The sequence below is a fragment of the Erpetoichthys calabaricus genome, chromosome 14 (genome assembly GCF_900747795.2).
Source record: "Erpetoichthys calabaricus chromosome 14, fErpCal1.3, whole genome shotgun sequence".
NCBI classification, from domain to species: domain Eukaryota; kingdom Metazoa; phylum Chordata; class Cladistia; order Polypteriformes; family Polypteridae; genus Erpetoichthys; species Erpetoichthys calabaricus.
In genome coordinates this window covers 65,539,018-65,611,106 of record NC_041407.2, presented here as the reverse complement: position 1 = coordinate 65,611,106, position 72,089 = coordinate 65,539,018, and the positions used below count along the sequence as shown (strand labels likewise).

General features: G+C 39.7%; 3 protein-coding genes across 3 annotated transcripts in view; 1 reads left to right on the top strand and 2 right to left on the bottom strand.

The window, feature by feature from the left end:
- The window catches only part of rragca (Ras-related GTP binding Ca), a 25,019-nt gene extending 11,969 nt beyond the window's left edge, over positions 1 to 13,050 (bottom strand). Inside the window, exons 1-4 of the mRNA XM_028818864.2 lie at positions 12,649 to 13,050; positions 10,737 to 10,940; positions 9,705 to 9,904; positions 6,765 to 6,879 (exon numbers count right to left, since the gene is read on the bottom strand). Coding sequence (XP_028674697.1) covers positions 6,765 to 6,879; positions 9,705 to 9,904; positions 10,737 to 10,940; positions 12,649 to 12,828 — 699 coding nt within the window. The 5' untranslated portion in view covers positions 12,829 to 13,050. The remainder of the gene's footprint in view (positions 1 to 6,764; positions 6,880 to 9,704; positions 9,905 to 10,736; positions 10,941 to 12,648) is intronic.
- Positions 13,051 to 38,166: 25,116 nt separating this feature from the next.
- On the top strand, positions 38,167 to 47,233 carry mycbp (MYC binding protein). Its single transcript, XM_028819169.2, has 5 exons — positions 38,167 to 38,276; positions 38,733 to 38,805; positions 38,950 to 38,998; positions 46,348 to 46,477; positions 46,607 to 47,233. Exons 1-5 carry the CDS (start codon positions 38,262 to 38,264, stop codon positions 46,649 to 46,651), a joined length of 312 nt encoding a protein of 103 aa, XP_028675002.1. The 5' UTR covers positions 38,167 to 38,261; the 3' UTR covers positions 46,652 to 47,233.
- Positions 47,234 to 47,920: 687 nt separating this feature from the next.
- On the bottom strand, positions 47,921 to 65,384 carry gja9a (gap junction protein alpha 9a). The gene is made up of 2 exons (XM_028819167.2): positions 64,514 to 65,384; positions 47,921 to 49,815 (listed from the first exon to the last, which is right to left on the bottom strand). The coding sequence occupies exons 1-2, from the start codon at positions 64,561 to 64,563 to the stop codon at positions 48,279 to 48,281; spliced, it is 1,587 nt and encodes a 528-aa protein (XP_028675000.2). The 5' UTR covers positions 64,564 to 65,384; the 3' UTR covers positions 47,921 to 48,278.
- Positions 65,385 to 72,089: the final 6,705 nt, after the last annotated feature.

Below are 72,089 nucleotides of genomic sequence, written 5' to 3'. Positions count from 1 at the left end.
CTATGTCTGTTAACATAAGATGGGAACTTATCTCAGCCAACTCCTCTCACACAAGGAGTCCCCCAAGGGTCAATTCTGGCTCCCCTTCTATTTTCCCCTTTATCTGCTCCGCTTGAGGGCCATCTTTCACAAACATAATTTCACGCATCATTGTTATGCTGATGAAATGCAGCTATACCTCAAAGTTAGTCCTGACATCACTTCCGTCCATCCATCCATTATCCAACCCGCTATATCCTAACTACAGGGTCACGGGGGTCTGCTGGAGCCAATCCCAGTCAACACAGGGTACAAGGCAGGAAACAAACCCCGGGCAGGGCACCAGCCCACCACAGGGCGCACACACACACACCCACACACCAAGCACACACTAGGGACAATTTAGAATCACCAATGCACCTAACCCAGACATGGGGAGAACATGCAAACTCCATGCAGGAAGGACCCGGGAAACGAACCCGGGTCTCAAAACTGCGAGGCAGCAGCGCTACCCACTGCGCCATCCTGATATCACTTCATCTGTAAAAAAAAAAAAAAAAAAGCTGTTGACATGCTTTGAAGATATTAAATATTGGATGAGACAAAATTTCTTACAATTAAATGAAAATAAAAGAGAGGTCATTATTTCTGGTCCTAACACAGGTCTGCAGTTGAAATCGGCACTCAGTTAGGCTCCTTGGCAGGAATGATTCATAATGATGTCAGAAACCTAGGTATCATCTTCAAGTTGTCACTGAATTTTGAAAAACAAATCTCCATGGTAGTAAAGGCCAACTTTTACCAACTGATGCAAATTTCTAAACTAAAATCCTCTCTTTCACAGAAGGATTTGGAAACAATCATTCATGCCTTTATTACATCTCGGCTAGATTATTGTGGGATATATTGTGGGGTATATGTGGGACTATCCAAATCTGCTGTCGCGCCTTCAGCTAGTTCAAAATGCCGCAGCTAGATTTTTAATTGGGTCTAGAAAAAAGGATCATATCTCCTCCCCATTTTAGCCTCTCTCCACTGAATACCGGTGAGGTGTCACATTGATTTTAAAATCTTGTTTGTTTTTAAAGCCTTACATGGTCTCACTCCAAAATACATCTATGACCTCCTTCACTCCTACTCAGCACCAAGAGGACGGAGATCATCTGGACAACTACAAGTACTCCTTGTAGTTGCAAGATCTCGGCTGAAGTCCAGGGGAGAGGGAGCTTTCTCCGTTATTGCTCCTAAGTTTTGGGATGATCTGCCTTTCCACATCAGGTCTTCATCCTTGATCGAGGTTTTTAAAAGTCGGTTTAAGACCTACTCTTTCTTCCACCTTTCACTGTGTATGATGGGCTTGTGGAGGATGTTATGATTGGTTGTTTTATGAATCTGCTTCTGTATGATGGTTTGCATTACGTTTATTTTAATGCTTCTTTGAAAAGCACTTTGGCACAACCTTTAATAAATAAATAATCTAATCTAATATAGCATAAATTGTCATTCTTGTATAAGACAGCACATTATGATTTGAGATGAAAAGATAACCATGACCAAAAGTACAAAATATTACCTGCAAATATCCCATCACTGAAATTAAGGTGAACTAAAGTAGTAGGACAAAATTATATTCTGTTAAATTATGCTAGTATAAAATATATTCTGTGGTTGTAAATAATTTCCAAAAAAAAAATACTGTGAGCAAAAGCTTTGGATTAATGCATGATAAGGTGGCTAACAAGGGGTTTTAAATATACAGATAAAAGCTTTCAGCAATCCTCAAGTATTTAAGCAATTACTAGGACTAATTACTTCATTCAAGAATATACACACTTCAAAGCTATGTTAACACCACCCTGTTACACATATAAACTGGTATGTTTTGGATAGTTTGCAATTTATCACCAGATATTCATCTTACCATCTGGTTAGGAGAGGTTTGCTTTTGTCTCATCTGTATACAAGTGGCTCAGGAATTCTCCAGGTTATTCTGTGTACTTTAAATATACATTTCTATAGCAGTATACTACTTGATAATTCTTTAGTGAATAGGTAAGAAAATACAACTAAATCTTTCTACTTCATATTGTGTTTGTTTTTTGAAATTTTCCTCACAAATATTTTTGTATCAAACTTCAACGGTTTCTTTTTGGCACCCATCATGGATGCTGTCAACTGCAAATTATATCGGCAGTTTATTTCTTTTACAACATATAACAAATTATTAATTTTGTGCAGCCTAGTCAACATGCTACAATTTTAAATGCATGCATCTTTTTTTGTCCCATCACCAAATTATTTGCTTTCCTTTTACAGGTAGTTCTCGAACCTTCATAATGGTTTAAACAAATCAACTGAAAGGCACACATGAAACCAAACAGTAATGGCTAACTGAAAATTAAACATTCAGAACTTTTATATGTGCACAATTAATGCAATAAGAAAAAGCCCAGCAGCAAATGGCCTTAATAACTAAGGAGAGAGAGAAAATAAATCATGTTGGATTCTTATAAAAATACTGAAAAATAAAAGCAAGCAATCTCTATTTACATCATATTCCTTAACCACCACAAGTACGCATTTGTTTTTGTGTACACCAAAAATTGCAATATTAACTTTACTGTCGCATAAGTTACATAACGCATAGTACAGAGTTTACTTTCTAGACTATGCAAAGTAACATATCAAATAATTTCTGGATCTGGGGCCTCCTGTATACAACTTGCTTACGCTCGGGAACATGCATAAGCTATTCCTTATGCAAAAGTTGGGATTTATAAAACCCAAACTTGGTGTGGCAATTGGCTTAAATTTACCGAAAGTTTAAAACCTTTCCTAAGTCCTACACAGACCTTTTATGGTGATGAAAATCTCGTTTCACTGTGCTCTTCAATGACATATCAGTCATATTCTGATGTCCATCCATTCATGCATTTTTTAAACCCAGTTGTTCTAAACCTGTAGCCGAGCAAGGAGGGTGTTATATCTGTGCAATGGTCTCTGTAATGCAGACTCCAATTCAACACGCAACTCCAAGAGGATGGCTCTAGGACTTCTAAATGGGCTTTTAAGCCTGTCATCATCACAAAAGGACACAAATACCATTAACAATGTTTAAGTGACAGAAAAAGTATTTTTAAGATCATCTGCGTATTTTGATTAGGCAAAATAAGCAATTTCTTATTTTAAGTATCTGAAAAAAAATGTATGCATAGTGTAAGATTCTGGTACGACTTAGTTAACAGATTTGAAAGTTCTCTTATTAAATTTATTTGCTTCATAAGAAAGAGATGAAATTTTTTTTTTTTTTTAATATTTTGTCAATTTGGTAAGTGTGACGTGAAATAGAGGTTTGCTCAGACTGCTACACTGCTTTTTGTACAGGCAGACATAAGCAACAGCCATGCATACTACCATCTTAAAATTGCTCATACTCATTACCAAGGAATTCTTTGCCAACAAAAGTGTCTATCGGGTGAGTAAAAGACAAAAACTGTATACAAAATATTTAAGTTAAAATGACAAACTAAAACAGTGAGTTAACCTACAGTATAATTAAAATTGAGCAGAGTATTTTTCTGTCTGTTTTAAACATCGGCGATGTGCAAATGAGAACTGCTTTGGGCAAGATGTATTATAGCATCAATTGATCCACCCATCTCCTAAATCTGCTTATCCATGACTGGACCCATCCCAATGTGAACACACACACGCACACACACAGGCCAGTTTGGCATCAATTGAACTAACCTGCATTTCTTTCGATTGTAGGGTACTCAATGCATACTCCATGAAGGGAGAAACCAGAGCACAACCCTCAGACTACTATGAGACAGAAGCACTAGTGCTACGTCACCATGCACCTAATTAGTTGATGAATATACTGTATGCACATTAACTGTGGCCTTAAAAAGTTGAGAATAAAACATACTATTTATTTGAGACTTATCTTAGTAATAAGGTATTACTAAATGTTTATTGGGAGCAGGCCCGCCTGACCACCCCTTGAACCAAATTTGAGTAATACCTCAAGTTAAAATTCACTGAGGTTTTTTTCTGTGTTCTCTCAGTTTGAAAGTTCAAACAGCACTTAGGAACATGGCCAAATTTATATGGCAAGTCAGTCATGAATATAAAAAAAACAAAACATCCTCTTTCTCTGTACATTTAGCATTCATTTGCTCAGAGGTTGATACACTTGCTGCTTCCTGATCAGCTCTTCTTTTCTCCACCCTAGTGGCCCGCTTCTTCTCTTCTTTCATCGGCATCTTTTCGCGTTAAAACTGATTAAGTCAGTGTTTGTGTTGCAATTACTTTTTACGTTTTCTTTACATTTTTACTTAAGCTGGCACTTAAATCTTCAATCTTCCTCAAGAATGATTTAAGATATGAAGAGGCAGGAGAAGTGACGGCGAAGGTGGGAGGGAATGAGAATGGTGCCCGTACGCATGTGCCACATAGCCGCCCTGCTGGATGAGTCTACAATAAAATAAAATAAAAATAAAAAGAGGAATAACCTTGGAGGTCAATCGTCACCCCAAAAGCTGATAGTAGACATCACATAGTATATGTGTACCAAATTTCAGGACAATAGTTCAAACAGTTTGCGAGCTACAGGGGATTTAAAATCCTGGGTAGACAAACGAACACCCACGGTAGCGTATTACATATAAAGAAGATTCATGGTTCCTGCCGAGGTGACAAGGAGTAGCTAAAAGCACATCCAAACAAACATAGTTCTAAGTTGATTTATAAAAGTACTTGGTGGGGCATGTGGAATATGTATGGTTTAATAAATCTGATTTTTGTGTGTACACGGTGTTTACCTTTCTACTATAATCAAAAATCTAGCATTGGGCATGAGGCAGAAACAATCCCTAGACAGGGCATCTGCTCATCATAAGATGAATACAAGCACACACACTAGCGTAATTTTAGCATCATCATATCCCCAAACCTGCATATCTTTGGAAGGAAACTGGAGCACACTGTGGAAACCACCAGGAAAACATGTAAATGTGACTCCCTGCAAGGCAGCAGCGCTACTGCTCTGCCACCATGCCACACCCACATGTGTAATTATTAACATTACTTATTATTTAAATTAAGTTAACGACTTATCTGTAAAATGCAATGTACATAGTTTAATGCATTTGATCATGAAAGTGATATAAAAGTATAAATCTAAGAATTCTAAATGTGCAGAGGAAGCCCCAATGCAGGAGGAAGCCCCAAAAGTTTGTAGCGATTAACAACTGGGTCGGTTTTAAGACAACGTTTACGACACTCTACTTCAATGATAAAATAAATTATGGTAATAAAATGGATATTTCGAGATTTAAGCTGAAATTTCCAATTTAATCATAAAATACACCTTTTCACTGTGTCCCTAACTTTTTCACTCCCCCCAAACCCCTTGGTGGCTCAAATATGCCGCCACACATTCTGATGCTGTTGTGAAGGTGCAAAAAAAGACGGCACAGAAGATGGTATGCGAGACTTTTAACATGTATCACATCATTAACATGTGGAATATGCAACTCTTGAATGTAAAAGTACCAATAACTCATTTTTACGTCACCATTTTGCTTTACCACATTGAACCATTCAAACATCAAAGTACCCACATCGATCCTATGGGATCTGAAAAGCGAGTTTTTGTCACATGTAAATAGTAAACAGAGACTGATGCCACATTCCAACTTTATCACATTGTGCCCCACGAGTGTTTGCTGATGCTGCAACTCGAGTATGCGTCATGTTAATTTCTGAAGACGTGCTCAGAGGACGCATCAAATGAACGCTGGGAACGTGCGACAGCCATGATGCGTGCACATACGTGTTATGAGCGTGAAGTGTAAACCGGCCCATAGTCTCATTCTTTCAGTCACTACCTAGCTCACGGCCATAAAGTAAGATAAGGATATAGAATGACATGGACATCATAAGCTTTATGCTTACTACCATAGCTTCTGAGTTACTACCGCCATCCAGTATAATGTTAGGAAAACTGCTGCTGTGCTGACAATTGGTCATAATTCCAATCACTTCTTTCTCCACCCATGTATTTAGGAGTTCCTCAAGGTGCTCCTACCACCTCTCAGTAATATCCTCAACTGAGGTCAATGCCCTACCCTTGCTGTGAATAGCTTACACTTACCAATTCTTTTTTTTTTTTTGCAGGACAATTAAAGCACTTCAAAAGTAATTTTTCATAGCCTTACCAAACTCCACCCACTGTCAAGCATTTGATGCTGCCAGTCACATAGCACCTGCCTTTTTGGCCTGCTGGTACCTTCAGTTGCATTTTAGAGACACTCCTGATTAACACTGCCAGGATCACCTCTTTCCTCACCTTGACAGCTTTCATGACTGCTACTGTCCAAGAGTGTGTACATGCGAGTTCAACTATATCTAGCTGGTACTTTTCAACATTCTACACAAACTCCACTTCCTTCCTGTCCCGAGTGATTACATTCCATATCTCAAAGCCACTTTCCATTGCAATGAAATACTTTACTAATTTGAAATTACTGTTCAATAAACACATTTAAATTTAAGTTGGCCATGGTCATGGTCACAAAGGTGCTCTGCAAGTCACACTACCTACAATATAATGCACTATTAAGCTCTCAAACAAGACACAGAAAACTAACAAAACAAATCTTACAATTATTACAATAAAGAACAAAGTGTGCTACAGTGTTACAAATGTGATTCAGATACAAAGAATAAGCATAAATTTTATCTTGTATACAAACATAAAATGTGAAAAAAATACATACCGATATAAAAATATTTAAAAGATTCTCCAGAGTTGGAAGTTGAGGAATAAGCTTCTGAACAACTTTGCTAAAGGCCTCAAATATTGAATGGTCATAGATACTTGTCAAATAAAAACTGCAAAAAAATAAAAAATAAAAAAAATTTAGTAATTAAGTTAAACATTGTAAAAGCTAACAGACCAAACCCACCATGGCATGGTGACAAATATTAAACCAAATAGCTATTATGCAATTACACCTAGTAAAATGGCTTCTTACATAACCCATCTGCCTACAAAAACTTGCATCTGGCTGATATTAGATCAAGTTCTGCATTTATTTTTATCAAAGGCAGCACCATTTAACCAAAATTATTTAGTAAGAGTATTTTAATTCAGATTAGATAAGATTCAGTCTTAAAGAAAAATATTAGCCAAAATTAATACAAAATTTATGATGAAAACATTAAATGCCCTTCAGGCATGTCATTTTATCAAATAGTTATGTCACTGTTATTCATATCCCAAACTTCTTCTGTTTTTCGGGAAAGAAAAAAAAAAAAAATTATATATATATATATATACCAGAAATGACTGTAGCACATTGTTGCTCAACTGCAATGGAATTGGCTCACTTTCACAAATACAGCTTGAAACTGTATATCCCATCTGGCTTGACACCTGGGTTTTGGTGTTAATGTGAAAGGGCTTCATTCAAATTGTAAGTAAGGAGAGAAATAATAATTAACACAGTGTACTTTTGTTGTTTGATTCTTGTAGCATTATATTAACTAATTTTAAACAGAATAAAAATTTGGAACAAAACAATATTAGACTGATCTGCTAAAACCTATAATTGCCAATGCTCTAATGCTACATGACAAGAAAATCAGCAACTCTATTTCATACACTCCAGGAAAATAATTTTGCAAATGTTAACGTTATAAAACTAATGAATTACTAACTCTTTCAATGTCATGGAAACAACGTGGAAAATAAGAGCAGTTTCATTTCCACTGCAAACTATGATGTCTATTTATAATCATGCTAAAATTACAAGACTTTGTTGCATGTTTTATGTGAATAGAAAATTTCTCATTATAAAATGCCATCCCACTATCTGTTGAAAACTGAACTGTACTGCAAAAATACCGGATGGCAATGTTTCAAAATAAAAAAGTATAAAACAGTTGGCAATTATGATCCCACCGTGCTACAGACTTCCCAGGAGTAAAACTAATAAATAAAAAACAAACCCAACTACTAAGGAATTTGCACAGAGTTGTGAAGAAACAAGGCTAGTTTATCCTTCCATGTTAATTATATCTGTCACTCAGCCAGTGGAAGAAAAAACAAAAACCCTGTGAAAAATGTAGGAGTAACCCACTCTCTGGTAACTTCAACATTTAGAAAATTGCCAAGATTTCTCAAAAAAGCTGGTTTTGTATGATACTGACCACCTGCATAAGCAAGTCTCATTTTTCATGCCAGGCTGCACTTTCATATTTGAAAAGGTACGATTCCTCATTTAAAGGAAGAAAATATAACTCAAAGTATCTGAGAAAACATTAACATATTTAATTAAATGAAATTTAAAAATTCCTGTTTCCATGACTGATTAAAGTTGAATCATTTTAAGGTATGATCATTCTTAATATAAGACATAGATGGGGTGAACCAAACAAAACTTGATAGTTTGCATGAAATTAAAAGCATTAAGAGTAATGTGCAGTACTTGGTCCAACACTGCGGTGGGCTGTTCCTGCCTTGCGCCCTGTGCTGGCTGGAATTGGCTCCAGCAGACCCCCCCCCGTGACCCTGTGTTAGGATATAGCGGGTTGGACAATGACTGACTGACTTGGTCCAACAGTACATTCAAGAGGATAAACGAACAAAAAGATCAGATTAAAACTGGTCATGAAAAGATCATAATTGCAATCGCAAGTCAGTCATGTTATGTTCTTAAGATAAACAATATGTTGTAAGCTTTTAATTTTCTGTAACCTGAAACAGAAAGCATTTGGATATAACAGACGATCGTTATTAAGAAACAATGATTGAGCATGGTGACATAGCCTATGGAACAACAGCTTTATAGATCCAGTGTCCTAGGTTTAAATGCCACACTGGGTTCTCATATGTGTGCAGGTTGCATATTTTCCATGTGTCTGTGTGGGGTTTTTTTTCCCAGTTTCCTAAAGATGTGTGTATTGGGTTAATTGGCAATTCTAATTCAGCCCTCTGCGAGTATAGATATGTGCATAAGCTGAACCTGCTATGGACTAATACCCATTCAGAGTCTGTTCCTTCTAACAAGGATAAGTTCTATACTCAAACTACCCTGAAATGGATTAAAGGGTTGTAAGAGAGTTATACACTATATCAAAAAGTACTAAGAAAAGGATCAACATAAAGACAATTTTGCACTTTAAATACCATTTTGGGCAAATATCTTTATATTACTTAAAACAAAAAAATATTAAGTTCCATCGCTACTTATATTAATTAGAAATTGATCCATCCTGATTAAAGGGTTAAAGAAGCCTGAGCCAGTCAAGTTCGGGTTCAGTTAAGCCAATAACAAGAAAGTTCATAAGCAATAGTGCACAGAAAATTACTGATTAAACTAGAAGCTCAGAAAGTTATGTTTTAATGCAACATATCAATTTTTTTAACATTATGTCACAGTATCAAAAAAAACTGCTGGAAAGTCAGATTTCTAAAATTCAGATTAAACACTATTTAATAATGTTTGCTTTTTATGTATTATTGAAATGTTACTCTTTAAAAAAAAAAAAAAACTATGGTTAAAATTTGATTTTCCTCACAAAATGGGAAAGTCAAATCCAACATAAAGTATACTTTACATCTGTCTTTTTAGCAACATGGATGCATGAACTCAGAGCCTTTGGTGCATATAAACATAAAATGTTTAGCAGCACACTACTTGATCTATTCTTACCTAAGATGAAGCTTTTCCAGACCTGCATCAGCCAAGTCATCATTTGCCCTTTGATGGATGTCTCTTTGCGTTTCAATTTTGTGATCATCAGATAATCCATCCACTTTATGAATAAATACTTCAAAATTGATGTCCGGATTGACTCTGTACGCTCTGGACACTGTAAGATGAAGCCTTCCAAGTGCTTCTACATAGTCATCCTGTTCACAAACCATAATAAATCATAATAATTAATACAGTACTTCTAAAAAAACAACTGTAAATGTAACTAATACAGCAAGGTCCATTAACTATACATACTTATTTAAAGAAAGCTGTGTATAAATGTTCTAAATAGAAATCCCTGCTTTGCTAGATCAATAAAATGTGTTTAATAATCATAGACTTTTAATGCTGTACAGGCACTAACACCTGCTTCCCACAGCCGTCACAGTTCAGCACCCTGAGTAACATTTCACTGAACAGGCCCGAATACCCACTGTGTTGCTCTCTTATAAAAGTTGGATTTAGCTGCAGGGATGCCAGTGTTAGGCACTGCACTCATCACAGGGCTTCTTTAAAGTCAAACCACAGGTGTTTAAATGGCTCTCTTTTTCTTATAGCAGCTAGTTATACTTATCACAGTATTATTATACATGCTGTGGTTTAAAGAATTTTTTTTTAAATCATAATTGGAGCTAAATATCCTAAACAAAGAATAGAAAGAGTATTATTCATTTAAACAAACTGTTTTATAGATACTGAAAAATTGCAATAATTTAAACAACAAAAAAATGCTTCAATTGTGTGACATTTGCCTAAACTTTCTGGATGCATACTACAGAAAAAGATATGTAGCTGAAAGCCTGTTTATTTTTTAATATTTAAACCAAACAGCCAAAAGCGTTAAAGTACTTTTATTGGATTCATTTTTTAATTTTTTTTTTTTTTATTTACAAATACCTTTCACTTAAAACAAAAATTCACAGGAGACAGATGGCCATTGCATGTAGACAGTTAAAAAAAAAAAAAAAAAAATTAATAGCATAGTACCTGTGCATCAATAACAAATATTAATGCTCCTGTACCCCTGAAAATCATCTCATAGTCAAATGTGGGGTCAAAAAAATCCACCTGACCAGGAAAATCCCAAATTTGGAAGTTAACAAATGAGCTGTTGGATATGTCATCTTTGTAGATCTTATTTGTGCTTTCTAGAAACAGGGTTTCATTAGGGGACATCTTATGGAACACCACCTAAAGCAAGAAAGGGAAATAATAGTTTTTGAACTTCTACAAAAACCTTGCAAAAATGATGAAACACAGCAAAAAATTGTAAAAATTAGAAATAAGAGAGATGAATGTGTACAACAAATATGACTTTTACCTTTATATACTTAATCAAGGTTTTCCTCAATTCTCTGCAACTATAAATTGGCTTTATAAGAAGGTGTTTAGGTGAGTGTGCTATGTGATAGGCTTGTACCCTTTCTCAGGGTACATTACCATTTTGCACCCAATTCTGTCAGAATTAAAAACACAAACATTCAAACATAAAACATGCAAAAACATTTTTCAGTGATGAATGGATTACATACAGCTGAACAATAACTGCAACCAGCCGCTGATCCAAATATATAAAAAAATAATGTAAATAATATTATGAATAATTATTTTGATAGTTGTCTTTAATAAAAGTGTCAAACACAACAACATAATAACAACAACAAATGACTGATTTCTCTTAAGGATTACTTTGTCTAAATAAGATTTCAGAACAAAATATATTTTAATGTTTGTGAATTTTTGCAAGCATTTTACACAATTAACATAAAGAAAGATCCCTTAACTACAAGTGGATAACACTGCTAAGTTTTACTGTATGTGAAAAATGTGATGCATCTAATGCAGTGGCTTTCACTAGAATCATCACCATAACACAAAAATGACAGTACTGCTATTTAAGTTACTAATATGACAAGAACTGTTAATCCGCATTCATCTCAATTCAGGTAACAATTCAGCTGTTTTAGTATACCAACAGGCAACCATCATGGCTCAACATAGTATTATTACTAAAAACTGAGTTTCCATTGTTATTTATGTGATACCTAGGATTAAACTCAATTTTAAAAGATTCATTACAATTTTTTGTCTCCTAATAAATTAAACATTTTCACTGGGCAACACTGATGGGCAAAAAAAAATCCATTGCAATTGCAAAACTGAATCATAGCCATTATAAACATATATTTCAAATACAAGTTAACTAGTTTTATGTGGGGCTCTAGCTATGGACAAAAAGTAAACATTAATAATGATAACAAAGAATGACATAATTTTAAAAAATGCTTTAATATCCTCAAAGCAGCTTAATCCAAAAAACAGAATATGCTTGCTTTCCCTGTCATTGATCCAACAGGTACGTGACCCATAAAAGACACATAAGGCAAGGCAAACAAAGTCAAATAAGGCCAACAAAGTCAAGTCAACTGACACCGAAGATTAAAAAAAAAAAAAGTAAAAAGGCAGAGTACTCATTACTGTACTCGGTCACACCTTTAACTGCTCTACTAAATAAATGGGCGTTACTTTCACGAGGATTCCCAGATCTGACTGTAACTAGGAAAACCTAAATCTCACTGTGGCTAACTGTCCAAGAGGACTTTGGATGTGTAACCGTCGTTCCCACTGCCACAAACTTGCAATTTGTGAAAAGTCTATATTGGGGTGGGCACTATTCAGAAAAACAGCCAAAAGTAAAGCCGTATGACTACAGAGATTGCCCAAGAGGAAAAATGTGTGAGACAAAAATGCCAATAAAGCTTACGAAATATCTGCATGAGAATAACTTTTATAAAAATGCAGTAATGCATTTTCATACAATTGCTTTAACAACCGCATAAAGACAATACGATTAAAAAGCGTAAACAAAAAGAAACCGAGATAAACAGCACAGGCTCACCTTCTGTATAGACGACTTTCCGCTCCTCCGCAGACCCATTAGAAGGATGCGAGGTTTGCTATCCGATGGGGCAGAGGTTTCCTCCAAATCTGCCTCGTCCACCCCATACCCAAAATCTTTCGGGAACGAATCCACTGCCCCGTAACTCCCTATCAGTGGCTCCTCGAACTGAATCGACATCTTTTAATAGCGGCTGATTTCCCTTCACCCGCTCGTTCACCCTGTTTCTGCGTTATTTAAAGTTAAGCCTACGTGTATCTGTTAATATTTATAACCGGAGATTTAAAATCTACAAAAAATAACTAAATCAAAATGTAAACCTCCGTGCTTCTCCTTTAAATCCAAAGCTGTCTGTTTCAGTTTCAATGCAACCTAAATGAAGGACCGCCTCCACAGCCTCTAAGGACTCTTCCTATTGGACGCTCATCTGACATTTTATATTGTCATTTGCTAGATCACTGTCAATCATATCTGACTTCAGGCGCAAAAAGCTAGCATGATGGGTTAGTCTCGTGTCATGTGCTTTGGAATCACCTGACAGGACAAGGCTTGATGTTTGATTGAAGTTTATTTATTTATTTATTTTTATTCGGCGCTGCATACTCTTTCCTGACCTGTAGGGAGGCGTGTTTAAATTCTTAAAACACATTTAGATAGATAGATAGATAGATAGATAGATAGATAGATAGATAGATAGATAGATAGATAGATAGATACTTTATTAATCCCAATGGGAAATTCACATTCTTCAGCAGCAGCATACTGATACAATAAATAATATTAAATTAAAGAATGATAAGAAAAATACAAGTAGAAAAGTATTTAGTAAGATACTGTATCCTCAAACTTAGCCGTGAGTCTGAATTTCCAGGTAGTTTATGTTTGCTTTGTATATTCGCTCATATTATTATGCCAGATTCATTCTGTTCTTGCTAAACTAGTTGGTAAAGGTTATAAAATGGACATCATAAAGCAATAAGAGCGATTTATCTTTGGTAAATATTATTGTGTCATATTGTCTATAACATTCAATAAAAATAAGAAATAAAAACTGATAACGGAACAAATTTTAATTTTAAGTGTTTGTTGTCCACTTTAGTGTTTTCCAGGAACTATTTTGAGGCAACCGCCTACATTAGGACTCCTTAATTTGTTTTTGTTCTGTCTCTTTTCGTTTAAAATTTTGGAATCAGTTCTTTTCAGGCACTTTTTGATGAACTGCCCCAAATTTCAGCGGCATCGTTGCTATTTGTTAATGTAATTGATTCTTTTCCATTATATGTGATGAATCATTTAAAATAATAAAAAGAAACACTAGAAATTGGATGAAGGTTTTATATATATATATATATATATATATATATATATATATATATATATATATATATATATATATATATATATATGCACAAATTGGTTTGAATTGATAGAGTTACCCATGTTTGTCATGCATTCAGACAAATATGTGAGGATTTAATTTGCTTTAGCGTGCTACCACAGTTACGCAGATGACGCACAGCTGTATTTATCACTAGCACCTCATGACCCTGACGCTCTTGCTCTCTGATCCCGTGTCTTACTTGTATTGCCGAATGGATGAGTAGTAACTTTCTCAAACTAAATAATGAGAAAACAGAAATCTTTAGAAATAAACTTGATCCCTTAGACTTAAAACTTAAGTTGAAGGTAAAAAAAATAGGGGTAATTATGAAATTTTAAATCACATTTTAGATTACTAGGACTGCAATTTTTTCACTTAAGGAATATAGCTAAAGTTAGACCTATTATAACTTTACAAGATTCTGAAAAATTAGTTCACGCTTTTGTTTACAGTCAAGTAGATTACTGTAATACATTCCTTATTGAACTACCTAAGAAAGACATCAATCGGTTACAGTTAGTGTAGAATACAGCAGCAAGAATCTTAACTAGAAAAGAAAATCAGTTTTAGCATCATTACAGTGGTTACCCATGTCATTTAGAATTGACTTTAAAATACTACTAATGGTAGGTAGATAGATAGATATTAATCCTATCTATCTATCTATCTATCTATCTATCTATCTATCTATCTATCTATCTATCTATCTATCTATCTATCTATCTATCTATCTAAGGGGAAATTCACATACTCCAGCAGCAGCATATTGATAAAAAATAATATTAAATTAAAGAGTGATAAAAATGCAGGTATAACAGACAATAACTTTGTATAATGTTAACGTTAAATCCCCCCCCCCCCCCCGAGTGGAATTACTGAGAGTCGCACAGTGTGGGAGAGGAACAATCTCCTCAGTCTGTCAGTGGAGCAGGACAGTGACAGCAGTCTGTCACTGAAGCTTCTCCTCTGTCTGGAGATGATAGTGTTCAGTGGATGCAGTGGATTCTCCATGATTGACAGGAGCTTGCTCAGAGCCCGTCGCTCTGCCACAGATGTCAAACTGTCCACCTCCATGCCTACAATAGAGCCTGCCTTCCTCACCAGTTTGTCCAGGCGTGAGGCGTCCCTCTTCTTTATTCTGCCTCCCCAGCACACCACCACGTAGAAGAGGGCGCTCGCCACAACCGTCTGATAGAACATCTGCAGCATCTTATTGCAGATGTTGAAAGACGCCAGCCTTCTAAGGAAATATAGTTGGCTCTGTCCTCTCTTGCACAGAGCATCAGTATTGGCAGTCCTGTCCAATTTATCATCCAGCTGCACTCCCAGGTATTTATAGGTCTGCACCCTCTGCACGCAGTCACCTCTGATGATCACGGAGTCTATGAGGGGCCTGGGACTCCTAAAATCCACCACCAGCTCCTTGGTTTTGCTGGTGTTCAGTTATAGGTGGATTGAGTCGCACCATTTATCAAAGTCCTTGATTAGGTTCCTATACTCCTCCTCCTGCCCACTCCTGATGCAGTCCACGATAGCAGTGTCGTCAGTGAACTTTTGCATGTTTATGTTTACGTTTATGTTTACGTTAATGGTTTACAAAGTATTAAATAATCTTACCACATCCTATATTTGGAATATCTGCTCCCTTACATTCCAAGTTGTAACCTCAGATCTTCAAATGAAGGTCTGCATATAATTCCAAGAGCCATCCTGAAAAGAAGTAGTGAGGCAGCCTTTTGCTGTTATGCGCCTAAAATTTGGAATACAGTACTTTACCAATAGAAATTAGCCAGGCTAATACTGTAGAACAATTTTTAAAAACTGCTTAAAACCCATTATTTTAAAATTGCTTTATCGTAGCTACATTTTAGTTGTATCCCTATTAGTCTATATGGGCATTGAATTATCATTTTCCTCTGGGTTCTGCAATTTTATATTAATCTGTACCATTCCCTGCTGTCTTTTTTGGTTCTTCTGTGGTGGCAGTCTGCACCGCTACCACCTGATCAAGGTACCATTTTGCCCCCTACATTCATTGTTTGAATGGTGGGTGTCCCAGATGTCCACATGACCATCATCATCAAATTCTTCTATGTGAAGCCTGAAAACCATGAGGACTGATTTAGAATATCTCTATTAGATAGATTGCCCAGTGGCGGCTGGGTAGTCTTTTGGCTTTGGATCCCCTGCAGATTTTGTTTTTTTTTCTGACCTCCTGGCCACCCAACCTTACCGTTTTGTTTCTTACATAGTATAGAATTTTATTTTATTGTTTATGTTAACTTTCTTTTTATTTCATCTTGTAAAGCACTTTGAACTACATTGTATGAAAATGTGCTATATAAATAAATGTTGCTGCTGTTGTTTAGAAATGACTAGGGGGCTCCGCCCCCTGCTCGCTTCGCTCGCCAACCCCTGGTGTTGGGAATGACAAAGAGCGTGATGTATGAATGAAATATAGAATAGTGTGACGGTGTAGATGATGCAAATAGAAAGCAAACAATAAAGTGTGTGGCACAGTGTAAAGGTTTATTTGAAAATTTCTTTGTACACGCCGTTTAAGTGTAAAAGGTAATTCCAGCTCAGAACTTGTAAGATCATTTAAGATGGTTATTGTTGTGATCAGAGTCAAGTTTGTCAGAGCTTAGAAAGAGTTGTGTCTTTCCAGGAAGTAATGGAATGACTTGGGTATTTATGTTTTCCACATTAATATTTTTTGGACATAATATAGTGCGTTGTGTTAAAAGGGGCATTTGGTCTAATGAGATTGCTGTTCCAAATCTCTCTGTAACTAAGTCGTCGCAGATAAAGGCTTGAGGAATTGTAATAATATGTGGCTGAAGTCCATCTGTATTCGTGAGTGTACCATCTCTCAGTTGTAATAAGCAATTGTTATGATCTGGTTCTGGACATCGTATCTTTTTTACTAACTGTATCTTTTGAAAGCAATGCCAATTGTCTGCGTATTTTAAGGTGCACTGAACAATAGTTGAGTGCATGGTATCTGGAAGAATAGCTAATCACTGTCTAAAATCTCTTCCTCATAAAAGTACCTTTCCTCCAAATCGAATATTATTATTCATAAACGTTTGTTCATGCCATTGAACATTCATCAATAAACATTTTTTCAAGATGGATGTCACGTGCAGTGCCACTGTTAATGTTCATAGTGGATTCCGATTTGTAGGATCTAATGTAGTTGATAAAGATTTCACTTTCAGGTACATCGTCAGTTATAAGCTTCTGTAGATATTCAGTATATGAATGTAAAGAAGGCAGTCTAATTTGACCCTTTTGACAACAACGTGTAAATGTATAACTTGTATTGCCAGTTGTTTCTTCAGGGAAGTGAACTGAATGACAATGATTGCAAATGACATTCATTAATCCGAATGAATTTTCCTGGTGTATGTTTTGCTTGTGCCGTTTGAGAGGCGCGTTGTTGCATGTGTAGTATTTGGAACGTGTTGTTTTGGAGCTGTAATCGATTTGCCTGTGCTGTGTGAGAAGCCCGTTGTAGCCTTCGCTGCCATCAACGTATGTCTGAGACGGGAGGTGTTTCGTTTTGAATCCGTGCCTGTTGCGATGCAGCACTTTGATTGATAGTTTGCGTCATGTGGATCTAGGATGTAGATTTGTGTATATTAAATGAAGTATTGTAGGATCTAATGCAGTTCATAAAGTTTTTACTTTTAGGTACATCGTTAGTTAGAAGCTTTAGTTGAGCTTTGCGTTTTTGGAGTCGAGTCATTTTTTCTTTTAGAAATATGGATAAGTAATAAGGAGTATTGCACTCACTGTTAATATGGAGCCTTTTCTGCGGTTGAACGGTTAATAGTGCCTTATTGTAATGAGATCCACCTATGCTGCATAGCCGTCTATTTTGTTGTTTCTTTCGTGTTCGTGTGTTTGTTCCTGTTATCCTTTCCTTTTCGTTTTGTACCCGTGACCGTGTATTCATGACTTGTTTCTTTCTCAGCATGCGAAATATGGATAAGTAATAAGGAGGATCGCAGTCACTGTTAATATGTTTCCTTTTCTGCAGTTGAACGGTTAATAGTGCTTTATTGTAAGGAGATACACCAATGCTGACACCTATGCTGTCTAGTGTGAAGGTGTTGATGTTCACTTTAGAATATGTGGCTTTGGGTGTCACTTCTTATGGATGTGTGTGTGTTGGGGGGGGGGGGGGGGGGGGTGTTTGAGGATTGTTGTCGCGCAAGCGTCTTCTTTCTTTTTGTGTTCCTGTGTCTTGTTGAATCCCCCTGTTTGTGTGTGTCCCGTCCCTTGCTTGTAGGGTCTGTGGGGTGGTTTTGTGTTCTTTTTTTTGTGTTCCATGGGCTTGTTGAATCCCCCTCTTGGTGTGTGTCCCGTCCGGTGCCTGTAGGGGGGGGGTGCCTTGCTGTTGTGCGCGAGCCTCTTTTTTTTTTTTTTTTTGGGTCTAGTTTCGTGTGCAATGTGTTTCGTGCTTTGCCTGCGTTTCCTCATTTCTCCATTTTTCCTGTGCTCACTCCTTTTTTCTGTGGTCTTGTCCGCCTCTCGCGGCCCCTCATCTGCCTCTCTCGCCCTCTTTTGTCCGCCTTTCTCGGCTCCTCAGCCGACTCTCGCGGACTCTTTTTGCGCCTGCGCAGTACGTCTTTTTGCAGCTACGGCCCATTGCCGGATGTGCCTGCGTCCATCATCCGGTTTAGCATTCTCGGTTAGTAATATGGATATTTTGCTAGGTAGTGTTTTTCAATTTCCAAGTTCAGTTTCTGTAGGACTTACCTGGGCTCCAGTATTAAACAAATGTTAATAATGTAGTTCTATACTTGTGCCACATTTCAAAATTGCTTTCTTGTGCTTAGGCATAAAAATAACCATTCAAAAACTCAAGTAATCTTTTATATCCCAATGCACCATTTTGGTCTCATGCTTTCCCATTCAGCTTCTGCATCTTTGTCTTCTGGACTCTAGTTTTGTTTTGAAGATCGTCAGTACATTCATTGGCTCAATAGTATTTTCATTGCATCAATACTTTAAGTAACTGATTACTGCCCTTTATAGACCTATGCAGGGACTGATCACATCCCATGTACACAGTAGCATATCTTCTGTTCTTTATTTGCCATGAATAGAACCTGATTGACTGAACAGGAAATTTCGAGGAAATATTAGCCGAAATTTATAAAGCTTATCAGCATATTTGAGTTTCAAACTGACTTTGTTTGAAAAAGTAAATTCATTATGAGCAGTACTTGGTGAGAATAAACAGGTAGTGCTCCTAAAGGATTAAATTGGTGCTGAACACATAAATATCCATACTTTTTTGAATACCTTATTTTTCCACAGTAGGGTTGCTGGTGTAAACCCAGCCACAGGGGATGCACAAACCAGTGTGTTTCTTCGTGCCGGTCCCAAGCCCGGATAAATGGGGAAGGTTACCCCATGTAAAATTTTGCCAAATCAATATGCAGACAAAAGTACATACCGGGTTAACAACGACTGCCACCAGTACTGTTAGCCAACAGGGTGCTGGCAGAAATTGGGCTACTGTTGGCTGAAGAAGAAGAGGAGGGAGACGTGACGGAGGCAGGAGAAGAGGAGGAAAGTGAAGAGAGTGGAACTGAGTGGAACTTTGAATGTTGGTAGTATGACTGGAAAGGGGAGAGAGCAGATATGATGGAGAGAAGGAAGGTTGATATTTTGTGCATGCAAGAGACTAAATGGAAGGGGAGTAAGGCCAGGTGGATCGGAGGTGGATTCAAATTGTTCTATCATGGTGTGGATGGGAGGAGAAATGGCATAAGAGTTATTCTGAGGGAACAATATGTCAAGAGTGTTTTGGAGGTGAAAAGAGTGTCAGACAGAATAATGATTATGAACCTGGAAATTGGAGGTGTGATGATGATTGTTGTTAGTGCATATGCCCCTGAAGTTGGGTGTGCGATGGAGGAGAAAGAAGATTTTTGGAGTGAACTGGATGAAGTGATGAACAGTGTACCCAAGGGACAGAAAGTGGTGATTGGAGCAGATTTCAATGGACATGTTGGTGAAGGGAACAGAGGAAATGAGGAGGTGATGGGTAGGTATGGTGTCAAGGAGAGGAATGAAGAAGGTCAGATGATAGTGAATTTTACCCAAAGGATGGACATGGCTGTGGTGAATACATATTTTAAGAAGAGGGAGGAACACAGGGTTACGTACAAGAGTGGAGGAAGATGCACACAGGTGGATTACATCCTATGCAGAAAAGTCAATCTGAAGGAGATTAAAGACTGCAAAGTGGTGGCAGGGGAAAGTGTAGTTAAGCAGCATAGGATGGTGGTCTGTAGGATGACGTTGGAGATCAAGAAGAGGAAGAGAGTGAGGACAGAGCCAAGGATCAAATGGTGGAATTTGAAAAAGGAAGACTGCAAGGTTGAGTTTAGGGAGAAGGTGAGATAGGCACTGGGTGGTAGTGAAGAATTACCAGAAAGTTGGGAAACTACAGCAGATGTAGTAAGGGTGACAGCAAGAAGAGTGCTTGGTGTGACCTCTGGACAGAGGAAGGAGGAAAAGGAAACCTGGTGGTGGAATGGGGAAGTACAGGAGAGTTTACAGAGGAAGAGGATGGTAAAGAAGAAGTTGGATAGTCAGAGAGATGCAGAAAGTAGACAAGAGTACAAGAAGATAAGGTGCAAGGCGAAGAGAGAGGTGGCGAAGGCTAAAGAAAAGGCATATGATGAGTTGTATGAAAGGCTGGACACTAAGGAGGGAGAAAAGGACCTGTACTGATTGGCTAAACAGAGGGACCGAGCTGGGAAAGATGTGCAGCAGGTTAGGGTGATAAAGGATAAAGATGGAAACGTAATCACAAGCGAGAAGGGTGTGTTGAGCAGATGGAAAGAGTACTTTGTGAGGCTGATTAATGAAGAGAACGAGAGAGAGAAGGGGTTGGATGATGTGGAGATAGTGAATCGGGAAGTGCAACGGATTAGCAAGGAGGAAGTAAGGCTATGAAGAGGGTGAAAAATGGAAAGGCCGTTGGTCCAAATGACATACCGGTGAAACCATGGAGGTGTTTAGGAGAGATGGCAGTGGAGTTTTTAACCAGATTGTTTAATGGAACCTTGGAAAGTGAGAGGATGCCTGAGGAGTGGAGAAGAAGTGTACTGGTGCCAATATTTAAGAATAAGGGGGATGTGCAGGACTGTAATAACTACAGGGGGATAAAATTGATGAGCCACACAGCATGAAGTTATGGGAAAGAGTGGTGGAAGCTAGGTTAAGAAGTGAGGTGGTGATTAGTGAGCAGCAGTATGGTTTCATGCCAAGAAAGCACCACAGATGCAATGTTTGCTCTGAGGATGTTGATGGAGAAGTATAGAGAAGGCCAGAAGGAGTTGCATTGCGTCTTTGTGGACCTGGAAAAGCATATGGCAGGGTGCCTCGAGAGGAGCTGTGGTAATGTATGAGGAAGTCGGAAATGGCAGAGAAGTACGTAAGAGTTGTACAGGATATGTACGAGGGAAGTGTGACAGTAGTAAGGTCTGCGGTAGGAGTGACGGATGCATTCAAGGTGAAGGTGGGATTACATCAGGGATCAACTCTGAGCCCTTTCTTATTTGCAATGGTGATGGACAGGTTGACAGACGAGATTAGACTGGAGTCCCTGTGGACTATGATGTTTGCTGATGACATTGTGATCAGTAACAAGAGTAGAGAGCAGGTTGAGGAGACCCTGAAGAGGTGGAGATATACTCTAGAGAGCAGCGGAATGAAGGTCAGTAGGAACAAGACAGAATACATGTGTGTAAATGAGAGGGAGGTCAGTGGAATGGTGAGGATGCAAGGAGTACAGTTGGCGAAGGTGGATGAGTTTAAATGGGATAAACAGTACAGAGTAGTGGGGATTGTGGAAGAGAAGTGAAAAAGAGAGTGCAGGCAGGGTGGAATGGGTGGAGGAGAGTGTCAGGAGTAATCTGTGACAGACGGGTATCAGCAAGAGTGAAAGGGAAGGTCTACAGGATGGTAGTGAGACCAGCTATGTTATATGGGTTGGAGACGGTGACTGGAGGTGACAGAGTTAAAGATGCTAAGATTTGCATTGGGTGTGATGAGGATGGATAGGATTAGAAATGAGTACATTAGAGGATCAGCTCAAGTTGGACAGTTGGGAGACAAAGTCAGAGAGGCGAGATTGCGTTGGTTTGGACATGTGCAGAGGAGAGATGATGAGTATATTGGGAGAAGGATGCTAAGGATAGAGCTGCCAGGGAAAAGGAAAAGAGGAAGGCCTAAGAGAAGATTTATGGATGTGGTGAGAGAGGACATGCAGGTGATGGGTGTAACAGAACAAGATGCAGAGGACAGAAAGATATGGAAGAAGATGATCCGCTGTGGCAACCCTTAACGGGAGTACCTGAAAGAAGAAGAAGAGGGTTGCTGGTTTGAACATTCCTGGTTAGGAAATCAGTTTGTCACAGAGTACACTTGTGATCACAGGAAAATCCCCTTATTCCATCAGGTCTGTTGCGGTGTAATGCTGGAGCCAACACTGGACAGGGAATCAGTGCACTGTACAAGACATTCACATACATGCTCATATTTAATAAAAACTTGCCAATTTAGTGTTTTTAATTAAGCTTAATCTGCAAGATATACATGGGGTTTAATTTATAAAACTTTGTATGGATTCAAGCATGAAAATATGCATGTGCCAAAAAACAATAAAATGCATACAGCAAAGAAATCCAATTTATAAAACCTGGAATATGCACATTTCTATGTGGTTTACCGTGTAAATATATGTACGTGAATGTGCCTTGAACTCTGCCCCGGTTGGCAACGTAAAACAACCATATATAGACTAAGCTATTCCACTTCATGCATATGTAATCAGTATGCTGCAGATTTACATTGAGTGGTAGAGAAGCCTCTGTCCTGATGTATCGAGTCCTGTACATTGCTCCACAACTGAGTGTGCAGCAACATGCATGGCATTGTAGCACCTCTCCTCTATGTTCTAGGGATTGGGGAAAAGTGTAAGGTGGCAGTTTCTGAGTGCATAGCTGCCATCACCTTACACGTGTAATGACATGATTGGTGTTGTAATGAATAGTACTCTCCATATAAAACAGTGAGGGTTCAGACAGTTACATACCAACAAGTCTGCTGCCACGTATGGTGCCATTGCGTTTGCCAGATTTTCTTTACCTCAAAATAAATGAATCATGGGTTGACCCAGGCCACTGAGCCATGACATTTGTCAGCCTCATCTTGGCATCACAAATGACATGTGTGTTAATGAAATGTAACTGCTTACATTTAACAAAAGCTGCTTCGTTCTCACTCACTGCCATTACCGCAATTTGTGTGCAGTAAAGTGCTCCAATTACATTAGGAAAACCAGCCACTGCTGCAAAATTTAACGTTTATGTTTGCAAAAATATGTTATGTTTTATGTATGTATACCTACACCATACAAAAACTGAATGTAGCTCCTCATCGGTCAGTTAATGGCTTCCAGCACAGTGTGCATGAGGAAGTAAAGCATGGCTGAGATATTCCTGACATGCCGGCAAGTTCCCTGAGAAGTGATGATAGGTAGCCTATATGAACTGGCAAACAACCAAAAAAGTTCTTCAGTGCGAATACATGGCTTTGAGTCATCATTTAGCCGATTAGGCACTGTCATAATTTCCCAGTTTCTCCGAAATGTTGTGTACAGATGGGTCAAAGTTGCTGTAAATATTTGAAATTTCTTCCATGAGGTTTTCTTTTATAAATCCTGACTTTTGCGTTGAAAGTTTTGTACACACATTTTGGGCCCCTTCCATTTAGTCTTTTGATTGTATGTACATTTTATAAATCTGACCCTAGGTGATTCACAGAAAAAACTGTACACATGTGGGTATAATATACAACCTTCACAGAGAGTACACCTGTACCAGGATTGATCCTTTAGTCTGGAACTGTAAAGAAAATGTATTAACCACAGGACCACTGTTTCATCTAGTTTCATTTGGTACATTTTGCTTTATTCTCATATAGAAGCCTATTCAGAAAACAGGCTCATAACACTTTTCCATATTTACAAATATAAAAGCATTTTGAGACTCACTAAATCCCATGCGGTGTGTCTGGGTTCTAGTTGGATGCAAGGCTAAATCAGCCCAGGATGAGTCACCAAGTCTGTGCAACAGGTAATCACTCGCTCATTTCACTCACTCACACATTTCTTAGCTTCTTGGGCCCTTCTATTTTCTAAACAAGACAAAACAAGAAATCTTAGTTGTTGGGAAAAATAAAGAAACTAATTATATTAGAAATAAACTTGATTAATTGTCATTAAAGGTCAAGACAGAAAATGTAGGCATTATTATGAACTCTGACCTAAATTCACATTGCACATTGACCCTATTACTATAAGTGCATTTTTTAATTCAAGGAAAACTGCAAAACTTAGTCCTCTTTTAACATAGTAAGATGCTTGGAAATGAATTCACACTTTTGTTTTAGTCACCTAGACTGGTGTAATGTGCCCCTAACCTGACTACCTACGAAAGTTCAGAATGCAGCATTAAGAATCTTAACCAGTAAAAGAAACATCTGAGCACATCTCATCAGTTTTACCATCATTTCATTGGTTACCTGTGTCCTTTAGAATTGGGCTTCAAGTAGCATTAACTTTATATAAAACTCTGAATAATCTTGCTCCTTCTTATATTTTAGAATGTCTGTAGATCTTAGATCCTCAAACACTGGTTTGCTCATTATTCCAAGAGCTAAGCATAAAGGAGATGGTGAGGCTGCCTTTTACTGTTATGCACCAAAATTCTAGATTACTTTACTGACAGAGATGAAACAGACTGATACCATGAAACATGTTAAAAAAAAAAAAAAAACTCCTAAAAACCCACTTTTTATTTTGCCTTTTTCATAGCTGCATTTTAGTTCTGCTTCTAATAGAATTGATATGTATGGAACTATTAAATACTACTGTACATACTGTAGATTTACAATTATTATTAACCTGTACTTTTCTCTGTTTTCTTTCCCAATTAAACAAAACCACCATCAGATCAAAGCATATGTAGGCACCTGTGATGTTGAAATGAAAGTGGCCATTCCAACTATTAAAGTGACCCATTGCATCAAATCTTATTGGATGAAGCTTAAAAACAATAAGACTCCTTAAGGACATTTATGTAAGGTAGAATATAAATTGGCATTGTCTCCTGCCACTTGTTAAGCATCTACTCTTATTCTCAATTGCCATATGTACCTCAGCTTTTGGCCTTGGAACCCCTACAGACTTTACTTTTTCTCCAGAACCATGCTAACTACAGTTTTTCTTTTTGGTTCCTTTTTGGACATCTGACCGTAGCCTTGCAATCATGAAAGCCTTAAAAACTACTCCATAACTAAGAGCTCTACTTTCTATATTACTTGTATATCTGTATTATTTTGATATTTCATTCATTGATTTATTCATATACTAAGTAATTTCTAATTTATTGTTTTCCTTTTTTCTTGCTATTTTTTCATTAACTTCTCATAAAGCACTTTAAGATACATGCCATGTTTCAAAATGTTCTATAGAAAATAAATGTGGTTGTTGTTCTAGTATTTCGCTTTTCTTTCTTATAGATCACCTTGTCACCTTATATCACTATCTTCTGCCACCTCTTAATCATTTGCCCTTACCCTCAATCGCTTCATCTCTTCCCACTTGCCATTCATCCGTTGCTTCTGAAACCTCAATTATTTTTGCTTCCAGTTGTTTCACATAATTTAGTTCTCACGTTTTCCTCTTTCAACTCTAACACCTTTAGCCTTGGTACATACTTACTTTTCTTCCTGACTCTGACTAAAACGTCTCCCAGAACGAAGTGAGGTTGTGATACACAACCTTCTGCGTGAATCACCTGCGCATTTTTTCCATGCTCTGACCAGTTCCTCTGATAATTAGTCTATTCTGCAACGTACACCACCAGATATATATTTCACCAGTTTATTCTGTTTTTTCTAAAACATTGTGTTGCACACAACCATTTCCATCTTATTACCAAACTTCAGATCCTCTCACCCAAAGCTAAAGCCACCAAGTATTCCCTCACAAACATCGGTACTGGCTCCTGCATCGATTCACCATCAAATGCAATCACCTCCCCATAGGCATTGAAAATATCACCTTCTCCCACCTGCTCCAAAACTCATCTTTCTCTTAATCACTTCTATCAACCTGACATATATTGAGTCTAAATGTTACTGTTATTTTATCTTAAAGCTGAATACATTTTGGAGATCCAATTCACTTTACAATTTCATCCTTAAGATTTAAGAGGAAACTGGTATACTGAGAGAAAAACTACATGAATACAAGCAGATTACACCAAATTTGCACAAAAATAATCTAAGCCTAGAATAGAATCATGACTCCTGGACCTGTAATGCAGCAGCATTATGTTATGCACTATTTTACCGTCCAATTTTTAAACAAATAGTAATACCACATTATATATTTGCTATATTCATTATACTGTATTCTGAATATGTTTTTCAGTTGCATATATAAAATATAAAAGCCAATATTTCTTTGTGGCTTTCTGCTTGATATACACTACAAGTTTCTGCTGTAGTCGAATGGCCTCTTCCTTAACTAGGTCTGTTGATGAAACTTTCTGATTTCAAAAAGCACACTAAAATATTATGTAAACTATTTATCTAACATTTCTTAATTCTTTTTTTTCCTTATTCAGTAAAAAACTCTTGCCTACACTCATCACTCTGTTAATGTTATATATGATAAAGTGTTTTCTGATGGATGGATAGATATCGCATATAGTCATGTGACGTTCTGATGACATAACAGCTTCTTTCATGGTTTTTTCTTATCACAACTGCTGGCCTGTCTGGAGAAATGTAAACTAAAAGAATGATTAAGGTCAGTTTTGTAGAAATTTGCTGTACTGTAGATGTTATTGGTAACTGATTAAAGAGTCGTTTGAAATAACTTTTCAATTACATTCTGCAGTAGACTCACAAGAGAACTGGCTGTCCTGGTTGAACACTGTACCAGCTCCTCTAAATGGCAAAAATGTCATTTTGCTTTTTTGCCTGAGCTTCCACTCATTTAGTGAACTTGATTAATCTTATTTTAAAATTAAGGATAATCCCTGGCCTTGACGACTGATCCTATCCAGTCAGAAATAAAAGCTAAACTGGGCACTCTTACACCCACACTCGCTCATTACATGAACGTTTCTTATTTCACAATTATCAGAAAAGGTGCATGTTGTGCTTTGGCCTTTTAGAACACAAACTTCATTTCACTGTTTCCATTTTGAGATTATCCTTAAATTCTGACAAAACCAACAATACTACTGTGTTCTTTCTGTGAGTTTTGAAAAGCGTATTGTTCTGCCAAGGTTATACATGGTTTCAGTTGCATTCATTAATTCATTCATTCATTTTCCACCAGTTTTCTGAAGCCAGGTCAAGGGAGCAACAGTCTTAGCAGTGAGGCCCAAATGTCCTTTTCCCCAGCCACACCTGACAACTCATTCTGTGGGATCTGAAGGTGTTCCCAGGCCATTTGGAAGATATAATCCTCACAGCGAGTCCTGGGTCTTCGCCAGAGTCTCCTCCCAACTGGTCATGCCCATAAAACATCCACAGGCAGGCGTCCATATCAGATGCTCAAAGCACCTCAATTGGCTCCTGTCGATGCAGAGGATCAGCGGCTTTACTCCAAGCCTCTCCTGGATGTCTACGCTTCTCACCCTGTCTCTAAGGCACAGCTTAGCCATCCTGCGGAGAAAACTAATTTCAGCTGCTTATACTCGCAGTCTCATTCTTGTAGTTATTACCCAAAGCTCATGACCATAGTTGAGGGTAGGGACATAGATCGACTGGTAAAAAGAGAGCTTCGCCTTCTAACTCAGCTCCTTCTTCACAACTACAGATCTGTATAGTGACCACATAACTGAGCTTGCCACCCTTATACATCTGTCGATCTCACCATCCCTTTTCCCCTCACTCATGAACAAGACCCAGAGGTACTTAAACTCCTCCACTTGAGGTAGTAACTCACCTCCCACTTGGAGAGGACAGGCCACCTTTCTCCTACTGAGTCCCATGGCATCAGGTTTGGAGGTGCTGATCATCATCCCTGCTGCTTTCTACTAACTCGCAAACCATCCCAATGCATGCAGGAGTTTGCAGCCCAATGAAGCCAACAGGGCCATGTGATCTGGACCACCTCTCCTCCCCAGTTGTGTCTTGATATCCTGTCCATGAAAACCACAAACAGGATAGGAAACAAAGCACAGCCCTGGTGGAAGCCCGCATACACTGGATATGGTGCTGATGTTTTTCTGAGTTTGCGGACAGAGCTCTCACTATGATTATACAAGGACCAAATAGACCTTATTAGGGGCCTCAGAACCCCATACTCTCCCCGTACCCCCCACAGAATCCCTCAAGGAACACAGTCGCAAGCCTTCTATAAGTCCACAAATCACATGTGGACTGACTAGGTGTACTCCCATGCTCCATCCAGAATCCTTAGAGTAAAGAGTGTTGAAGCAGACCGGCGCAAGAACCCTCTGCCCCAAAGAAGGCACTCAGCGTCTCAGGAAAGGCAGCAGAATCAAGATTTATTGTACGGAGCACATATAGACTCACTTCTGATGGAATGAGAGAGTAGCCATGGGCAGCTCTTACACTTATTACAGTTCTTATCACACAAGTCATTATTCATCCTCATCTGACTCCTAACATTCCCCTTGTTCTAGTCCTGCCTCTAGTTGAATGCACCATTTTTTCTCAGCTGAGGGGGTGCTAAACCCCGATCTGTTCATCATGTCTGTCTGACAAGGCTTATCCTTACTCGCTACTAACTCAGCAGTCACCACCAATATTTATAGCTGGAAAGTTCACATTCCCTCTCTAAAAAAGGAGACCCATCCTTTCCAGTTCTCCTGCATGTCTAACCTTTAGCTTATGAAGTATTGGTGGTTTCTACCTTATACTGTACAGAATAATAAAAATATGTAGGCATGAGCCTTTTTAATCCTAACTCTTACATTTTTAATGCTTAGTGAAATACCATACTTACTTTTCTCATGTGCTAATAATACTTTTGTAGTAGATTATCAATTTTAAGAATACACTTTTCTATAAGAGCTGGTCCACCGTTCCATGGCCTGGACAGAATCCACATTGCTTCTTCTGGATCTGAGGTTCCATGACTAGGCAGAGTCTCCTTTCTACTACCCTGGCATAATCTTTTACAGGGAAGCTGTGGAGTGTGATCCCTAGGTAGCGGGAGCACACCCTCCTGTCCCTTTTTCAAAAATGGGGACCACCGCCCCAGTATGCCACTCTAGAGTCATAATTCCCAAAGGCCACGCAATAGGGATTAATAAAGTATCTATCTATCTATCTATCTATCTATCTATTGAACAGGCATTTCAGCCATGACAGCCCAACAAAGTCCAGAGCCTTCAGGATTTTTGGGTGGATCTTATCCACCCCCAGGGCCTTACCACTGCAGAGTTGCTTAACTATTTCAGTGACCTCCCTCAAAGAAGTGGGCATTGATCCCCCTTCAGCTTCTGGCTCTGTTTCCTCCACCGAGGGCATGTCCATTGGATTCAGGAGCTTATCCACTGCCAGACAACATCCTCAGTCCAGGTCAGCACTTTTCTACCCTTACTGAGAACAGCCTGGGTGAATCCCTACCTTCCCTTTCTGAGTCACCTGATGATTTGCCAGAACCTCTTTGAGCTCAATAGATAGTAGCTTTCCATGGTCTCTCCAAAATCCCGCTACACCCAGGTTTTTGCTTCCCTGACTTCCAAGGCCACAGCCCTTTTGGCCTGTCAGCACCTCTTTGCTGCTTTGGGACTCTCCCATGCTAATCATACATGGAAGGACTCCTTTTCCAGCCTAATAACACCCCTCACCTCTGATGTCCTTCAATGGGTCCTTAGGTTGCCACCTCAAGAGGCACCTATAGCTTTAAGGCTATAGCTCTTTGCAGTCACATCCACAAAGTAGGCTTTGAGCAAGGCCCATTCAGTGTCAATGTCCCCAGCCTCACCCAGGATGTGGGCAAAGCTCTTTCGGAGGTTGGAGTTGAAAGACTTCTGGACAGAGGCCTCCCCCAGATGTTCCCAGTCCACCCTCACTACTCACTTTGGCTCTTCAGGTCTGTCCAGGCACCTCCCCCACTATCTGACCCAAGGTGGTGATCAGTTGACAACTCTGTTTCTCTGTGCACCTGAGTGTCCAGAACACAAGACCGTAAATCTGATAACATGATTATGAATTGATCACAGTTCTTTGGCCTAAGGTGCTGTGGTACCAAAAACTCTTATGAGTCACCTCACAGAAAAAACATGCCTAGCAGAGAAGTCCAATAACAAAACACCATTAGTATTTAGATCAGGGAGGCTGTTCCTCTCAATCACACCTCTCCAGGTGTCTCCATCATTACCCACATGGGCATTGAAGTCTCCCAACAAAATTATGGAGTCCTTAGCTGGGACCCTTTCCAGGATCTCCACCAATGACTTCAAGAAGGCCTGGTACTCCAAACTTCAACATGGCATCAACCAGGCAGGGACTCAATAAGAAGTCCAATTCCACTCAATGTCTTCCCCCCACCAGGCAACTCCAGAGAAAAGGAATGTCCAGCCTCTTTCAAGGGGTTTGGCTCCAGAACCAAGTGAGTGGGAAGACGTTAGTCCAAATATATCTAGTTGGTAGCTCTCTGCCTCACCCACCAACTCCGGCTCCTTCTGCCCATGAGAGGTGACATTTCATGTCCCAAGAGTCAGTTTGTGTATCTGGGTTCCAGTCCTCCAATGCCACTGCCTTTGACCACCCCTCAGGTCACATTGCACTTGGCCCCTATTCCTCCTGTAGGTGGTGGGCCCACAGGAGGGCAGTCCCACGTTACTTTTTTTGTGTTTTGCATGAGTGGACCATATGGTAGGCCTGGCCGCCAGACACTCGGCTATGGGCACTTCTCCCAAGCCTGGCTCCAGGAGGAGGCCCCAGTATCCCCATACCTGGTGGGATACTCTTTTTAAATGTATAGGTTTGCTTCATTAGGGGCTATGAATCGTTCTTTGTCTGACCCCTCACATGGGATCAATTTCTTTTAGCAGACCCAACCAGGAGCTTTTGCTCTGGACAACACATCACCCAGTGTCACGGGGCACTCAGACCTCTCCACCATGATAAGGTGGCAGTTCCTGGAATGTGTTTTCATTTAATTTGAAGCAGGAAAAAATCATTTTTATTTTATTGTGTAGTAGATGCCATAATAATGATGATGTCCAAAGCTGGCCACTGGACACTGACACTGGCTTGATTCACAGGTTGGGTGCCTTCAGTTTGGAGTTTGCATTTTTTTCATGCATTTCCATGTATTCCCATTGAGGTAAAGACATGGTTTTAGGTTGTTTGGAAAAGTTGTTCTGGTATAATTAAAGAAGAAAGTATGAGCATGCCCAGTGTTTAGCTGGTGTCTAGTCTAGGATTTGTGTCCAGTTTGCACCCATCTTGTCCAATCACCAGCTCTTGTTCTGAAAAATACAGTTTCAGATAATATAAAATGTATGGTTTTGCTGCTAATATAATGAAAATCATATGTGATCATTCTTTAATGAAACGTGATTTACCATCCACAATTAATTATCCATCCATCCATCCATTGTCTCCTGCTTATCCGAGGTCAGGTCGCGGGGGCAGCAGCTTGAGCAGAGATGCCCAGACTTCCCTCTCCCCGGCCACTTCTTCTAGCTCTTCCGGGAGAATCCCAAGGCGTTCCCAGGCCAGTCGAGAGATATAGTTCCTCCAACGTGTCCTGGGTCTTCCCCGGGGTCTCCTCCCGGTTAGATGTGCCCGGAACACCTCACCAGGGAGGCATCCAGGAGGCATCCTGATCAGATGCCCGAGCCACCTCATCTGACTCCTCTCGATGCGGAGGAGCAGCGGTTCTACTCTGAGCCCCTCCTGGATGACTGAGCTTCTCACCCTATCTTTAAGGGAGAGCCCAGACACCCTGCGGAGGAAACTCATTTCAGCCGCTTGTATTCGCGATCTCGTTCTTTCGGTCACTACCCATAGCTCATGACCATAGGTGAGGGTAGGAACACAGATCGACTGGTAAATTGAGAGCTTCGCCTTGCGGCTCAGCTCCTTTTTCACCACGACAGACCGATGCAGCACCCGCATTACTGCGGATGCCGCACCAATCCGCCTGTCAATCTCACGCTCCATTCTTCCCTCACTCGTGAACAAGACCCCGAGATACTTGAACTCCTCCACTTGGGGCAGGATCTCGCTACTAACCCTGAGAGGGCACTCCACCCTTTTCCGGCTGAGGACCATGGTCTCGGATTTGGAGGTGCTGATTCTCATCCCAGCCGCTTCACACTCGGCTGCGAACCGATCCAGAGAGAGCTGAAGATCACGGCCTGATGAAGCAAACAGGACAACATCATCTGCAAAACGCAGTGACCCAATCCTGAGTCCACCAAACCGGACCCCCTCAACGCCCTGGCTGCGCCTAGAAATTCTGTCTATAAAAGTTATGAACAGAATCGGTGACAAAGGGCAGCCCTGGCGGAGTCCAACTCTCACTGGAAACGGGTTCGACTTACTGCCGGCAATGCGGACCAAGCTCTGGCACCGATCGTACAGGGACTGAACAGCCCTTATCAGGGGGGCCGGTACCCCATACTCTCGGAGTACCCCCCACAGGATTCCCCGAGGGACATGGTCGAATGCCTTTTCCAAGTCCACAAAACACATGTAGACTGGTTGGGCAAACTCCCATGCACCCTCCAGGACCCTGCTAAGGGTATAGAGCTGGTTCACTGCTCCGCGACCAGGACGAAAACCACACTGTTCCTCCTGAATCCGAGGCTCGACTATCCGACGGACCCTCCTCTCCAGGACCCCTGAATAGACTTTTCCAGGGAGGCTGAGGAGTGTGATCCCTCTGTAGTTGGAACACACCCTCCGATCCCCCTTCTTAAAGAGGGGGACCACCACCCCGGTCTGCTAATCCAGAGGCACTGTCCCTGATGTCCATGCGATGTTGCAGAGGCGTTTCAACCAAGACAGTCCTACAACATCCAGAGCCTTGAGGAACTCCGGGCGTATCTCATCCACCCCCGGGGCCCTGCCACCAAGGAGTTTTTTGACCACCTCGGTGACCTCAGTCCCAGAGATGGGGGAGCCCACCTCTGAGTCCCCAGGCTCTGCTTCCTCATTGGAAGGCATGTTAATGGGATTGAGGAGGTCTTCGAAGTACTCCCCCCACCGACCCACAACGTCCCGAGTCGAGGTCAGCAGCGCACCATCCCCATCATATACAGTGTTGACAATGCACTGCTTCCCCTTCCTGAGACGCCGGATGGTGGACCAGAATCTCCTCGAAGCCGTCCGAAAGTCATTCTCCATGGCCTCCCCAAACTCCTCCCACGCCCGAGTTTTTGCCTCAGCAACCACCAAAGCCACATTCCGCTTGGCCTGCCAGTACCTATCAGCTGCCTCCAGGGTCCCACAGGACAAAAGGGTCCTGTAGGACTCCTTCTTCAGCTTGACGGCATCCTTCACCGCCGGTGTCCACCAACGGGTTCGGGATTGCCGCCACGACAGGCACCGACCACCTAACGGCCACAGCTCCGGTCAGCTGCCTCAACAATAGAGGCACGGAACATGGCCCATTCGGACTCAATGTCGCCCACCTCCCTCGGGAAGTGGTCGAAGTTCTGTCGGAGGTGGGAGTTGAAGCTACTTCTGACAGGGGGCTCTGCCAGACGTTCCCAGCAGACCCTCACAACACGTTTGGGCCTACCACGCCTGACCGGCATCCTCCCCCACCATCGAAGCCAACTCACCACCAGGTGGTGATCAGTTGACAGCTCCGCCCCTCTCTTCACCCGAGTGTCCAAGACATGTGGCCGCAAGTCCGACGACACGACCACAAAGTCGATCATCGAACTGAGGCCTAGGGTGTCCTGGTGCCAAGTGCACATATGAACACCCCTATGCTTGAACATGGTGTTCGTTATGGACAATCCGTGACGAGCACAGAAGTCCAATAACAAAACACCGCTCGGGTTCAGATCGGGGGGTCCATTCCTCCCAATCACGCCCTTCCAGGTCTCGCTGTCATTGCCCACGTGAGCATTGAAGTCTCCCAGCAGAACGAGGGAGTCCCCAGAAGGTATGCCCTCTAGCACCCCCTCCAGGGACTCCAAAAAGGGTGGGTACTCCGAACTGCTGTTCGGTGCATACGCACAAACAACAGTTAGGACCCGTCCCCCCACCCGAAGGCGAAGGGAGGCTATCCTCTCGTCCACCGGGGTAAACCCCAATGTACAGGCTCCAAGTCGGGGGGCAATAAGTATACCCACACCCGCTCGGCGCCTCTCACCGGGGGCAACTCCAGAGTGGTACAGAGTCCAGCCCCTCTCAAGGAGATTGGTTCCAGAGTCCAAGCTGTGCGTCGAGGTGAGTCCGACTATATCTAGCCGGAACCTCTCAACCTCGCGCACTAGCTCAGGCTCCTTCCCCTTCAGAGAGGTGACATTCCACGTCCCAAGAGCCAGCTTCTGTAGCCGAGGATTGGACCGCCAAGGTCCCCGCCTTCAGCCACCACCCAACTCACACTGCACCCGACCTCCTTGGCCCCTCCCATAGGTGGTGAGCCCATGGGAAGGGAGACCCACGTTGCCTCTTCGGGCTGTGCCCGGCCGAGCCCCATGGGTGCAGGCCCGGCCACCAGGCGCTCGCCAGCGAGCCCCACCTCCAGGCCTGGCTCCAGAGTGGGGCCCCGGTGACCCGCGTCCGGGTAAGGGAAAATGCCGTCCAAAATTGTTTTTTATCATAGGAGGTTTTGTTTAACCGCTCTTTGTCTCATCCCTCACCTAGGACCAGTTTGCCTTGGGTGGCCCTACCAGGGGCATAAAGCCCCGGACAACAGAGCTCCTAGGATCATTGGGACACGCAAACCCCTCCACCACGATAAGGTGGCGGTTAAAGGAGGGGACAATTAATTATGCACCAATAAATAGTGTTGTAGTCTGTCTATTATGGTGTTCGTTATTTCACATTGTCCATACTGATGCAGGAGTAAGGTTGGGTAAATCAATCACATGGTTAGGGATGCAAACATAACAGATCATGCCTCCCCTTTGTGATCTGTGTGTGCTTAAATCTGCCCAGTATTTTTGATAATTTGCTCTGGAAAGTACCTTATGCAGGTGCATACTGTGACAAGAGCTATGTGTCATAAGCAATGATTTCTATTTGTTGATAGAATTTTTTTCACTAGTAGCTCCCTGGAAATGTATTTAACTCTTAATTCACACATTATATATAGAGTTTGCTCTTTCTTTACATATATACTGTATTCTGTCCATGTGACTTTTTTTTTTCTGGCTCTTCTAATTTGTTCTGACATGCCACAGTTCATACTGGTCAATTGGTGATGCTAAATTTTCTCAGTGTGAGTGTATGTGCATGGCAATGGCATTCTTTCCAGGACTGGTTGCTTTTCTGTGCCCAGTGTCTCTGCAACCCTGTACAAGAAAAAGCATGTTCAGAAAATTAATGGATAACTTACATGAAATGGCCCTGCAGTAAACAACCACCTTTGTCAAGACATTTCATCTTTAATCTGCCCTGAATCTGTTCCTAATTAGATGAATCCCATACTCTTCAACAATTCTGGCTTCCTGAAAAGAATATTAATTTTTACTCCTTGTAGAAGGTTAAAGATCTTGCTATGATTCCCATTTTGTCTCTTTATCGGGTACCTTTACATTTTTCAGTGATTCTGATGATGTTGGCACCACTCATCCCTCTACTCCAAAACTGGGAATCTGTTATCATGCTTATAGCATTGTGATTGTAACTAGACTTATTACTCTGATATTACTGGCAGCCAACTACTATGAAAACTGTTGATATTGGCCAGATTCACAAGAAACAGGAATCAATGACAAGTTATTTTAGCATGTAATGTCTAACTACTTAGAAGTATATATGTTCAAGTCAAAACTACATTTTAAATATCTAAAATTGAATTCTGACTTGTCACAATATGAATTTGACATATATATAAAGTATATTTTAGACTAGTTAAAAGATTAGCTGCTATTTAAAGAATACTGTAAAGAACTAAAATTAGAAATATCTATACTCTTTAGTGATAACTCAGGGACTTCTGATTTGTTGGAGTTTTCATTTATAGATATATTCGTAAGTATACTTAGGCAGTAGTCAAAATTTCAATAAAGGATTACATTTTGAGGAGACAGAATTAAAATTGCAGACACCCTAAATTACATGTTTTTAATTAAATTGTGTTTATGATATTCTGAGTTGCATTTTAAATATCCTTAATTCAAATGTAATAAAAATACCTGCAAAGTTAATAATGAATTGAACCCTCACAGAGATACTTTCGAATCACTGATCAACCAAACAACGCACATACTTAGGATATTGAAGAAATAGCAGAACAGTAAAATTCACCAAGGCAGCAACAAAAAGGCCTAATTTGTACCAAGACATCAGATCTGTGGTTCACAAGCACTTACCATCATCCTACCCAAATTAATATAGTCAGTGGCAGTCCGGACATATCTGGTGCCTTATTGAGATCCTGCCTGGTTGCCTCTCACATTCTAGGGATGACAACATGTTTAATTGAATGTGGTACAGTATGCACCACATTTTTAAATAATACAAAATATAAAAATGGAAACACAACTTACTTATTCAGTAGCAATTGTAATAATAAATGGTTCTACAATTATAATTACAATAATGCAAAGTGACACTAAACAAAAAAAATATTCTGTCAATTTTTATGTTACACACAATTATTTACAAATATAAATTAAAACTTTTATTATACACATTGCACTTTAACCATTTAAATCCAAGAATGAAACGTGTTACTGCACATCAGAATTCTATTGCAACACCAAGTATAATGCCTGACCCTTATATGCTTCCTTGCTACAAAGACATCAATAACATGATTATACAATGTTCTACTCATAAAACCTATGGTTGATGCTACTGACGGCAAGAGTACTGAGGTTATCCCGTGTCATGGTGGGCCTTAGGTAAGTCTTTCATTAGTTTAAGTTTGGAAAACCTCCTCTCTGCTTCAGCCACATTCTGAGAGCAATCCACAGATGTGAGTAGATCGCTTTGAGCTGCATTTCATGAAAGAATGTGAGCAGCTCAAGCACAATCGTGCTCTGATGGCAAATCAGGCAGTTTTTTAAACTCCAGTGCAAGTTGCGGGTCTTGTTCAAAAAGTGGACGCCACTTGTTTTTTTTTGGAATTCTTCCAAGTCTGACTGTCCTCTTTGGCTTAATGTGCAAGGGTTTCCAATTCTTTTGTCAGCTCCACAGTCGACAGATTTTGGACATCTGTAAGTACTCCACACTTTTCTCTCACCTTTCCCAATATTAGGACACTTTCCTTAAGTGCAGAGATTGCGGCAGTAAACAGAGATGTCAACTATATTAAAAATGTCATTTTCAACTTTTTAAGTTCATCGTGTTTAGCCTCCTCGTGGAACCAATAAGAGAAATGCTTGGTGCTTTGCGGGTGGTGCTGCCATAGGCAATTGCCTATAATGCCAGCAAACGCCGCAGAACATAGCTATTAGAATTTGATGCTTCGGTAAGTTCAAAATGAACACAACTGAAATGTTGAAGCCCACTAACCCAATGAAATTCCAGATATCTCAGAGTCTAATTTTGATTAGTCATACTGTAATTGCAGACAAGCAAAACTAGAATCACCAAGATAAAACTGAATGAAATATTATTTGGAACATGCGCCAGTTCATTTTTGTTCATACATAACTGTTATATTAAGGATAATTAAGACAACAAATTAATGTACTTAAATGCGCGGTGTAGTTAATAAAACAACACGTTTTCATGAACAATTGAAGTCATTCTGGGGTGACTGTGAACGTGCAGTCGCATCGCCACAGGATCGTAGCGTCTCCTGTACTGATATCCAAGCAACAGTTACTCACGGTAACCATGCGTCGCAAGGGCAGAGAGCGTCGAGCATGCTCCTCAGGCGGCAGCAACACTTGCGCATGCTCTGAAGATGGGCGGGGCCATATAGCGCATGCTCGGGGAGTGCTATGCTTCGCTAGGAGACGAGTCAGTTTGGAAACAGAAAGTGTAGCGTAGAAACATGGCGCACTACAGAGTAAGTTGTACGGCTAATGACTTATTAATTTGGAAGTTGGTTACAAGCGTGTTGCTTCTGTATGGAATATCTGTGAATGTGGGGCCAAACGTCTTTACGTTTGACTGGGTCGTACAATCTCTGTTTAATACTTTACTAACTGTACTTAGAAATTAATATTGTGTGTTTTGACTGGGTGTTTAGGCGCTCCTATTTTGTGAAAATACCAATGAGATGTATGCTTTTTTTCTTTCGTTTTGGCTAGTGCTGGCGTACTTGCTCATCTTTTGAGGAATACGCCTTTTGGTTCGACTGTATCTTTAAACACATTTCATATCTGTCCTTACCTGCTATCTGGCCGTGAGTTGGCGTTCTAGACAACGAGTTGTTGTTCAGGTCAAACATGCATAGCGAAATTTAAAAAGCTGGATATTTATAGGTGGTGATGTACATGAATGTACTTATTTTTTATTGCAGGCATCAGAATCAAAACGTGAACAGTTTCGGAGGTATTTGGAAAAAGCCGGCGTCCTCGACAGTCTTACAAACGGTATGTAGGCATTTCTGCAGAGAAACACGAGGCACCTGTTTAAATTAAAGAAAACGTAATTGTGTAGAGTGTTTGGCTTCACTGAAAGATTGTTCCAAGTTAAAACGTTTAACTTTACCTTTTTTTCTTTTTTTTTTTCTGCAGTGTTGGTTGCTCTCTACGAAGAGCCTGAAAAGCCCAATAATGCCCTAGAGTATCCTTCCTTAACATTTTAATCGCCAGTCATTTACGTGTAGCGAAGCAGCCAAAAGGTTGGTCGTATGGTATTATGATGAAAGAAGCTTGCCATCTGTTTGTATTATAGTTTTTATAATACTAAAATAGTCTTTTATTTTGTCTTGGGGGTCATTTTTGGTGCTAGTTCAGTTTTCTGACATTATTGAAAAACAACCTTTGGAGGTTACCTGGCTTTAAAGTGTTTTCATTTATTATGTCTAAAGCTTGGAATTGCATCTTGATTACCTAAGCAATGTAAATGAAGTAATTTTTGTTGATTCTTGGTATGAAGCAGGAAAGCTGAGGTATTTTTGCTTTCTGGCTGGCAGGTTACTTTATTTTCATATTATCCGTACCTAGTATTGCAGCATACAGTGGTATGAAATAATGTTACCCATGTCAGTGGGTTAACAAACATTTTACAACTGTAAGAAAATATTCAACTATATAATAACTACAACAGTAGTAACAGATGTACTGTATAAAAATAGACAATTAGGAGCAAATCTGAAAAGAGGGAGCAACACTGAGTTGAGTCCAGAGAAGGGCTAGAAGCTGTTCCTAAACCTGTTACCTAACAGAACTGGTTTGATTGCTAGGGTTTGTTCTGCCAGATGCTAGTAGAACAAAAATCTTGGGAAGGGTGGGAGTCGTCTTTGACAATACTGTAGACATTGTTATATGGTGCTTGATAAATATGTCTTTAATGTTGGGTAGAGAGGTCCCAGTGAACTACTCTGCAGTGTGAACTATCCATTGTATCACCTTGTGGTCAGAGGCGTAGCAGTTCCCAAACCAGACAGTGATGTAACTGGTTAGAACTCATTTGATGCTGCCTCAGTAGAATGTAGTGGGTGGGGGTTAGCATGCTTACCACTCTGAAGGAAAAGATGGTGCTGTTGCACCTTCCTGGCTATGGAGGTAGTGTTAGGGTGTACTCGCACTTAGGCATGTTTGTTCTGTACCATGTCCAAGCACAGTTGTCCACTTGCCTGCACTCGTACTGCACTTAACGTTCTGGACCCAGGCACACTTTCGTCATGGCCATGCGACTTTGTGTAAAGCCAAAACAACAGAGAGTGACAGCATGCATTTCAAAATGATTTTCCTTATTTTGTGTTTTTTGGAGTCCTGTAGGGCAAGATAACGCTTTACCCTATTTAAGATTTATTGAGTATGTAGCTCAGAGTTTTTCTGTTAATCGTGCTGCATATTCGAAAAGATTTTTACGGCGATAGATAAATGATGTAATGATGTTAAGGGAGGAATTTGCAGCTTTTCTTGGCCAACTACAATTCACGTTCATATTAAGGTGAGAATAAAAATCTGTTTTTAACTCCAACGATATTAAATGAAATGGGAAATGCACTTTCTGACTTGTTGCATTGACGTTGTGTCTTTTTTCCGTGCTCGGGGATGTTTAGCGACCACACTGTTAGTGAATGCTACTGAAACGTGCTCGGGCCCATCTCTTCCAAGCAGGCCAGGGCATGGTACGTTTGGCCCTGCACAGAGCGATCACTCTAGTCCTGGGGTCCTCAATCACGGTCCTGGAGGGCCGTAGTGGCTGCAGGTTTTTGTTCCAACCCAGTTGCTTAATAGGAAGCACTTATTGCTCAAGTAACAATTCTGCTTCACTTTTGTTGTCTCGCTCGTTAAGATTTTGAACCCTTATTGCTTATTTTAGTCTTAAACTGCTGTATTCTTGTTTTTTAATGGCTCCTAATTAGCAATAACAAGCAAATGACAAAAGAGACCAGCATTTCTCCATTTAGCTTGTTACCATTTACACCTGTGTGCATTTATCATGCACTATTGGGTTTAATTAAATACTTGGAAGGAAAGTGAACAGAAAAAAGTGAAGGACTGAGAATTACTCCTCCATTTTAGCCATTACATCATTTGGATGATATCCTTAGAAAGGGGAGGAAATCTAGGATATGAGAATGGCCTGACATAGCAAAGTTAAAGCACTAACAAGCCATGAAATTAAATTATTGGCAAGAATTGCTTTCTAATTAAGCAACCGGGTTAGAAGAAAAACCTGCAGCCACTGCGGCCCTCCAGGACTGTGATTGAGGACCCCTGCTCTAGTCAAATGAACTTGACTTTGCAGGGTTACATGTGGACAAAACGTGCTCGTACGGAAATTGTCAGTGTGAGTACACCCTTTATTGACCTGTCTTCCCTTGTTTTATACTGCATTAACCTGTGACTTCTCAGCAAGAGTAATCATTACAAACCAAAGATGATCATTTAGACTAATGTATCTATCTAATTTATCTGGAAATTAATTCACTTTCAATGAAAGACAGGAGGAGAAAGCTGCAGTGCATCACTATTAATATGATTAATAATTTTAATTTTTCTTAAATGCTTTTGAAGATTTTTAAATGTCCTTTGCAGCTTTTTTGGATATCCCGAGATGGTGTGATGTTTTGACACTTTTTTTTTATTTAGATAGCAAATCTACAACAACCATGGTTTTTCAAAATATTACATAATTTGGTTAGTTCATCAAAATGTGCAAGTAGAAAAGGCGTTAAAGCCTATACAGAAGCTGTGGTAAAATGTGTGTGCATATTCACTCAAATTTTTCTAGGCAAAGTCTGCTAACTTGTTTTGAAAACAAGTGTGTATAGCTGGAAACAGCAATGAATGAGACAGAATTTAATTTTGGGATGCACTTGCATTGATTTACATTTTTATAACTGAGAATTTAAAAGGCATTGATATGCATCATGTAGGGAAATTGCAGTGCTTGAAGGAGCTCAAATGAAAATGATTAGAACATGCATGCGCTCCACAAGGCACCCAAGTTGAAAATAAGAGTAATATCTGTAAACCGTGCTACCAAGTAGTATGCATGTGCTTTCATAGTTATCATATGATCAGGAGGCAAGATAATGTCTTCTGATTGTTTCCCCTAATAACAATATAATACAAGTACCCACTGAAACTAAGGTATTTGATTTATAGGGATGAACCATGAAGTACTTGCACTTGTACACAATGGTTTCAAGAACTGGAATCCATTTCTTGCCTCTGATTAAGGTAGTCAGTCTTTTCATCCTTGAGGTTCTTTGTATGCAAGCTTTCATGCAGGTACTTTAGAATATACTCTTCCAAAAATGCACACTGCTTCTGTTTACATTGCCTTCTATTATGTGTAAATTATGCACTACAACAGGTTAGTAGTGTTGCAAGTGTCTTGTATCTTTTTTTTTTTCCTTGTACAACATACAATAAAATTCTTTGTCACTAGTAACATTAGCACAATACCAGCAACAGTGCATACTAACAGAATCAAACATCATACTTTAAAATCATGATTGTTAATGATTAAGTATGAAGTAGCCTTATGAGCTGGATTAAAAATTGACATGAACAGGAGTTGTAAAAGAGATTAAAATAATTTGTGACTCCTGGAGCACGTGGAAAGGATGTGTAGTCTCTGTACATTTGACTACCACTTTAAAGATGCTTATGGGAGTGAGCTGTGTCAGTGGCATAGTTAGTTTTCAGTTGGTGCTTCATGTAATAATCAGTTTGGTGAAGTTTAAGCCAATGTTTTGGAAACACCGGATTAAATAATAATACATTTTAAGGGTTTCACCACTTTTCTCAAAAGTAAGGATGGGGTGTTTGCTTGTAGTGGGACAGTTCATGATATGAATGTTATGTTCAGAAAATTTAATTCGGTCTTGAAACAGTTTTTTATTGTTGTTTTTTTTTTCAAGTGCATTAATTTAATTTAACCAATGCTTTGTTTGTATGTATGATCCTTAAGTGCTTTAGCAGTTATAAGTCACTAGCTGTAATTCATGTTTTAAAATTTTGCAATGGTGAGGTTTTCTGAGAATAATCTTTCATTTACAGTTGAAGTCAGAAGTTTCTATCTACTTATGGTGAATTCTTTAAAGCTCACTTTATATACTCCCCCTACAGATTTTTCACTAAACTGTAAATCTGGCATATCATTCAAGACATTTACTTTGTGGGGGGCAAAAGTAATTTTTCCAAAAATGTTCAGACAGATTTCACTTTTTATTGACTACAGTAATCCCTCCTCCATCGCGGGGGTTGCGTTCCAGACCCCCCCCCCCCATGCGAAAGGTGAAAGTCCGCGAAGTACAAACCATATGTTTTATATGGTTATTTTTATATTGTCATGCTTGGGTCACAGATTTGTGCAGAAACACAGGAGGTTGTAGAGAGACAGGAACGTTATTCAAACACTACAAACAAACATTTGTCTTTTTTTCTAAAGTTTAAACTGTGCTCCACGACAAGACAGAGATGACAGTTCCATCTCACAATTAAAAGAATGCAAACATATTTTCCTCTACAAAGGAGTGTGCGTCAGGAGCAGAGTCTGTCAGAAAGACAGAGGAAAGCAAACAAATCAATAGGGCTGTTTGCTTTTAAGTATGCGAAGCACCGCGGCACAAAGCTGTTGAAGGCGGCAGCTCACACCCCCTCCGTCAGGAGCAGGGAGAGAGAGAGAGACAGTTTGTTTTTCAATCAAAAATCAATACGTGCCCTTCGAGCTTTTAAGTATGCGAAGCACCGTGCAGCATGTCCTTTCAGGAAGCAGCTGCACAAAATATAGCAACATGAAGATAATCTTTCAGCATTTTTAGACGAGCGTCCTTATCGTCTAGGTGTGCAAACAGCCCCCCTGTTCAATCCCCCTACGTCAGGATCAGAGAAAGTCAGCGCAAGAGAGACAGAAAAGTAAGCCGGGTAGCTTCTCAGCCATCTGCCAATAGCGTCCCTTGTATGAAATCAACTGAGCAAACCAACTGAGGAAGCATGTACCAGAAATTAAAAGACCCATTGTCCGCAGAAATCCGCGAACCAGCAAAAAATCCGCGATATATATTTAAATATGCTTACATATAAAATCTGCGATAGAGTGAAGCCGCGAAAGGTGAAGCGCGATATAGCGAGGGATCACTGTATCACAATTCCTGTGGGTCACAAGTTTACATACATTTGAACTGTGCCTTTAAACAGACTGGAAAATTTCAGAAAATGTCAATCCTTTTGGCAGTTAGACAATAGGCTTCTGATAGCCAGTTACCCTAATTGGAGTCAACATGTGGATGTATGTTAAGGCCTATCATCAAACTTGCTGCCTCTTTACTTGATGTAATAGAAAAATCAAAAGAAGTCTGCCAACACCTCAGAAGAAAAAATTGTAGGCCTTCACAAAACTGGTTCATCCTTCATCCTAACAGGTGGTGCAGTGGTAGTGCTGCTGCTTTGCAGTAAGGAGACTGTGGAAGATTGTGGGTTCGCTTCCCGGTTCCTCCCTGTGTGGATAGCGCTTTGAGTACTGAGAAAAGCGCTATATAAATGTAATGAATTATTATTATTTATTAACAAAATCCAAACACCCAAAGGTTCCACGTTCATCTGTGCAATTGCATGTATAAACACCATGGTACCACACAGGAAGGAGACTTGTTCTGTCTCCTAGAGAAGAATGTACTTTTGATATGAAAAATGCAAATCAATCCCAGAACAGCTGGAGGAAACGTGTAGACAAGTATCTCTATCCACAGTAAAACGATTCCTATATCTACCTAACCCGGAAGGCTGCTCTGTAAGGAATAAGCCAGTGCCCTAAAGCCACCATACAAAAGGTAGACTGCAGTTTGCATTGGCACATGGGGACAAAGACTTACTTTCTGGAGAAATGTCCTCTGGTCTAATGAATCCAAGACACATGACACCAAGGAATAGCATCATGCTGCATGTTGATTAGCACATGCAAGTAAGAATTCCTCTATACTCTGTACTACAGCTGTCAAATTATAGAAGAATTCGGGTTTGAGGACTCGTAGTAAAAAATTACAAATAAAATGTCTATCCTATTTTCAAATATGCTCCAAGTGCTATTACACGTGTTTGTATTTAATGTGCCTGTGCATACTTAAGTAATTTTTTTCTACAAAGCTTGCAGTGCTTGTGACTTGTGCACTGATGCTCCTTTTCAAAAACGTGATTTTTTTTTTTTATTTTTTTTTTTCTGTGCATGGAAACTGACATTGTAAAAAAGAAAACTGGAATAAGGACACTTACAGCATACAGAATTGCTCAGATTTAATTAAACATGTTAAATGCATTTGTTACTTTAGTTCACTGTACCCTGCCCTCTGTCCCACTATGTGCTTTCTGGTCCTGTGGTATAGAAAATGTGCAGTCGGTGCCCATCTATATTTTGCATATGTCAGGACGCTGTGAGTCTATTTGTGTTTTACAGATTGAGTTACTGAATATACTAAATGTTGAATTATATTGATAATTTAAATTTCCTTTCTATATTTATTTGGCAAAAATCCATGTGTTAACAGCATTTTAAAAATGCTGGTACTAAGTTAAACAAAAAAAAAAAAAATTTTCTAACAAATCTGAAGAAGTGTAGGGTATAGTATTTTTTTTAAAAAAAAAAAGGATTGCAGTAGGTAGATCAACTGAGGAGCAACCCAATTTATGTTTGTAGTGCAGAGTACTGGTGGCTAACCTACAGGATTAAAATAAATAGGATTCAGTCTAAACAGATTGACCAAAAAATAACAAATGTAATCTTAATGTTTATTATTTCTAGATTGTTTTAGGAGTTACGTATATATCCAGCCAGCAGCCTCCAAAAAACAAATGTTTGCTTTCCTGACTGTAAAAATGCTGTTTAAGCTAGCAATTTTTAAAGTCAATAATAAAAGGAAAATGAAAAATGAGTTATTTTCCATTATGTTTAGTGAAAAAGAAAAACAGCTTTTGTTTGTTATGATGAATGCTTAATCGTCTAGTATTAAATCGGGGATCTTTGGTTCAAGAGTAAAATAGAACAGAATCAGAAGTAAAATGTTACTTGTTGGGTGCTAGAGAAGTGTTTTAAAGTCTGTTGTTAATACACCTATTAACCAAAAAGCAGAGCAGTACAGTAGAAAAATCATTTTTATACAGAACTATTCAAACTAATTGAAAAATGTACAAATGATGATTGTGAAAGTGATGTGCAGAATACAGAAGTATTGCAGCATGGCATGTATGGAGTAACGTGATGCTGAAATTAGTACATGGAAAATAAAGTGGACCATTGTTTTACTATTGATTGTCAGCATTTTCCTTTGAATAAGAATTTTCCGTATAAATTTGAATGATATTGAATAGTGATATTATAACAGCCTTGCTCACTACATATGACAATAATGACTCTGTAAACCCATGGTTAGTAATTTTAAAAGTAGAATTCAACAGTAATACTGCTGGGTTGTCACATATACTAAAGATGATATTCCTTAACACTTTGCATAGCTTTCTAAAGCAACATTTGGGGGTAATTGGACCAGAGACTGCAGATGTTGAAACGCTAAGGGCTGAAGTTGCAGAACTTCGGCAAAAATATGACACAGTCATGGAAGAAAACAAAGAACTTCGAGCCAAGGTAATGTTGAAATTCTTCTATTTTTAAAATAATTAAGATCGAATCATTTTATTTGGAGGTTAATATAAAAGAAGTAAAAACTTTAATCTCCAGCATTTATATCTGATTGTTCCTGTTTTTGCTTTTTAGCTTTTGCAGTATGAAACTTCTCAAGAAGATGGACGTACAGAGTAGTTGACACATTCTCTAAGAAAGTATTAAAATTAATATTCTAAACAAGTAAATGGAAAGCCTGAACTTTGCAAGAGAATCGTGATATTTAAAAAATGTTATGCTGCATATTTATGCAGTTTGAATGTACAATTTGTTGAACTTTAAAATTGTAATTTATACAAGTACTGTATATAACAAGCAAGAAAATTGGTAACTTTGCTCCTATAGATGGTGCAATATGTTTTATTAAATATTTAAACTTGTATAATATGTCCATTTCTTTGGCTTTGCCAAAGTGATTTGTAGTTTCTTTTTGGGTGTTTCAGCTTGAGAAAACAGACATTTATACAGTGGAATTTCATAGCTTGAAAGCAAAGTAAAATGTATAATCTTAAGACTGCACATACACTGTATTTTCAGTCCTGTATAGCTAGAATTGTCAATTTCAATGGCTTTAAAAGTTTTTCACATTTGAGCAATACAGTACTTTACAAAATGTATGTAAAATAGTATGTTTTGTTAGTAATACCAAAATGGAAATCAAGTTAACTGAATATCACTTGAATTACCTTAATAAATACATTGCTAATTTTGAACACTGAATATTAAGTGTATAATGAATTTGTATTGTTTCCGTAATACTTCAAGCTGGTCAAAGCATCATTTCCAAAAGAGGGATAGTATTTCTCCTTAAATGTTCATCATACACAGTCCCAAGTTTTAATTGATGGATTAATATACTCTGTCTTTCATGGCACAGCAAAATGAAGTATTGACTTTATTTTCTTGAAACTTTTTTTTGTTTGTTTGTTTTCCTCTGGCCATGATAAGCATGTATAGTGCAATGATGTTGGACTTGCTGTATCAGTAAAAACACACTTTAATTCAGGAGAATGAATCCGCTGAATTTTCAATATGAATAATGGAAGTTATCGGAGTTTGTTTTTGTAAACTGAGTATTGTGAGATCTTTATTAGCAACAACAGGACATCTGTTCTGGAAAATTTCATTGTTATCAAAAACATGTTTGCACTTTATTTTCTCAAAGAATCATTTCAAAACAAATCTTTTCAGGCAGTACATGAAAAGTGCTTAACAATCATTGAATACTTTTTGAAACGGCATACTTCGCACTTTTCGGAGCAGTATGCATTAGTAATAAATGTATATTTAAAAGTGACCACATTTTAGTATACATAAGGTGTTCTTTATACATTAAGGTAAAAATGTTGAATTTTTGTGTGAATTGGATATTGGCGTCCTCAGTTGTTTGTCAAAGTTTATTTGCTGTTGCACAGTTTTGTAAGACGACTGACCAAACAATCTGATTTAAGACCGAGGTTCGGTTTTGTCGCTTTCCCCTTCAACTGTTAAATATATAATTAAATGTTTGTTACCATCTGACAAACAGTTTTTCAAGGCTTTAACATATAAATTGATATATAAGTATTAAGTGAATGTCACAGTAGTAAATAACAATAGAACCATATCTGTGTTTTGGGATATCTGGTTTCACTACATTAGATTTATGCAGCCTCTACTGAAAGCATTGCATTGATGCCATTTTAAGAAGGCCTATCCATTTTTGCATTTGATTACTCCTGAATAATAATAGGAGTACACTTATTTCAGTTAGTCCAGAGAATATTTAAATTTGAAGGTCACCAGGAGCATGCCTGCTGCTGTTGCTACTACTTGCCAAAGAAATTCTTCTGGTTGGAGATGATGCACGAGGGCTATTGCTGTTTCGACTGTGCTTTGATTCCGAACTTGACTCGCCAAATGAGTCTGGAGTCTGTGGACGGTTTGACTGTTTTAGGACGGACTTTGAAACTGCCTGAACATTGAGAGAACTGTAAGTACATCTACCTTTGTAACTGCTTACACTTGTGTCCCCATTTGATCCGTTACTTTCCACCACTGTGGAGCAGTTCCATGGTGCACTGACCCTGCGTGGCTTCCGACCTGCCCCACTACGTGGCACATGACAGGATGATGTCTCTGGTTGCTGTGAGGAGTGTTGTACAGAGCCTGCATGTTCATCTGGAAACTTTTTGGTTTCATCTTGCCTCTGATCCTCAATCTTCTGTGTAGTGTGTACAGTGGTTGTATCAGTCCCAGGAAGTCCGAGTCCCTCGGTCCCTTTGGAGGCATTGTAGTCACTAAGGTTATGATTGATGAACTCTTTACTACCTTCTGTACATGGATTACATTGAAATGGCATGAAGGCTGAGAGTGGATTTTGCACTGGGTAAACGGAAACCTCACTGGGCTTCTCTGTCAGTAAGGTATAGCCACTTGGCGCAGTAGGAATGGTAGATTTACGAGTCAATGATGAAACAGTACATGCTTGATGTACCACAGAGTTCTTCTTAGATTTGCTCATATAATAATCATCTAAGTCATCTTTAAGATTTGAATAATAATCAAGTAGTCCATTTTTAAATTTCTTATAACCTAAATGGATAATTTCCAGAATATTAAGAAACAAAGAAACTGCTGCTATGCACTGCATAAAAACCATAAAAACAGTCTTCTCCATTGGCCGTGACACAAAGCAATCAACTAGGTTTGGACATGGATCTTTTTCGCATTTGAACAATGGCTCTAGGTTGAACCCATAGAGCAGGTACTGGCCCACCATGAACCCTACTTCAACTGCAGATCTTGTAACAATGTGTATTACGTATGTTCGTAGAAGTGATCCTCTGAGTGGTGCCTTGTTCAGCTTTCTTTGTTCTAGATGCCTAAGTTCTCTCTCTAGCCTCCTTCGAACTTCGGAGCAGTCTGCATCCATTGAATCAAGCTCTTTTCTGAGGTGGGTCTTTTTCCTTTGCCTTTCTTTTTCTAAAGCTCTCAGTCTGTATAAAGCATGACCCATGTATACCAAAGAGGGTGAAGACACAAAGATAACTTGCAAGACCCAATAGCGTATGAGAGAGATGGGGAAAGCCCTGTCATAGCAGACATTTCTACAGCCTGGCTGTTTAGTGTTACAAATGAAGTCTGATTGTTCATCATTCCACACGTCTTCCGCTGCAACCCCAAGGACCAGCATACGGAAAATAAAGAGAATTGTCAGCCAGATCTTTCCAACAATGGTGGAGTGAATATGCACTTCTTCCAAGATTCCTCCAAGGAAGTTCCAGTCACCCATCTTTATTCTAACATTTTTATTGACTAATCTGTTATGAGAAAAGAGGCATACAATTACATCCAATTTTATGAAAGAAATTAAAACGATTAAACAGAATATTTTAAAAGATAAACACACTAAACAAGTGTGCAACATACTTCAGTTTGTTCACTACTGGCTGTGTTCTGGGCTGAAAAAGATAGCAAAAGCTACCAATAATTAGTTTCATATATACAGTGGTGTGAAAAACTATTTGCCCCCTTCCTGATTTCTTATTCTTTTGCATGTTTGTCACACAAAATGTTTCTGATCATCAAACACATTTAACCATTAGTCAAATATAACACAAGTAAACACAAAATGCAGTTTGTAAATGATGGTTTTTATTATTTAGGGAGAAAAAAAATCCAAACCTACATGGCCCTGTGTGGAAAAAGTAATTGCCCCCTTGTTAAAAAATAACCTAACTGTAGTGTATCACACCTGAGTTCAATTTCCGTAGCCACCCCCAGGCCTGATTACTGCCACACCTGTTTCAATCAAGAAATCACTTAAATAGGAGCTGCCTGACACAGAGAAGTAGACCAAAAGCACCTCAAAAGCTAGACATCATGCCAAGATCCAAAGAAATTCAGGAACAAATGAGAACAGAAGTAATTGAGATCTATCAGTCTGGTAAAGGTTATAAAGCCATTTCTAAAGCTTTGGGACTCCAGCAAATCACAGTGAGAGCCGTTATCCACAAATGGCAAAAACATGGAACAGTGGTGAACCTTCCCAGGAGTGGCTGGCCGACCAAAATTACCCCAAGAGCGCAGAGACGACTCATCCAAGAGGTCACAAAAGACCCCAGGACAACGTCTAAAGAACTGCAGGCCTCACTTGCCTCAATTAAGGTCAGTGTTCACGACTCCACCATAAGAAAGAGACTGGGCAAAAACGGCCTGCATGGCAGATTTCCAAGACGCAAACCACTGTTAAGCAAAAAGAACATTAGGGCTCGTCTCAATTTTGCTAAGAAACATCTCAATGATTGCCAAGACTTTTGGGAAAATACCTTGTGGACTGATGAGTCAAAAGTTGAACTTTTTGGAAGACAAATGTCCCGTTACATCTGGCGTAAAAGGAACACAGCATTTCAGAAAAAGAACATCATACCAACAGTAAAATATGGTGGTGGTAGTGTGATGGTCTGGGGTTGTTTTGCTGCTTCAGGACCTGGAAGGCTTGCTGTGATAGATGGAACCATGAATTTTACTGTCTACCAAAAAATCCTGAAGGAGAATGTCCGGCCATCTGTTCGTCAACTCAAGCTGAAGGGATCTTGGGTGCTGCAACAGGACAATGACCCAAAACACACCAGCAAATCCACCTCTGAATGGCTGAAGAAAAACAAAATGAAGACTTTGGATTGGCCTAGTCAAAGTCCTGACCTGAATCCAATTGAGATGCTATGGCATGACCTTAAAAAGGCGGTTCATGCTAGAAAACCCTCAAATAAAGCTGAATTACAATTTTGCAAAGATGAGTGGGCCAAAATTCCTCCAGAGCGCTGTAAAAGACTCATTGCAAGTTATCGCAAACGCTTGATTGCAGTTATTGCTGCTAAGGGTGGCCCAACCAGTTATTAGGTTCAGGGGGCAATTACTTTTTCACACAGGGCCATGTAGGTTTGGATTTTTTTTCTCCCTAAATAATAAAAACCATCATTTACAAACTGCACTTTGTGTTTACTTGTGTTATATTTGACTAATGGTTAAATGTGTTTGATGATCAGAAACATTTTGTGTGACAAACATGCAAAAGAATAAGAAATCAGGAAGGGGGCAAATAGTTTTTCACACCACTGTATAACACATATTTAGGCATAATGCGAATCCTTTCAAGTTCAAGAAATGCACCTAGCAGCTTAAAAGCAAAATGAGAAAACCTGTTAAGTTTAAACAGTCAGTCATTTTCCAACCTGCTATATCCAAACACAGGGTCACGGGGGTCTGCTGGAGCCAATCCCAGCCAACACAGAGCACAAGGCAGGAACAAACCCCAGGCAGGGTGCCAGCCCACTACAGTAAGTTTAAACATTTAAAAAAAAATTGGGTGTAGAACTTTGCAACACATTTTCATTACTTTAAAATCCTGTATATGTTGCATTTCAAATACATTATACATGGATGAATATAGTTTTGTGCAAAAATTGGATGCCCCAGGCCAAGTGATATACTTTGTGGACATTTAAATTAATAAATAGTGAATGCAGCTTAAGATTAAAATACAGTAATGTAATTTTTTACAAAGCTTTTCACATAAGGAGGTCAGGAAGACAAAGCAATGAATAACCCTATCTAGTGCAGGGTTGCATGGAAGGTGAAGTCTATATTAGCAATAGGACACAAGGCAGGGACAATCTCTATACAGGGCATCAGTCCATGGTTTATTTAATGAACTAAAAATGTTTTAATAGAGAGTGTAGCATTTGCAAAGGTTTAGGCACCCTACTAAATCAGTACTTAGTAACCCCCCCTTTAGATAAAAACACAGCTTCCAAAAGTTTTTGAAGCCAGCTATGAATCTTTTTGGAGATTTGTCCATTTTCTTCCGTACAGATCACTTCCAGCTGTCACCTGTTTTATTTTAGGTTGTTATCTATGCACATATGTACTTTTAAGATCTACCCACACCTTTCCACAACCTTCACCTTGAGTTTTTTCAGATACATCATACTCGATATCAAAGTGTGTCTTGGATTGTCTTCTTGTAGAGGCAATACTTTTTCAGCTTCAGGTTCCTGACTGACTATCTGACACTTCTCTTGTGGATTTCTTAATATTTACAAACATGTGGAAAAGGCAAGCACACCCCATGAAGTCTTTTTTATTTAAAAAAAAAAATATGTGGATATATTTAGATTTGGTCTTGTAAAGAGCAACTGGAGATAGAGGTCATTTAAAAAACTTTACATTTTGTATTACATTTCTCACACTTGTGCACTTGGGAGGCAGTCTGAGGGCTTAACTGGGAGTAACGTGCCGAGGCAGGGTTGATAAACGGTACTAATGCCTTTTCTCCCTCTTCCACAGATCAAAGGAAAAAACAGTTAAGCCATCGCCCACTTCCACTTCTTCATCACGCCCTCCTGCAGATCCCATTTCTGCCTGAGATCCCTCCCTTTCCTGTCCTCCCACCTGTAAAAACCCCAAGCATTCATTCTGTTCATCAGTCAGTCTTGACTCGGTCTTTTGTGGCTACTCGTTTTGATTGTTAAGTTGTTGTTGCATTATACTGGGTAGATTCCCCAACACTTCATGTTTGTTCATTTTGCTTATTTGTTCACACATTGTATAAAGAAATATAAATGTAGATGTCACATATACAAAAAGTATGTACATCCCTACACTTATGACTACCTCAAATATCAAAAACTAGAATTAGGTGCATAAGGTGAGGGGGTCTTGCCTGAACCTGCCTTACTTAAACATCAAACATTTAGTTTGGGTTGCTCTTTTGTTGCAGAAGTGTGTGTTATCACCATGCCCATTCTGAGACATTCAGAAAGCTGGTTATAGATATTTATGAATCTGGGAAGGGATGTAAATGATCTCCAAACAATTGTACTGGCTGGAAGATCATTTACAAGAGGAGTTCAAACAACTGCTGCCCTGGCAACTTCAGCCCCAGAGCAGAAGGATGTTGAGAGATGTTTTTCAGAACCCCAGACTTTCATCAGGGTACCTACAGGTAGCTATTGCCACTGATGATGTCAATGTGTACGAGTCTACCATTAGGAAGAGGCTGCACAAATTAGATCTACCAGGGAGGTGTGCCAGGAGAAAACGTTTCTGTCCAGAAAGAACATCTGGCCAAGTGTAAAGTTTGCCCATAAACACCATGGCAAATACTAGTACTTCTGAAGAGATGAGGATCAGTACTGGAAAATATGTTGTAAGGTTTCTAAACTGTTTTGGGACTCCCACCAACGGGATGACACACCGAAGAGCAGCCCGAAGCGTGATCGCAGCGCCTGTGAAAGACAGTTTATTGGTTGTTGGGGCAACAGTGGGCTCCCATCACTGCAGCGGCCCACAGTTACAGCAGATCCAAGTCGATTGCGTTCACGCTGTAAGCACCTGTTGCCGATGGGTGATGCAAGGAACATTCTAAATTCAGGGAACACGATTACTTTGCCGCTATCCTGGCCATGACCCTGCCTGATTTCTGTGTCTGTGTATAGGAGAGTGGTAGATCCCGCTACAATAAATAACCGGGCTGTTCCTGTTTCAAGCTGAATAAAGTTGGTTTTGCTAAAGTACTGAGACTCAGCCTCGTGTTTTGAGGTGCAAGACAGGGACTCGCACGTCACAATGTCTTGCAAAAACCAAAGACTGCCTTTGACAAGAAGAAAGGTAACACCGTCTGTAAATCATGGTAGTCGAAATGTTGTGGTTTTAGGCTGTTTTGCTGCGTCAGGGCCTGGGCGGCTCACAATCACAGGATTCACTTTGAATTCTTCATTGTACCAGAGGGTGCTTGAAGATCATGTGAGAGCATCTGAAGGAAGCTAGAAGTCCTCCAGAAAGTGGAAATTGCAATATGACAATGACATTGAAAATACTAGTAAATCTAGAAAGGAATTGGTAAAAAAAAAAAAAAAAAGAAATGGGAGGGTTCTGGAATGGTCAAGGCAAAGCCCGGATCTGTATCCCATCGAGATACTGTGTGGGATTTGAAACCGATAATGTATGCAAGACACCCCTTAAACATCACAAGACAAAGAATTCTTCATGGAGAAATGAAAAGAACTTTCTCCCATTTCATGTCAGAGACAGTAGACCAGGGGTAGGCAACGTCGGTCCTGGAGTGCCACAGTATGTGCAAGTTTTTGTTCCAACCCAGTTCCTTAACGAGAACTCAATTATTGCTGATGAAGCATATATTGCTTAAGTGACATTTTAATGCTTCATTTTAGTGGTCTCGCTTGTTAAGGTTCTCCAACCTTAATTGCTTATTTCAATCTTAAACTGCTGCATTCAGTGTTTTAATTGCTCCTTATTAGCAATAAGATGTAAAAGACAAAGCAGCCAGCAGTTCTCCAGCTAGCTTTTTTCCAATTACATCTGTGTGTGTTCATCATGCACGGTTTGATTTAATAAAACACTTAATAGAAAAATGTGACAGACTGAAAATGATCTGTTTTAGGCTTCAAATCATTTGGATGATATCCTTGGAAAGGAAAAAAATCTACGATATAAGAGCCTTACATTGCACAGACTAACAAGCCATAAAATTAAATAAGGTCTGAGATTGGCAATGATTGGTTTCTAATTAAGCAATTGGGTTGGAATGAAAACCTGTAGCCACTGCGGCTCACCAGGACCGACATTGCCTACCCCTGTTTTACATCTTATTGCTAATAAGGAGCAATTAAAACACTGAATGCAGCAGTTTAAGATTGAAATAAGCAATTAAGGTTGGAGAACCTTAACAAGCGAGACCACTAAAATGAAGCATTAAAATGTCACTTAAGCAATATGTGCTTCATCAGCAATAATTGAGTTCTCGTTAAGGAACTGGGTTGGAACAAAAACCTGCACATACTGTGGCACTCCAGGACCGACATTGCCTACCCCTGCAGTAGACAGTTGTAAGAAAAACCTACTTAAGCTGCAAGACCAGCTATTGCAGCCAAAGGTGTACTTACATTTTCCACAGATGAAGTATAGGGAAAGTATTGTAATCATCCAAAAATTTGACTTCGAGATTTTGATGAATCTCAATGTTTTAGACCTCCCTGAGGTTTGCAGTGCACCATTTATTAGAATGTATTTTGTAAGGCATGTAGTAATAAAATTATTGAATTTCTCCTTCCAACAAATAGTGCATTAAAATAAATAAAATGCATTACAACAAATGTTTGTGATGCACCATCTGTTGGAATGACTACTGAAATGCATACATCTTTGTTACATGCTATTTGGTATAAGATGTGTAAAAGTAGTGTTAATATTTGTAATGTGCCATCTGTTGGAATAACTAATGCAATGCCTATGTTAAATGTCATTTGGTAAGGGATTTGTAAAAGCAGTGTGTTAACGTTTGTGATGTACCATTTGTTGGAATGTCAAATGCAATGCATTTTATTACTACAAATGTCTGAGATGTGCCATCAGTTGGAATGATAGAGGCATTGCAACCAAATGGACACAAGACACCTATTCTTTTATTAAGGAGGATTAGCATTCTTAAATGTTGAAGGTGCTGGACTCTAAACCGAAACACTGGACACAAGGCCAAAAAGCAGCCTGCTTGTGTACACTCCCACACCAAGCCATTTTAGAATTCTATCTTCTACACTACCGTGGCTGTTCATTTGTCTGTCCAGGTTGTTAAATCATCTATAGCTTGCAAACTATTTGAACTATTGACCTGAAATTTGGTACACATATGCTACGTAACGTCTACTATCCGCTTTCGGGGTGATGATTGACCTTCAAGGTTATTCCTCTTTTTATTTTATTTTATTGTAGAATCAACTCTCTGCAGTGGCTGTGCGGCGCATGCGTATAGGCGCCATTCTCATCCTTACCACCACCGCCATCACTTCCCCTACCTCTTCATATCTTAAATCATTCTTGAGGCAGATTCAACACTTAAGTGCCAGATTAAGTGAACAATTAAGAAAAACATACTAAGTAATCACAACACAAACACTGACTTAATCAGTTTTAACGCAAAAAGATGTCGATGAAAGAAGAGAAGTCGCGGGCCACTAGGGTGGAGAAAAGAAGAGCCGCTCATGAACCAGCAAGCGCATCAACCTCTGACCAAACAAATGCTAAACGTACAGAGAAAGAGGATGAAAACTATGAATGCTCAGGTCAAGTGTATTCACTGCATGTTATCGTGCAGTGCGTTATTACTGGTATATACAGTTAGGTCCATAAATATTTGGACAGAGACAACTTTTTTTCTAATTTTGGTTCTGTACATTACCCCAATGAATTTTAAATGAAACAACTCAGATGCAGTTGAAGTGCAGACTTTCAGCTTTAATTCAGTGGGATGAACAAAACGATTGCATAAAAATGTGAGGCAACTAAAGCATTTTTTTAACACAATCCCTTCATTTCAGGGGCTCAAAAGTAATTGGACAAATTAAATAACTGGAAATAAAATGTTCATTTCTAATACTTGGTTGAAAACCCTTTGCTGGCAATGACAGCCTGAAGTCTTGAACTCATGGACATCACCAGATGCTGGGTTTCCTCCTTTTTAATGCTCTGCCAGGCCTTTACTGCAGCGGCTTTCAGTTGCTGTTTGTTTGTGGGCCTTTCTGTCTGAAGTTTAGTCTTCAACAAGTGAAATGCATGCTCAATTGGGTTAAGATCAGGTGACTGACTTGGCCATTCAAGAATTTTCCACTTCTTTGCTTTAATAAACTCCTGGGTTGCTTTGACTGTATGTTTTGGGTCATTGTCCATCTGTATCATGAAATGCCGCCCAATCGATTTGACTGCATTTAGCTGGATTTGAGCCGACAGTATGTCTCTGAACACCTCAGAAGTCATTCGGCTGCTTCTGTCCTGTGTCACATCATCAATAAACACTAGTGTCCCAGTGCCACTGGCAGCCATGCACGCCCAAGCCATCACACTGCCTCCACCGTGTTTTACAGATGATGTGCTATGCTTTGGATAATGAGCTGTTCCACACCTTCTCCATACTTTTTTCTTGCCATCATTCTGGTAGAGGTTGATCTTGGTTTCATTTGTCCAAAGAATGTTTTTCCAGAACTGTGCTGGCTTTTTAGATGTTTTTTAGCAAAGTCCAGTCTAGCCTTTCTATTCTTGAGGCTTATGAGTGGCTTGCACCTTGCAGTGCACCCTCTTATTTACTTTCATGCAGTCTTCTCTTTATGGTAGACTTGGATATCGATACGCCTACCCCCTGGAGAGTGTTGTTCACTTGGTTGGCTGTTGTGAAGGGGTTTCTCTTCATCAGTCTGCAATCATCCACCACTGTTGTCTTCTGTGGACGTCCAGGTCTTTTTGTGTTGCTGAGTTCACCAGTGCTTGCTTTCTTTCTCAGGATGTACCAAACTGTAGATTTTGCCACTCGTAATATTGTAACAATTTCTCAGATGGGTTTTTCTGTTTTCGCAGCTTAAGGATGGCTTCTTTCACCTGCATGGAGAGCTCCTTTGACTGCATGTTGTCTGTTCACAGCAAAATCTTCCACATGCAAGCACCACACCTCAAATCAACTCCAGGCCTTTTATCTGCTTAATTGATAATGACATAATGACGGACTTGCCCACACCTGCCCATGAAATAGCCTTTGAGTCAATTGTCCAATTACTTTTGAGCCCCTGAAATGAAGGGATTGTGTTAAAAAAATGCTTTAGTTGCCTCACATTGTTATACAATCGTTTTGTTCACCCCACTGAATTAAAGCTGAAAGTCTGCACTTCAACTGCATCGGAGTTGTTTCATTTAAAATTCATTGTGGTAATGTACAGAACCAAAATTAGAAAAAAGTTGTCTCTGTCCAAATATTTATGGACCTAACTGTATATAAAAGTCAATGTATGTGTGTATGTTTGGTCCAGCATCACTTCTGAACTGCTGGAGCGATTTTCATGAAAGTTGGTACACATGTTTCTCATTGGTCGACTAAAAATACTGTAGGGTGAAATCAACTCTAACCCACCCCCTTCAGGATAGGGTGGGAGTGATCTTGTATGCATGTTATCATCCAGTTGACACTTGGAATGACCACCAGAGGGCGAACTGGAGGTGACTGCCAACATTCTTTATGTTTGAGCACCACCACCATGCTCCTGTTGCTTCTGAAATTTAATAGAGTTGGCCGATTCCAAGCGTCAGCTGGATGATAACATACATACAAGACTGCAAGACAAGCACATTAGTGAGTCTTCATTGTTTGTTAATTATATTTTTCTCCAAAAAAAAAAAAACACTTTATTTTCCTCCTGGGTAGTGCTGGGTATTTCAGCTAGTTGCTAATAAATCTGTGAAGAATGTTTTTGGAGTTGTGGGAGACGACCTACATAAACACAGGGAGTACATGGAAAACCCATACAGACAGTGAGGGAGTGCTGGATTTGAACCCAAGAAGCCGAAATTTTGCACCACTTTACCACCCTGCTATTTTGTAGAAAACAAAACAAAATGTTTCAAAAGACTTAAACCTCAGCAATATATAACCTATTGGGAATGAAAATCGATAATGGAAGGTTGTAAAGAGCTGTACATTTTTCCCAACTTCTTTTTATTATATTAAAAGGGAGGCGATGTGGTGCTGTAGTTAGCACTGCTGCCTCACAAGGTTAAGATCCTGATCTACTCAATGTTGATGTCAACTTTGTATGTGTTTCGCAGTGGATAAATACAGTGCCAAAAAAAAGTATTCATCTTCTTGGAAGTTTTCACATTTCATTATTATACGGCATAGAATCACGATGGATGCCATTTTTTGAACTATAGTACATCAACAGAAAAAGACTCTTTGATGTCAAAGTGGGTGCAGATCTCTGCAGAGTTGTAGAAATGAATAACTAATATTAACCACAGAATAATAATGATCACATAAGCCAGGGATCCCCAGTTTTAGTTTCAATTGACTGTAGACTAAGTGCCAGGGCTCCTCAATTACATCCTGGAGGGCCACAGTGGCTGCAGCTTTTCATTCCAACTAGTTCTGTAATTAGAAGCCAGGACTAGTAGATAAATGAAACTTGGTGACTTTAATTATATGGCTTGTTAATTATTTCAATATTCCAAGGTAAATCTTTATCCTACTGTAGATTTTTCATTTTCTGAGAACATTATCTATATGATTTGTGGTCTGGAAGATTTGTATCTCTTGGTCCCTTCCTTCTCTTTCATTTATTTTAAAAACATGATATTAACATGGATACTTCATGATGCATTTATGGAGGTTTAAATGGAAGCACGTTAGCTAGAGGGCTGGTGGTTCCTTTGTCATTTTCACCGCATTATTAACTGACCAGTAACGGCGCACTGCACGAATACACTTGACTTGAGCGTTCCTAGTTTTCAGACTCTTTCTCTGTACGTTTAGCATTCATTTGCTCACAGGTTGATGCGTTTGCTGCTTCCTGATCAGCTCTTCTTTTCTCCACCCTAGCGGCCCGCTACTTCTCTTCTTTCGTCGGCATCTTTTCACATTAAAACTGATAAAGTCAGTGTTTGTGTTGCAATTACTTAGTACGTTTTCTTTAATTTTTCACTTAATCTGGCACTTAAGTCTTCAATCTGCCTCAAGAATGATTTAAGATATGAAGAGGTAGGGGAAGAACAGCGAAGATGGTAGGGATGAGAACGGTGCCCGTACGCATGCACCGCACGACTGCCCTGCTGGCCGCTGCCGAGACTTGATTCTATAATAAAATAAAAATTAAAAGAGTAATAACCTTGGATGTCAACCATCACCCGGAAAGCGGACAGTAGACGTCACGTAGTATATGTGTACCAAATTTCAGGTCAATAGTTCAAACGGTTTGCGAGCTACAGGTGATTTAAAATCCTGGACAGACGAATGGACAGCCACGGTAGCATATTATATAAGAAGATGGCTGGTTAAGAAAACAGGTAACAATTAAAACCTAAATGCTGCAGTTTAAAATTAAAAGTCATTTAAGGGTTCTAAATCGTAGCAAATGAGTTAACTAAAATTACGCCAAAAAAGCACATTACTTTTGTAGTAAATAAGCAGGTTCTAATTAAGAAACTAAGTAAAGTGAAAACCTGGAGCCCACTGCGGACCTCCAGGACTGTAATCGAGGAGCCCTGGCATTTAGAAGTCCATTGACATCATTCTGCGACTTCTACAACAGGTGGGCTGCACAAGTGATGCTTTAGGAGTGTCATATTAATACTTATACAATGAATTATTTAGTGCTATGTATTTCTAATTAATTTAGATCACTTGGCTGGGGTCTGTTTTCACTTTGACATTGAAGAGTTTGTTTCTGTTGATCAGTGCCAAAAAAGTCAAACTAAATCCACTCTGATTGAATGTTATATAACAATAAAACGTGAAAGTTCTAAGGAGGTGAATATTTTTTTTTATAGGTACTAAATGTTTTATTACTATTTAAAAATACCCATGAAACGTTCAACCATCCATCCACTTACTTCCCTTCCTAATCCAGTTGAGGATCTTGAGGCCTGGGAACCTGCAAAACATTAATGCTGAAGTATACGTTGATTACTTAGATTGTAACCCCATCTTAGAAGGGTACTGAAGTTTGGTTACCTTAATAAAAGGATAAGTTTCTATGTTTTTGTTTGTGTGTCCATCCATTTATTATGTCTCTGTCATTCCAAAACATGGCGTATCAGAAACATTTTTAGTAATAAAATGCGTTGCATTTGACATTCAAAAAGACAAGTCTTTTGTCTGATATCACAAACTTTAACACTGCTTTTCTGAATCCCATACCAAATGGCAAACAACAGAGATATCCATCCATCCATCCATTTTCTAACCCGCTGAATCCAAACACAGGGTCATGGGGGTCTGCTGGAGCCAATCCCAGCCAACACAGGGCACAAGGCAGGAACCAATCCCGGGCAGGGTGCCAACCCACCGCAGGACACACACAAACACACCCACACACTAGGGCCAATTTAGAATCGTCAACCCACCTAACCTGCATGTCTTTGGACTGTGGGAGGAAACCGGAGCGCCCGGAGGAAACCCACGCAGACACGGGGAGAACATGCAAACTCCACGCAGGGAGGACCCGGGAAGCGAACCCAGGTCTCCTAACTGCGAGGCAGCAGTGCTACCACTGCGCCACCGTGCTGCCCACAACAGAGATATATGCATTGCATATGTTATCCCAACAGATAGCATATCACAAATAGTTATGGTAATGCATTTTAGCACTACACATGCACATGCTGTGCCATCTATTGGAAGGAGAAAGGGAATGCGTGTTATTACTACATGCATTACAATTTACCTTCCAATAGATGGTGCACTGAAAACTCAAATGCTGAGATCTATTACTTAGATTGGATAAGTGCCTGTGTGTCTGTCTGTGGGTCCGTCTGGTTGCTATGTCTGTGTCATTTCAAAAAAGTGATGAATTACAAAGTTTTTAGTAACAAAATGCATTATATTTGTCATTCCAACAAATGGTGCATTGCAAACATTAACACTGCTTTTCCGAATCCCACACTGAATGGCATATAACAGAGACATATTCATTGCAGGTTGCACTGCAAACATTAGTACTGAGGTCTACGGTTAATTACTTAGATTGCAACCCATCTTAGACACAGTTATCCACCTTAATAAAAGGATACCTGTCTATGTGTCTGTCCAGTTCCTATGGCACCACAGACGTTTTAGTAATAAAATGCGTTGCATTTGTCATTTCTATTAATGGCACATCACAAACGTTTGTAGTAACGCATTTTAATACTACGAATGTTTTTGATGCACCATCTGTTGGAATGACAAATGCAATGCATTTTATTTCTACATGCATTACAAAATACATTACAATAGAAGGTTTATGCTGAGATCTACATTAATTATTTACATTTCAGCCCGTCTTAGACGGGTAGCACTGCTAGTCCTTGCTAGCAGAAACTGGTAAAGGGAAACACCAGCTCTGGACACATTTACTTGGAGTTGGAGTCTTAAGTTAACCCAAACACATGTCTTTGGGGTGCGGGAGTAAAACCTGTATGAGCATGCCAAGGCTGAACAAGGAGCATCTTGCATTTATGGATATTACAAAAAAAAATCCAGCATTAAAACATGCAGTTTTTTTTTTTAAAAAAAAGTCAATTTTAAATAACTGCACAGCGTTTAATTATTTTTAAACTGCACATTTAAGTGTGGGAATCACGGTGGCAAAGTGGTGGCGCTGCTGCCTCGCAGTAATGAGACCTGGGTTCGCTTCCTGGGTCCTTCCTGCACGGAGTTTGCATGTTCTCCCTGTGTCTGCATCGGTTTCCTCCGAGTGCTCCAGTTTCCTCCCACAGTCCAAAGACATGCAGGTTAGGTGCATTGGCGATTCTAAATTGTGCTTGGTGTGTGTGTGTGTGTGTGTGTGTGTGTGTGCCCTGCGGTGGGCTGGCACCCTGCCCAGGGTTTGTTCCTGCCTTGTTGGCTGGGATTGGCTCCAGCAGACCCTCGTGACCCTGTGTTAGGATGTAGCGGGTTGGATAATGGATGGATGGATGGACATTTAAGTGTTTATTGCTCGTTCCAAACTTGAGCCTGTTGAGCATTTTTCTGATTTATTTGGTGAACTTTAAAACCTCCTGTCAAATGACAAAAATCTTTTTCATTCACTCAATAAAATGATCTGATTAATACACTCAAACATTTTTTTTTTAATTTGCTTGATCCAGTCCAAGGTCACAGAGATTGCAGATCATCCATGCAGTACTGGGGTTCAAGGCAGAAAGCAGCCATGGACTGGGCACAGTGACACACACACTCGCTCAGAGTAGGCCAACTTACAGTTTCAAATTAATCTGAGCACACTTGTCAGTAAGTCACTCTTGACATTACTGTGTGATAAATGACAGATATTACTGGGCTCTGTTGATGTTTTTCAGTTTCAAACTGCCCCATTTTCCTGTCTCTTTCCACAAAACTGTGTCCTCACGTGTACGTTATACAAAACATGTCATACTGCTCTGCACCTGCATTCAGTGAAGAGCACTACACAAAAATAAACTGAAACTGAAATGTATAGATACACTTAAATGTAAGCACACTTTAGGACTTGGGCACGTACCCACAGAAAAGCAGGTAATGCAAACTGCACAGAGGCAGGAATCTCCTGAAGCTACTAACCACTGCATCACCAGGCCACCCCCAATCAGCCCTGCTGAGACCATCACAAGATTAAAATGTCTTTTTCCTTATTGGATTCTTACACTTTATTTCCCAAAAGCCATAAATTTGCAAGTTTAGTTAAAGTATGAATAAGTGTGGCGAATTGCATGCACTGCTGGACCGTTGCCCTGTTCAAATTTGTTCTCACTTCACACCCAATGCTGCTAGCATGGGAATCAGCTCCTCATCATCCTGAGCCGAATAAGTGGGTTAGAAAATGGACGGATGGACATTCTAATAAGATTTTATTGTGCGTTCTCAAACAGACAGAAGGATATCCTGAGTGCTCTACTGTATTTACAAATTATTTGTTCAACTAATCCTAATGAAGATCATTTCTAGAACTTCAGGTGACAGGAAGGGGTGAACATCAGGTCAACCAGGTCCTGTCATTTTTAAGTTGTTTGACTAATGCCTAAGTATATCTGAAAACAGCATTTAAATACTTCTTTCATCCCAAGAGGTATAAAGCTTTACCAACCATTATGCTGTCAGGTATATACCCAAGCTGGTCTTCTTCATCATCATCCTCCTCCTCCTCCTCCTCATCCCCTCCTGCAATTTGTTTGTAATCCTCCACAGGTTTAATGAGTCGAGTCAAACCAATACCCCATTTTGGCTCCCTGCTCAATACTCACCATGGCTTCTTACGCCATCCGTATTTGAGATTTCATTCAGCAAAGCCAAATCACTTCCACAAACCCCAGCTGCTTTTTGCTTTGAAAATTTCAAAGAACTTCCCCTGGTTTCCACCAAAATAAAGCTGTCTGGCATTTGTGCAGAACTTATAGAGTGCAGAGAAAAAAAAGAGAAAAATCAATGTGGAACTGATTGTCATTTACCTTCCAGCAAAATGGGATGGGCACCGGTGGATGTAATTCCCATAGGCCATGGAAGCATATCAGGTCACCAACATGTCCTAACTGCTCTTTCCGGTCCGATCTCTTCCGTTTCAGGAGTGGGTTTTCACCTGAAATTTGTTAACTCTCCAAAACCGAGGACAGGGCAAAGTGAGAGCGGCAGTGCGGTGAACTTCAGCCAAAGCCAACAGGAGGGCAAATTGAAGATCTATAATAAATTTAATTCAAAATCAATCTCTACTGCTTGTTAACACATGACAGCCACCTCGGGAAGCCTGTTAGTCCATTTTCGGCCACTTTTTGAGCAAATGAGTACACTCGGGTTTTAGGCAGAGGTAAACATCAATTGAAGATCTGTTATGCTGATCTGTCCTGCAACATATAAATACATAACAGATTAATGGATTTATACTTTGCCAAATAGGAAACAGAAAACTTTTGTGTAATAGTAGAAACATTTCAACATTTTAATTGGGAAGTTTATAGTGATTTGGATTTCTGGTTCTGTTAAGACATTTCATTCTCGGTGTTCTGTCAGTTTAGGATGAATTCTGATAGCTTGGGGTCTCACAGTAGGGGAGGTGCCATGAAGTTCCTCTTTAGGAGTGGTAGTATTGCACTAAATGTACCACATCCCCCCTCACAGCTCCAAGACCTGGGATCAGTTCCCAGCCTGGACGATATCTCTCTGGAGTTCTCCCCGTCTCTATGTGAGTTTTCTCCAGACAGTTTAGTTTCTTATGATTTGCTCAGTGGGTGTAAACAAGTGTCCCACAATGGTCTGACATCTCATCCAGGAATGGCTGTCCCTATGTGCTCAACGGTGCTGGGAATAGCTTCAACTTCAACATTATCATGTGTGGGGAACAGCCCGGACACAGACAGGCAGACATCGTTTTAAGCACCACAACACGTTTATTTACAATACTATATACAAGTGAAACACACACAACCCCAGTTCTCCCCCAAAGTCCAGGCCTTTCTCACACTGTCTTCTTCACCGCCTCCAGTCTTCTACACCAAGCTCTGCCCTTCTCCTCTCCCGACTCCAGCCATCGAATGGAGGGAGGCGGCCCCTTTTATACACACCTGGACATGCTCCAGGTGTCTCTTGATGTGCTTCCACCCGCACCTTCCTGGTGTGGCGGAAGTACCGGATGCCCACCCGGAAGTACTCTGGGTGTCCCTGGTCTTCTTCCCCCCAGCACTTCCGGGTGTGGCGAAAGTGCTGAGGGCCAGAGCTCCTCAGGCATTGGGGCGCCCCCTGGTGGTGACCATTGGTGCCAATAGGGTTGAGCTTCTAAGCTCCGTTCCCTTGGTCCCCAAAGCCACCAGTGCAGTCGCCCCCTCGTGGTCTGGAGGAGGCGTAAGCCTCAAAACATAACTTGACGCACATTTCATTGATGTCTTCTGCGATTGAAAGACACTAAAATATTTTGATTCTTCTTCTTCTTCTTTCGGCTGCTCCCCTTAGAGTTTGCCACAGCGGATCATCTTCTTCCATAGTAAAATATTTTGATTAATAATCTTTTTATTAGCAATCATTTATTTACAGAACCCACTTAGTTTTTCCCAGCAGGACTGGGAGCAAGGCCATAGATATGGCACACCTATTATATTTGAGATATATCATTACAATCAGCAGTATGGGAATGTGCATGAGTTTGTGTAGTAATGACAGGTAAGGTGGACCACAACTTACTATCTATAGGTTTCAACTTCCCATGACTCTAAGCTCCTAAATTTTTGATTTTTTTTCTCTCATGATTATTATGAATTAATTACATTTACTGTATATAGTACTTTTCTATCTACTTAAAGTACTGTACATAGACAGTGGGGAAACACTTCAGCTACTACCAATACAGTACGTAACATCCACCTGGATTATATAATGGCAGCCATTCTTGCATCAAAACACTCACCGCACATTGGCTGTTTGATGGTGAAGGGGTGAGAAAGATAGACAATTAGAGACAGGGGATGATTAGGGGACCAGAATCGACGGTGGGCAATTTAGCCAGGACATTGGGAAACACGCTACTCCTTTTGAAAGATGTCCAGGGATCTTCAATGACCGCAGAAAGTCAGAGCTTTGGTTTTACGTCTCATCTGAACCATTTTTATAGCACAGTGTCTCTCTCACTGCACTGGGGCATTGGGATCCACACGCAGACCCCAGGGTAAGAGCCCCCTGCCTGCCTCATCAATTCCTCTTCCCACAACATCCCAAGCTTTTTCCTCCAGGCCTGAACATGCTTAGCTTCAGGTGGATAACCTGTTCTGATGTGCAGGTGGTATGGCTGCTGGGTAGTTAATCTGTTCAGCAAAAAGAAAGACCTTGAAATCATACCATGCTCTTTGAATTCTACTATAATAAAATTCAATTCTTGTTGCAATGCAGAAAACTGAGCCAGCAGTAGCATTACTGCTTCACAGATCCCATGCTTGGCTGGCTGAAGTTTGCATGCTCTCTATTTGTTAGTGTGTTTCTTCTCACATCCCCAAACATGCGTGTCTAAGTGAATTTCCCATTCCAAACAGGTCCAGTATGATGAACTCGTGGCCTGTCCAGAGTTGATTCCTGCCTTGTTCCTAGTGCTGAGAGGATAGGCACCAACCTGCCGTGACGGTGAATTGGAATAAGTGGGTCTGAGATTGTTAGGTAATGTAAAACGCAGGAAATCTGCAATTGCTACATCCTTCCAAAAAGAATCTAACAGGGTAAAAATAATAGCCTACAAAGTAATTACTTTGACATATTGACTTCTGCCTTAAAATGCTTACTTCTCTTTCTTTTAATTATTATCTCAGGAAGAGTAGCAGCCCAAAGTCTACCAGAGCTAAGCGTTTTAGAGTTTAGATACATTTTATGGATCAATGTGTTTTCTGTAGCATTGTAATCAATGGGTCATGTCCGATTTCATAGTCAGATGCATCCTACAGAGTATAATTAAATTATTCCTTGCAGCACAATCTCCCTTTTATTCCATTTCATAGTAATCAATAATCTTGGTCTGTAGAATGTGCTATTCAGGGTAAATTCAGTAGAATGAAAAGCACCCTTCCCAATTGTCTCCATCCCTTGGAGAGCAGTTTAAAGTCAGAAAATGAATTTTCTTTCATTATGTGGTGCTGTTATATTCTATTCTATTCTAATTTCGACTGCATTTTATTTTGTAATTTGAGTATTCATGAATATTTAAGGCTGTTGTCACACTCTTCTTATAAGGAGATGGTTTCAGTTTCTGTTCATATGGGTTTCCTTCAGATATTTTGATTTCCTCCTGCATCCCAAAGATGTACATGCTAGGTTGAATGGAGACTCTTAATTCACTTTTAAACATCAAATTCGTTAGATAGCTTTTCAATTTTTCATTTTCACTGTATGTCCACCAAGAGTGGCGTTTGGGGGCGGCAAGTGGGCCGACTGCCCCAGGTCCCACGCCTAAGGGGGCCCCCGCTTTTGAGGTCCGCATGTCCCGTTTGAGCGGGTTTATCAAGTTATATTTCCAGTTATATTTTGATAAAGTCTATGTGTTATCTTGTAAAAAGTTAGCTGAATACTGTCATGAGAAAATCCAGTGTATGTTAACATTATTTTTATTTATACAGTCCACACATACTGGTAACAGCATTTGGCGTAACCGGCCCCACGTGGGGTTGGTCAGCCCTAGGCCCCGCACACCCTTAAGGCCACCTCTGATGTCCGCTAAAGTATGTAAAGATAGTTAAAGATATGAATGAGGGTGCCTATACACAAGGGAGACGTAGTGTAAGAATAACAGATGGATTTGCAGTTAAGGTTGGATTACATCAAGGATCATCATTAAGTCCATAACTTTCTTGTTATGGATGGGCAATGGTAGACAAGGCCCGGCAGTACATGCTATTTACTGGTGACATCAGGCAACGTGGCACCACTAAGAATATTGTGGTAAAGAAACTGGAGCGATGAGGAAGAGCAATGGAGTATAGAGGCCTTAAGATTAGTAGGAAAAAGAATATCTAAGATTTAAGGGACAAAAACAAGATGGAGACGTTAACCTCCCGGGAGAAAAGCTTATAAGGGTGGAAATGTTCAAATACCTCAGCTCAACAGTAACAGGGGATGTAGAGCTACATCTACAAACATACAGTACCTTAGAATGCAATCAGGCTGGAAAAATTAGATATAGGTATCGGGAGTGCTATGTGATAAAAGTATTAGTATAAGAGTGAAAGGTAAAATGTATAAAACAGTGGTCAGTCCAGCAGTGTATGGGTCACAAACCTGGGCAGTTATAAAGGTGTATGGAATGAAACTGGATGGGGATGTTGAGATCAATATGTGGAGTAACTAAACTTGATAAAATCAGGAATGGGAGAATCAAAGGTACAGTTAAAGTTTGGGAAACCTCTAAGACAATACAGGAAAGAAGGTTAAAGTGGAAAGTCTTGGGAAGCGAGGCCAACCACATGGTGAGAAGAATCATGAATATAGAATAGTTAGAATGGAGGAGGAGAACGATGACCAAAGAGAAAAGTGCAGGAATTGTGTGAAGGGTGATCTAAAAGGAAAAAGGAGTATCTGTGTACAAGAGATGAGAGTGGAGGTTGCTGGTCAAGTCGTATTGTGACTCCGCCTGAAAGTGGGAAAAGCTTCAGAAGAAGAAGTCCACTAAAGAGGGACTTTGGCTTCAGTGTGGAAACACTTGACTCTTAATTGAATAAGACTAATTTGGGACAGAGATCAGTGTTGCTGTTACATTGTTCAAGGCTTGTGGTTTCAAACCTCAGCTCAGTTATTATCTGTAAAGGAGCTTTGCACTGTTCCTCCAAAAACTACTACAGTGGGTATAAAAAGTCTACACACCCCTGCCAAAATGGCAAGTTTTTGTGATGCTAAAAAATGAAACCAAGATAAGTCATGTCTGAATGTTTTTCGTTGTCACTGTGAAATTGCCACCTATACAAAGAAGGTGAAAACAAATCAGAAATCATTTGGGGAAAAAATTTTTTTAAATATACGACAACCTGGTTGCATAAGTGTGCACACCCTTAAACTAATAACTTGCTACAGAACCTTTTGATTTTAATATGGCATTCCATCTGTTTGGGTAAGAGACTATCACCTTGGCAATTCTTGACTTAGTAATATTTTTCTACTCTTTCTTGTAAAAATGTTCTAGATTCATCTGATTATGAGGGCATCTCCAGTGTGCAGCCCTCTTCAGGTCACCTACAGGTTTTCAAATGGAATCAGATCTGGGCTCTGGATGGGCCATTCCAGAATGCTGATCTTCTTTTGATTACCCTATTATTGGATACTCCAGTATCAACTGGTATTTGGAGCCAATTATGATTTTCTCCACCTTGACTAAAGTCCTACTTCCAAATGAAGAAAAACAGCCTACCATCATGCTTCCTGTAAATGATGTGCTATGCTATTTTTCTGGCAAACTTTTCGGAAATTATCGCCAAAAAAAGTTCAACCTTAGTCTCATCAGACCAAACCACATCTTTCCACATGATTTTGAGAAACTGGATGCAAAAAAAGCTGGGCTTGGATGTTTTTCTTCATGAGAAAAGGCTTCTATCTTTCTACCCTACCCCATAGCCCAGACATATGAAAAATACAAGAGCAACTAGTACTTCCTAGAAAGCCCTGCAGCTCCTTCAATGTTGCCATATGCCTATTAGCAGCCCCCCTGACCAGTTTTCTCCTTGTCTTCTCATCAATTTTGGAGGGAAGTTCTGCTCTTGGTACAGTCACTGTTCTGCCATATTTTCCACTTGTCGATGATTGCCCTCACTGTGCTCCATGGTATATCTGCTGCCTTGGATATTCTTATGTTTCCCCCCTCTTGATCGATACCTTTCATCAATGAAACCCCAGTTATGTTTTGAAAGATCTTTGCAGACCATGGCATTTGAAGTAAGGTGCAACCAGGAAGATGTCAAGATAATCCCACAGGAACAGATGTACTAAATCTGGAGGCAATTAGGGACACTTTAATTGATGGCAGGATGATACGTACTACTATATACTGTAACAATAGATTGAATGCTATTGGTTGATTCTGAAGACAGCCACATCCTTAATATAATAGGGTATGCACACTTATGCAATAACACGTTTCAGTGAGATTGTTATTTTTTTTCCCCTAAACAGATTCTGATTCGTATGGGTTGTAATTTCAAAATAAAGGTGGGAAAACGTTCTGACATGATTTATCCCAAGCACATACACGCTCACTCAGACTGGGCCAATTTGGTGTCACCAATTAATCTATCACACTAATCTTTGGAAAACATGTTGTAATAATGTTGGAAAATTGTGATTTCACAGTAATCTGAATACAACTTGTACTATTTCATTTATTTTAGAATTATTTAGATAATGAGTCTTAGTTTTGGGCTCAGAGCTCGTGTGGGAAAAGTTCTGTAACTGAAAGGGCTGGCAGGTACAAATGACCTCATTAAATCATTAATATTCATGAGGTAGTTCCTGAAGACTATCAAATTTTGGAAGTAGATAAAATTCTGGGTTGTACGCAAAATAGACATAGACAGGAATTCTGAAAAAAATTAGTAGATCATGGGTTTAAATCCCGGGTCCTCAATCCGTGGATAGCGCTTTGAGAAGTCAGACAAATACTATATAAATGTAAAGAATCATTATTTATTATTATTGTTTATTAGAATATATATACTGTATTTAAGCTTAGATAAAGTGACCAGTGTGTGTATGCTTGTAAGAATATGTAAAACGGAGGCTTGGGACTGATGAACGTGTGTCATGTCTAGCCAAAATTAACTTAATCAACAATCAACAGACCATGGGAACTTGTCGGCTGTCCCAAACTTTGACTGATGCCATATCTTACATAAGGTGAGGTTTTATTGTGAAAAGGAGCGGTCAGCGAGACTCTGTAAATTCAAAGTGTTTTAAAAAGGCACTGCCAGACAGACATCATAACTGCCAAGAATAGATGAACTGCTCCTTCGCTCCCAAAAAACTAAGGAGTGGTTTCTGGCTTTGGTAGAGTATTCTGAATTGCAGCCCTTCCAGGGAACTCAATCTGAAGACGAATCGACATGTAAGTGGGATGCCTCGTGCCCCTGGTAAGGTATCCAAGTTGACGGAGATAGCCTTGGCCAGTGTTGAGATATTCTGAGCTTTATCTGTGCTGAGTGAATGTTGAATAGGTAGTTTTGCAGGACATATGTGTGAATCAAGGTTAACAGTTTAGGCATTTCCAGTATTAACTTTTACACCACAAAGTACTTGTTAACACATGAATATGGATGGACAAGCAAATTCCATGCAGACACTGACCAAGCTGGAAGGTGAACTTGAGTCCCTAGAACTGAGAATTAGTGATGCTAACTTTTGGAGTATTTCTACAAAAGAATAATTAAGTCCAACATGTTTCCAGAAGCAACATGCTGCAATATCTAAGTCTCTGGGCCATGCATCACTGGATTGCCAGTTCAAATCCTGCCTCTGCTTCACTCAATCTCTTTAAAAAAAATAAAAAATACTGTTATAGTGTAGCCTGGACTAGTAAGTCAC

Coding starts and splice junctions, on each gene's coding strand:
- gja9a (XM_028819167.2), bottom strand. CDS start 64,563: ATGGCCTATGGGAATTACATCCACCGGTGCCCATCCCATTTTGCTGGA. Junction 49,816..64,513: donor CCATCCCATTTTGCTGGAAG/GTAAATGACAAT, acceptor TTCTCATAACAG/ATTAGTCAATAAAAATGTTA.
- mycbp (XM_028819169.2), top strand. Junction 38,806..38,949: donor CCTCGACAGTCTTACAAACG/GTATGTAGGCAT, acceptor TTTTTTCTGCAG/TGTTGGTTGCTCTCTACGAA. Junction 38,999..46,347: donor AAGCCCAATAATGCCCTAGA/GTATCCTTCCTT, acceptor CACTTTGCATAG/CTTTCTAAAGCAACATTTGG.